The following is a 72,089-nucleotide window of genomic DNA, read 5'->3' as shown; positions in this document are numbered from 1 at the left end:
CCCACTGGACCTAAATTCAAACACCACTAAGGGGTCTTCAAAGGGAGAACATTCCTCTTTCAGAGGGGTTGTGGCGGGAACACCGGGGAAAGCACGAAGCATTGAGCCAGGGCAGGACTGCTTGACTCAGCCACCCTCTGAGGCCACTTTAAGGCAAGGCTCAAATCTGCTCCATCAAAATGCAAAGCAAGGAAAACCACTGTGTGGCCCCAACACTGAATCAGTACCCCAGACATGGATGGCCCTCCTTCCCAGTCCCCACCCTAACTGTGGGAAACAATCACTGTCAACCTTCAAAATTTCTGGATTTTTAAAAATTAATATTATTTAAATAGTTTTAAATGCAACAAATTGTTTAAAGGGTCTAGCGACTGCTTGCCACCTGCCCCAGTTACCTGTTCCTAAATAGGCCAGAATTTGAGATGGATGTCATAGCCTTGTGAAAACAAAAAGGTGACAGCTTTCTTGAGATGGGCCTCTGTCTGTGATGGCTTTGAGCCCTTCTATCTTTCTTAGTGCAGCAGAAGCTAAGAGCAGTTGTATTTATTTGCTGTTAATGAGCGCTAGCAAGTACCTCCTGGCTCCTGCTTTCTTCAGCTGATATATATAAGGCACTTAGCCTCCTTCATTATTTCTTAAGGTGAAATAATCCGGTAGAGCAGGTTAAAAATACCCATTCATAGACGTCTAAGCAATAACATATATTTTTTATATGGCAGACATTCACTTTCACTGTGGCTGACAGAATTCAAGGTCACCGCTTCCACTGCTGTCAGCCTCATTCCCTGAGTGAGGGCTACTGAGAGTCCCTGTAATCAATCATCTTCCATTGAGTAAGGGGAATCCAACCAATGGGCCAAACTGAGCCCTCCTCTGCGAGCAATTGCTCTCTGGTTCTGTGATAGTTACGCAAGTCACAATAACCACAAGTTTGATTGACTCCGGGCAGAGCCAGGAAACCCTATAGACTAGCAGGTCCTCAGCCCTGGGCCACACATGTCCTCCGCCCTGGGCCACACATGTCCTCCATCCCCTTGTTCTCACATTGAGCTCCTTCAGCACTTTCTCTTTAGCCCATCTGACCTCTGAAATGAATTGTGTTTCCCTTATCAGTGATAAGAAATGATTCTCCTGAACCAAATGAGCCAGTAGAGCCCCAGGAGGCAGCCAGCACACCTCTCATCAAGAAAGGTAAGGATTGCCCTCCTCTTATAGGCATCAGGAGGGGGAATGCGAAGCTGCATCCTGTTTTTCTGATTGGATCTTGTCATGAGCACTCTCTCTGTGATTGTAGTCATGACGCTCAGTACTATTTGTTTCTCCAATTCCCTTTCACTGCCTCTTCCTTTGAGGCCTTCATTAAATGATAGGAAAAGCGGAAGGCAGTTAGAGCCATTATAATATGCACCCCTTGAAATTGCCTGTTCTGCAATCACCAAGCTCTCCTATATCCACAACTTCGTAGAGGTTTAGTCCGCACCTCCTTTAACTGAAAGGTGGTTTCCCAAGAGCACGCTGCTTTCTCTTTTAAGACATGGCTGCATATTCTCTCTGCTATCACTCACCTCAATGTACAAGGCAGGCTGTATGTCACACCTTGCTCCGCACTGTTTCCAGCCAGCCCCTTGCTCCCCCATCCCCTTTGCTGAGGCTTAACCATTCAGTGAATTATTCACTACTTCATCAGTATCGTCCCTTGACTTCCCTTCCACTCCCTAGCAGAACTTAAAGCTGACTTAGAGTTTTTCTGTTTCAAGTCTTGTCATCATCCTGGACACCTTCAATGTATCCTATATAATAGAGATAATATGCAAATTGACCATCATGGCCTTGCACAAGGTGGCCGCGCCCATGTGGTCACAAGATGGCCACCACAAGGTGGCCAGCAGGGAAAGGCAGTTAGGGGTGACCAGGCTAGCAAGGGAGGGCAATTGGGGGCGACCAGGCCAGCAGGGAAGGGCAGTTGGGGGCAACTGGGCCTGCAAGGGAGGGAGGGCAGTTGGGGGGACCAGGCCAGCAGGGAGGACAGTGGGGGCAACTGGGCCAGCAGGAGGGGGCAGTTGGGGGTGATCGGGCTGGCAGGGGAGTGGTTAGTGGGTGATCTGGCTGGCAGGCAGAAGCGGTTAGGGCAATCAGGCAGGCAGGCAGGCGAGTGGTTGGGAGCCAGCAGTCCTGGATTGTGAGAGGGATGTCTGACTGCTAGTTTAGGCCCGATCCCACAGGGCCTAAACCGGCAGTCGGACATCACCTGAGGGGTCCCAGATTGGAGAGTGTGCTGGCTGGGCTGAGGGACACCTCCCCACCCCCCAGTGCATGAATTTCATGCACCGGGCCTCTAGTATATGAATAACAGGCCCATTCAATACTCTGATTTCTCCAATCCTTCATCTGATAATTTTCAATTATTTTTCCTCCACTAATTCTTTGCCTCCTGCACCCTAAGACTATCCACAGGCCCTTACACCACTCAAACCTGGCCAAACTTCCCAATAATTAAATAGTTCCTTTTTTGACACCAAATCCTTGAGTTTGCTCCTTCTACAATAATCATTCAACCTCTGATTTCCCCTTCTCAGCACAATCTTAAAAAATTAATTTTAAAATATCCTTCCCTGATTTCTTCCTACAATGTGTTCCCTCTGTAGCTGTCCTTCAACCTCATTGGGATGACCAGTCCACTGGCCTTTCCCTTGTTCAGTCCATCATCTGCCTTTCCTCACACCCCTTCATACCAGCTTGGAATCCAAGAGCCACCATTTCAGTAACCTATGGGAGATACTTAACCTGCCTTGACTCTTTGTCTTTTCCTAGAACTCTCCAGAAGGTCTTGAAGGAGCCTATTACTGCTTTCTGCATACTGCATCTAAAAACAGGCACTGCTGGGAAGAGGCACACAGCAGAGCAGACTACACCCACTGTGTCTTCACGATTTCAGCTAAATGATCCCTCCACATCTTGAGACAATCCCACTTCCTGTATGATCCTTTCAAACTCTGAGCTCTTTTTTTCAAACTTCTGCCCTTATTGATGCCTCCTTTTTTTTCTCAAGACATTAATTTTCCTCCTAATTCATAGAAACCTATCAGGTGGGAATTTCCTCCTCTCTGGTTCCCTCCTTCTCTCCAAGGCAATCCTTCTACCTCTCCTGACAGTGGAATTCACCATCAACCTCTCACAAGGATCTGCATCCTAACCAATGCCCATGCTATCCCAGCTCATAAAGGAAATTTTTCTTGGTCCCCATCTCACTTCACTTGCCTCCATAGCCCTTCCCTCCAGTTCACAACAAAGCTTCTAGAAATGCATTACCTGGATTCATTGTCTCCTTTTCTTCATGTCTCTCCTGCCTCTGCCACTTTAGAATTTCTTCTCTGCCATTACTCCATGAAGCAGCATCACCTAAGGTCACCAGTGACTACCTAGCTATTGTCATTTGAAGACCAAACATAAAAGCTGAGAATTGTTGACATAGACAATTGGGAGATCTATGTGTGTAGCTATAAAAGATTATATGTATTCTGTCTTTTTAGGAAAGAAAAGAAAAAGAAGTATGTGGTCAGTTCCTAAAAAGAGACAACAGAAAAAAAGACTTTCAAAAGGTAAGATGACAGTAGAAGAGGAGGCTGGAGGCTGGAGGCTGGAGGCAGCTCATGCTTGTAGGTCAAGGTGTAGGAAGGTGAATTGTATTCTAAATGTAATGTGAAGCCATTGACAGATCTAATCAGTGAATGACCCTATCCAATTTTAAACTTGACAAGACTGATTTGGGTGCTGTGTAAAGAATGAATTGGAAATAGAAAAGAATGGAAATAAGGAAACCATTTGGAGAGCAGATGTCATGAGAGTTGATAGTAACCTAGATTCAGATCAAGCAGTGAAGACTGAGAGAGGAGGACCAATTCAAAGTCAGTTTGGAGGTTGAGTTGACATGACTTGATAAACTGGAAACTGAGGATGAAAAAGACAGTGATCTCAAGGCTTGCTCTTCAATTTCTGGCTTGAATGTCTGGGTGAATGGTGGTGCCATTGCTGAGAAAGGATACAATATATTTGGGGAGAGATTTTATAATTCAGTTTTTTACCTGTCCATTTTAAGATCTGTGCTAACCATCTATGCAGTTGTGCCCAATATGTGCTTTGCCAAGAACTGTGACAGGATGAGATGTTACCCTACTTACATAGTCATATTCTTTAGATATATGACTACTGCAGAAACACAAGTCACCTGGGTCAGGGAAAAGAATTTTTTATTGATAATCAGCAGCTCAACAGACAGACTAACATTGCAGCGTATATCCCCCACGTGCATACCCACAGGCAGCAAGAAAAGAGCTGATGGAATCTTTCTATGTGAGTGGCAGATTACATTCCATAGACAAGGAATGTAGAATGATGGGTTTGCTGTTTATATACAGGACTAGGACAGCATCCTGGGTCCATACCCTAATTTTTTGGAATTTAAATGTGTCTTTCCAAGAGCCATAGAAACCCTAGGTGTCCTTGTCTTTTACTTAGAGGTGTCTCCAAGTTCTGGTCTCATCCCTTTTGACCTGGGTTATAATGAAGAAAGGAGAAGGTGGTACAAGGTGAGGGTAGAGAGCGGCCAGATCATGTGGCCCTCACAGGCCATTGGGAGGAATTTGGAGTTTATTTAACTTGAAATTAGTTACCCAGTTGCCAAGCCAAAAAGTAAGCAATCCTTGACTACCTGATTATCGTTCTATTGATTCTGTCTCCTCTTTGCTACACTAAAATCTGATGGTTTCATTCCCATGCTTACAACTTATCCATGACCTCCTATTGCTTTTAGAATAATGCTCATAGTTCCTAGTGTGATTTACAATGCTCTCTCCAATCCAACCCTTCTCTTCTTCTTCAACTCCATCTTTTCCCACTCAAAACTCCAGCCGACACTCTGATTCCTCCTGTTTCATTTCTCTCCTCTTTGATCCTTGGTACATGCTCCTCTCTTTGAATGCTACATTCTGACCCTACACTACTTCCCTTAAATGTTTGGCTATCTCCTGTTCATCACTGCTGTTGGCTTCAATGTCTACTTCAAGGTGTTCTCTGATGTTAATTAGATAAAGTGGTCGCATTGCATGTTCCTATAGCACTCAGCACTGGCCCTTTGGGAGGATTCCACATACTCCATTGTAATTACTACTTTAGTAGTATGTCTCTTCTAAGCTAGATAGTAATCTCCAGGCACAAATGTGACATTAATTATTACCTGAATAAAAAATAAATAAAAGAAACCATATTTCCTATATCCCATAATTTGAAGGATGATCTGACAAAAGATGGTTTGTGATTTATTATTATGCTATGCACAGTCACAGGTACCACTATCAGTATGTGATCTTGGTATAAACTAAGAGTTATTGGAGGGAAATCTCACAGCACAGAAATAGAACCCACATAATCCTTTCTTGTTATCCCTAGTTTAGAGCAGGCATGGATGGTTTGCATGCCCTCTGGCCAGCATCCCAATACTGAGGAATCCACTCTCATAGTGCTCTAAAGGTTTGTGGGACTGAGGGCAAGAACATCTATGTGACTATGCAACAGCACACACTCCTCAGTCAGAGTGGCCTTGTTAGAAATGGGGAGCTTCCAGGGCTTGTGTTAAGCTGTTCTGTTTGGGTAACTTCCCTACTGAGACTTCCCTCTGCTAAGAAGATGCCAGGCCCTTCCAGATTTGGCTTTGTTCCTATTTTATTTACTTTGCAGTTAATTAATCATATTTATTAAAAATACTAATATCACCTGAAAAAAGACACCAAATTTTGAGAAAAAAAAACAACACAGATAGTCCTACTAAAAATATACATGCTATACTCTGGCATGCAAAAAAGGTGGTAGTCTTTCTTTTTGGTAACAGTTCTCACTTCTCTGAAACCCTCTGTTTGTGACAGGGGAAAAACATGTCGCAAAAACATGTTAAAGGAAACTGTTAGGCTTTTTTAGGTGGCCCCAGTGTCTTTTGGGTAAATACTCAGTAACTGCCATGACTGAATTCCCTGGGTACCTCTTCTCCAACTTTTAGCCACTCCTGCTTCTTCCATAAGTGGCACTTGAATGTTAAAGAAAAAAAAAAAAAAAAAAGTTTATCTGTCCATCTTCCAGGAGAGGGCATATACTGTCCCCCTGGCTTTCAAAGAGATATTCTTGCTCTACTGGGGATCAGGTTCTAAATTCCACAGTCAATGAAAATTGTGATCTCTTTCAACAAAGAGGCAGACTCGCCCTGCACACAGACACCCCTCCCCCCACCCCCATCTCTCCCATACCACACAGGGGCCCTGGGGAAATAACTTCAGAAAGCCCCTCCTCTGCTGAAACGAACCACCAGGCCATTTTTACTCAAATGTGGCCACCTCCTGTGGCAGCTGTAACTCAGACACAGGAGCCAGGAAATAAGCCCCACTGCTCTGGGATTCTCCCAAATTTCTCTGGGTGATTTCAATAGGTTGTACAAAGAGTGAGATCAGGTGGTGAATTTGGGGATGGGGGAAAGGGAAGTAAGGCACACACAAGAAAAAATATATAATTACAGAGAAATAGCAGGAGAAAAGTGAGTCACACAGGTACAGAGATCTCAACATTTGGGAGCTAGAGGCATAAGAAGGAAGGTCAATCAGAGGGAATCCCAATGGAAACTACTCACAAATCCCTATTTGGCCCAGGAACAGCCTCACCTGGTCACAGAATCCAAGAGAAGCTCCAAATGGTGGATCAGGTGACTCAAGGGAAGGATGACTCAACCAGGAACTCAAAGGTGGTGATAAGGACCCAAAAGGCAAGGACTGAATGTGCCCAGACGTCTGGACCTGAGGGTAAGACTGGTGACAGAATCTGTCATTTGAAAGCTCAGTGTGGGTCTCTTGTGCAGCAGGCACAGCGTTGGTGGACATGAGAAGTTAATATGAGAAGGAGGGAGCAATGCAGGGAAAGACGATGAGGTGTGACAGGAGCACCAGAGAGGGCACAAATACCGGTTACATCTGAGGACTTTTTGTTAAAGAAACAGCTGTGATTACAGGGTACAGCTGACCCCAGCTGGGACTTAGGGCACAAAGACTATTAAAAGGATGTGTACTCAAGGATAGAAATTTAATAAAATTAATAGTTTTTACTGCCTCATCAAGAACATTCTTCAAACTGGCTTTTTTTTTTTTTCCTGGTGAGTGACAGTGCAATAACCACTCCTATGATTTGGTGACACTGCTTTGATTTGTCCTAAGGCACCAGCAGTTCTTGATCCATGTGTAGAGAGATCTCCATAGTGACAAAGCCAAAAGACACCTTATTATGAAAACAGTTTTGACCTCAAAAATCTCCTAAAAGGGTTTCCAGGACCCCTCAGGGGTTTATGACCTCACTTTGAGCCTCTGGTCCAGGGGTTCAGATGACTGCTCTCTCATTGGATGTCCTGCTGCCCTGAGTGGGAGAAACCCAGTGATGGGCACACAGGAGGGCATCATGGAGGCTCTAGAAGACATGCAACCTCCAGCCTTCAGCTGCAGGGTGTGCAAGTTTCCTCCCTGGACCTCTGCGAGATTCCCCATGAGACTTTCTAGGGCATGTTTTCTGAGATCTGAACAGAATGCCATTTTTTTTGAGAGGTCAGTAATGACACTTCAGATATGAATGAAACAAAGAGTCCCCAGGACCCACCCAGCACCCCATCAAGAATCACACAAGGTACAGATGAGGGACTGTAAGTCTCAGAGTGTGGTCTCTGGAGCCCAGATTCAGAACTGTTTTACTCTAAGCAAGCATTTCTCAGCCCTCTTTTCATTATCACTGCCCTAGGGAGCCCACTTGCATGTGTTTTTTTACCTAATCAAGAACACACACCCCCATGACATTTTAATTTCACAAAGATATTCTATATTGATTTAGGGACTGCATATATTTATTTATGCCTTATACATAAAAAAGAGTAAGATTTTCCCTCCCAGGAATCAATTTTTGGGCAGCATCACCACTACTGAGAATTCATGCACTAAGCATATTCTTGGTACTTTACTGGAAGTGCCCAAGCCTTAGATCAAGTTTTTTCTTAAGTCCCAATCTCCATGCTTCTCACATGACTTTTCTGGGAAAATTGGGAAGAGAACATCTCATCATAAACACAAACATAATAGTATAACTGGGCACAAGCAACTGATGATGTTGGCATGCGCTGGCGAACTAGTGCATGTTAATTCATTCTCACCATGGCTACTATTATGCTCATTGTAATCACTGTCCTTGGAGGGGAAAAAGCTGAACATCCTTCTGTTTGTTGATGATTTTGGTTATTAAGGATATTAACCCTCTATATTTTACTATATTGCAATTTTTTTTTTTGAATATTGTGGGGATGTTTTCTGAAGTGTGGACATTTTAAAATTTTTTAATGGTCAAATCTGTCTTTTACCTTTATGATTTCTGGCTTGAGTTTTGGCTAAGAAATATTTTATATCTAAAGCTTATAATAATCTCTCTCTATATATTTTTTAAGTCTTGAAAAACCAGGTTATAAATTTGAAAATAAAAGGCCTAACTTAAACATTAATAGTTTAGTATATCTTTATTATACTTCATTATTCAACTTTTTAAATTTCCAAGTAAAATAGAAAAACAGTAAGATAAAGTAAGGTATAGGGATGCAGGATTTCCTGACAGCGTGGAGACAGGAAGCATCAGAAGAAAGGTCACTAACAGGGGAAAGAGGAGCTTCATTAGGGACCTCAATGGAAACTACTCACAAATCACTATTTGGCCCAGGAACCACCTCACCTGTGCCTCAAATGGTGGATCAGGCAACTCAAAAGAAGAATAACTCAACCGGAAACTCAAGGGTGATGACAAGGTCCCAAAAGGCAAGGACTGAATGTGCCCAAACATCTGGACCTGAGGGTAAGGCTGGTGACAGAATCTATCATTTGAAGGCTCAGGGTGGGAGGGTTTCTCATGCAGCAGGCAGAAGGTTAGGTGGACATGAAAAGTTAATATGAGAAGAAGAAAGCAGTGTAGACAAGAAGGGCATAAAGATAGAGCAAAGATCTGTTGGTTTGAGTGGTTGTTGGAAGAAGTAAGTGTATCCCCTGGGTGCAGTTGACCTCAGCTGTACTCTCTGGACTCACATGACCACTTTCCAGTGTCTACTGTTTACATTTCTATTGGTAGAGTCACCACTGCTCCACTGAGTCTGGGGCTCCTCTCTGATTTAGGGTGACCCAGTGAGGAGAGTGTCGCCAATCCCTAAAGTGGAGACATTCTCAGTAGTATTTCTTACTAGTGGATTTCTAAAAGTGAAGTCAATTGGTCAATGAGTCTGCATATTTAAAATGAGCATATAGTGATGACCAAATAATTGCCACTTTAGGCTCCCATTAACGAGATATGGACACCCTCTTCCCTACACCTTCATCACTACTAGAAATAATAAGACTTTTCTGTGTTTGACAAATGAAAAGCATGGAATGATATTCCACCAATGTTTCTCTTTGAATTTCTTTGCACCGTGCATGTGGTTAAACATGCTGTGACAGGTTGTATTACTGCTCATAAATATTTCAGAAGATTATATATCCCTGCTCTGTGTACTCAGGGATGGCCATGTGATTTGACATGACAAAGAAGTGTGAGCTTAAGTGAGAGGGTCACTTCCAAACCAAAGCTTTAGGAGCCCTGTGTTGTCATCCTCTGCCATGGGGCCAGTGATGTTCTAGATCAGTGGTTCTCAACCTTCTGGCCCTTTAAATACAGTTCCTCATGTTGTGACCCAACCATAAAATTATTTTCGTTGCTACTTCATAACTGTAATGTTACTACTGTTATGAATCGTAATGTAAATATCTGATATGCAGGATGGTCTTAGGCGACCCCTGTGAAAGGGTCGTTCGACCACCAAAGGGGTCGCGACCCACAGGTTGAGAACCACTGTTCTAGACAGAGGCATCTCTGTCCTAGGCTCCATGAGTGTCAATGGCGCAGGACCTCATCTAACTTGTGATCAATAAACGGCATGAGGGAGAAGTAAACCTGTGTTTTTCTAAACCAGTGTTTACCAAACTTATTCTAAAAAGGGACTAATAATAAATAGTTTAGGCTTTGCTGGTCTTACAGTCTCTTTGCAGCTACTCAACACTGTCATTGTAGCACAAAAGCCACCAGAAATAAATATATATAAACAAATGGACCTGGCTGTGTTCCAATAAAACTTTATTTACAGAAACAAGCATTGAGCCAATTTGGCCCTCAGGCTGTAGTTTGATAACACCTATAAATAAACCACTGAAGTTTGGGATGATCTTAAATGACCAGAACCTATTTTTTAATAAAATTTTTATTAGAATTTTTTCTTTTAAGGATCACCTGTTCATATATGCCTTTTTTGTTAAACGTTTTTTAAATTTGAGTTAGACAAATCAGTTTATCTTTTTCAGTATGGTTTATGCCAGAGTTTTACAAAGTTGGTGTTCTTGGCCTCTACCAATCAGAGGCCAATAGCACTTGCCTCCCAGTCATGACAAAAAAAAAAAAAAAAAGTCCCAACATGCCATATAGCCCCTGGATGGCAAAATCACCCAGCATTGAGAATCACTGCTTTATGCCCTGTACTTCTGCCTTAAAAAGCCTTTCCTATATAATATGTAAAAGGCTAACCCTTTATTAACTCTTAATATTTGTATTAAATGTATATATACACATTATTATACATATTACTATATATAATAATTTGACATGTTGACTTCTGTAATATTTTAGCCTTCCTACCTATTAACATGAGCTTGCTATTTTTACTTGGTCAGTGCTATGATTTTCCTTTCATAAGAATTCATATCTGTCTTTCTCCAAATTGAAATAAAGACAAGAAATATTACTTCGATGTAGTTGACATATAAAGCATGTAAATGTATGTTTCCAATTATAATTGACTATTTTTTTTTTTAGAAAAGAAAAGAAAAAAGGATGTCTGTTCAAGTTCAACAATAAGTGGTCAGAAAAATATTCCCCAAAAGGGTAAGTGAGGCAGAGACTTGCCCTCTGGTGACCCAGGGCCCAGGCCTGCTGCTGAAAGCTCCATTCTCCCTCTCCTCCTCCGCATTCCCTCCCACTGTCTTCGTCCTCCTTGTCCTCCTCCTCCTCCTAGGGCTCTTCTCCACTCCAACTAGGTGCCACAGGTGACACACTCCCAGTGAATGACGTAAGGAGTGGTGCCCCACTGCCCACCCAATCTGTCCACCTTGTGCCCTGGCAACCACTTTTCAACACAGTACCTATAGAGACCCAAAAACGATAAGGAAAAATGACCGAACACACAAGTCCAATTTAATATAAAAATCTACTTTCTTCATTCTAGGAATTGGTGAAAACCCTAATCTAAGCAAAGCCGAGCGAGTTCTCATTTCTGGTGGGACCGATTTTCTCTTCCTGAGTTAGTCAGGAGTGCAGATCTGGTCTCTGTGGGCCAGGCTCTGCTTTGCTTCTGTCCTCCTGAACTCTTGTGCCTCCTGGGTGGCCTGTCCTCCCCTCCTCCTCCTCCTTTCTCTTCTCCTCCTCTTCCTATATCACTTTTCTTCTGCTTTTATAACTTACTTCTTCAGCATTCTTTCTTGTCTCTCTCTCCTTCCTCTCTGGCACAAGCAACATTGGTCTTTTTAGTCCCATTAACTTAATATTAAAGTATAGCAGGTGCTATTCAAAGCGGGGTCTACAGACTGGTGCCACCTACAAGCCTGTTTGTTGCAGGTCTGCAGAGCTTGTGCACCAACTGTGACACTGAACACACTGTTTTTGTGGCCAGACCTACCCAGTGGAGGGAGCAGTGCACTGATTTTTATCCTGGTCAAGCCCCTGTCTCATCACAGGCCACATGCTGAGTAGCACTGGTGTGATGTGTTTAAGGACAAATGCACGCACCATAGCTGGACAGCTTGAGGAATTAACACAAAGCAAGAGCCCCTATGTACCCAGCACCAAGTCAAGAAATAGAACATAATCCAATCCCTACCTATACCCGTTGGGTGGCCACCAGCCTGATTTCTCAACACATAGGTTCCTTTGTCCCTGCTATTCAGGGCCTGCTCGGTGTGTGTCCCCCGCTCCCCCCAACACACACATACACACACGCTCCCTCATCCCCATCCCTCCCTTTGCTATACATCCTCAGGCCTCACCTTGACTAGAGCATTCTCCACCCTGCAGGCAGGAGTGGGCTTCCTGTATTTTTTTCTCTCTGGTACTTATCACAACTGTAATTAACTGTCTGTGTAGGTTCTGTTCACTGTGTGAAAGTCAAATGAAGTCAGTAAGTGGGTCAGTCTTGCTCTTTCCCCTGTGCCTCACACATTTTATGCTTAAGTAACTGTCAAGTCATCAAAACCTTAATCATTCTTCCTCATCAAGGATGAATACCAACAACATCAGGGCCTCCATTTACCCATATGATGCCCCTGTGAGCTAGGAAAGGGTGCTCCTTCCTCAATCATGTTCCCCACGCCTCTCAGAGCTGATTCCTGAAGCCACGGCCTTTTCTGCCCTCTGCTGGAAGCTTGCTGTAGGAAGTGTACAGATGGATTCTGCCTTGGATGCAAATCAGATCCCCGCTCCAAGGTGGAGTCCTTGCTCAGTGCACAACCCACACAACCTTATACAGAGGCCCTGACAACAATATAAGTGTGTTCATCACTTTACAATTGTCAAATCACTTTGCTCTACATTTTATCATTTAACCTTCAAGTAAGTATGATTCAACTCATTTTATAGTTAATTAGAACAGAAAAAAACTTGCGTGAGCTAAAAACCTAGGTGTTCAAATTTCAAGTTCTTCATTTTTTACAAAAAAAAAAAAAAAATCCCTGGTCTTTTTAGAAAACACTAGTGTAGGCAAGAATCCAGGCAAACACTGACAGTCCCCACCAGCATCAGCTTCTCCTGCCTCCTTAACATTTCCACCCTGGCTGTGCCTTCTGAGTTAACAGTGTCCCTGTATTGTTATCAATTATATATTAGAGAGTCTTGTTGAGGCCCTTTGGATGGCATGGGAAGAACATTAGACTAGATGGTATGTCTGGATCCCAAAGCCAGTTGCCCCTCGTGAAATGTGGTGACCACTAGGAATTCTCTCTGGATCTAAGTCTGCATCCCACCTATAAAACGGGATCATCGTTGCCTTCCCTGTTTCACAGATTGTTGTGAAAATGAACAGTACAATGTGTGTGCTGATCATAAAGCTCCCAGATCTTTCCCCAGGTAGTGTCTTTCCATATAATTTTCACCTAGTGCCCTTTCCCTATGTTCTGTAAGAATTCCTGGAGTTAGTCTTCCCGTTGTTAATTGTTTTGGTTTTCTTTTCTTTTCTTTTTTTTCCCCCCATTCTGCTCTTCCTTCTCTCTGTGAGGCTTTTCTTTTCATTTCCTCCACAGTGCTTTCTGTTTACGTGGACTCTCTTTGTTTTCTAATTGCTCACTTTCATAGCAGGCTCCTCCTATTGGCTCACAGTTTCTAATGGTGACCTAATCCACATTGGAGCGCTCCAGGCAGGGTTCCACCCTTAAAGGCCTTGTTTGCTGAAATAAGTGAGGAAGGCTGAGCCAGACACAAGATTTGGGGGAATACTTCAGAAAGTTGTTTCCCTCCCTTAGTGACAGGTTTGTCGTTTCTGAAGTACTGGGGACACAAGGTCCCTATGACTCAGTGAGCTGCCTGTGCCAGGTAAAGGAAGGTGTGCTGCTTATGGGAAGGAGGATGAGAGAGAGAGAGAGAGAGAGAGAGAGAGAGAGAGAGAGAGAGAGAGAGAGAGAGAGAGAATAAGGATTGAGTAACAAACTGTGCTCTTCGTCCACTTTCAGAAAAACCCAAAGATGATACTGTGGATTTTCAGTCTCCTACACTTCCTGTGACCTGTGGTGGGGAGATGGGGATTTTACATAAGGAGAAAATGGAAAAAGGTGAGTTCCTTGATATTCTGCTCTTTGGAATCCCTAGACTAGGAGTGGGGGTTGTCCAGACTGCAGGTCATATAAGGCCTGAAAAATCATTTGGTCTGGCCCTACCAAGGCATTAGGGCTGAATTAATTCAGTGGTGATTGACCAAAAATAGCAGGCTAACTTTTTAAAAAAATATATTTTATTGATTTTTCAGAGAGGAAGAGAGAGGGATAGAGAGTTAGAAACATCGATGAGAGAGAAACATCGATCAGCTGCCTCCTGTACACTCCCTACTGGGGATGTGCCCACAACCCGGGTACATGCCCTTGACGAATCGAACCTGGGACCCTTGAGTCCGCAGGCCAACGCTCTGTCCACTGAGCCAAACCGGTTAGGGCTAGCAGGCTAACTTTTAAGTTGATAATTTTGTATGGCCCTCGAATGATGTCATAAATATCCAAATGGTCCTTGGCAGAAAAAAGGATCCCTGCCCCTGCCCCTGCCCCTGCCCTAACCAAGGAATCACAAGAAGGGAGGAACGTACCCAGGTGTGTGATTGTTCAGGAAATGAGCCCTGCAAACCAGGCTGCAGAATAAAAGGGGGAAAAGTGTTTGTTAAAAAGGAATTTTCAAACTTTTCCTTGCTGTGGTACACCTGTCGGCCACTCCCCCAAAGGAGTCATCCATCCACGGACTCTAGGACACTGATCACCATGTCCTTGCCACATGAAGATGTCACATAAAATGCCAATTCTCTCCCAACCCCTCACCACTCTGGCAGGTTTTAGGGCTTCCTTCAGTCTGAGAGGGAAGGAACCCAGAGTCCCTGCTACTGGTTCTGCCTCCCGGGGAGTCTCCCTGAACCCAGAAAGGTAGAACACCACAATCTGAGGGTTGGAGTTTAGGGTGAATTCAGAGGATAGAAGTAGATGGTGGGATGGGCTGTCTTTGTTTTATAGGATCCTCAGAGAAGTGCATTCAGAATGAGGAGGGAGTTTGGTTCACACCAAGAGAATTTGAAATTAAAGGAAGAGGAACAAAATCAAAGGACTGGAAGCGGAATGTGCGTTGCAAAGGACAGACCCTACAACAGCTGATGGAGGTATTATAAGGACAAGGGGCAGATAGGTGATGGGTTTAATTCCTTGAAGGATAAGGGAAATGTCAATAACAGAAGTGTGAAGAAATTCCCATTAGGATTCCACAGCATGATTGAGAAAGAGGTAAACCTTAGTAAAAAAAAAAAAAAAAAAAAAGATGTGTGTGATAAAGCTAAAAATGCAGATTGGTGCTGATAGAGACGAACTTTAAGAGCAAGCAAAGGATATTGAAGTCAGGAGAGATTTAAGTAGCTTTCCCTGGTGGTATTAGGTAGGGTTGGCTAGAAGGAAACTGGATGAAAACAGACCTCAGCCATAGCTTCCCAGTGTCCTCCACCCACTAAACGCTCCTCAAGACACTGTTCCATCTGGACCCCTCATTGAAATGTTTCCAGCCCATTCTGTCCACGGTCAGTCTCTCCTCTGTACCTCCCAGCACACTATTCCATCCCGGGAGCAACACACTAAGGTCCTAGTGATCCCAGCACAAAGCCTCTCAATTACACTCAGAAATTATCATGGGGATGAAACCACAGGATTTTATCTAAAGAGGAAGAAATGCAAATGAAAAGAAGTGGGTGGGGAAGGGACTGAGAAAAAAAGACTGACAGGTCTTGGATTTGAGTAATAGGGGAAAATGATTTTATCAAGTCCAGAAGAAGAACTGATTGGAGAAAGGAGCTCATTTTTCTTTTAAACACCTAGGATTTGAGACCCAGTAGGATGCCCAGGTACAAATATTCACTAGGAAGTGAAAACTTTGATAACTACAAAAGAAAAGTCTCCAGAATAACCTAATTCATTGATCTCTTCTCTCTTTCAGAAAGGACTTTTGTACTGTCCTTCAAGAATAAGTCTCAAGAGAGAGGTAAATAGAAAGTGAATTTCTACCACATTTTTAATCACCAAGTTGCCAACTTTTCATGTTCAAAGGCTCATCCTTGAATCCTGGAGTTTCCCAGCTCTGAGTGACCTTCACATTTAGACCCTGCGTCTTCATGTTGACTGTTTTAGTGTTCTGATACCTGTACATGCCACCATTATTTTCAGAGCTGATTTGAGAGAAGGGGGAAAATAACTCTTTAGAATAAAGATCAGGACAAGAGCCGATGATGTATATGTTGTAAACAAAGATCTGAATATTTGGATGGTGGCAAACACAGGGTGTTAGAAATTGAGTGCTCTAGTTTGAAAAGTAAATATGGTGTTGAAATAGATAAGAACAGAAAGGGAAAGATGATCATCCTTGATTGAGCACTAAGTCATCCTAACTCAACATACTTTTTACCAAGTGCATCAGAATGGAAGAATGTGTTTGAACTAAGCTTTGTGTCTGCAGAGCCTCCCTCCAGGTGAAAATGGCAGTCCATTGGCTATACCAGTTGCTTTTCCTTAGCCTTCTTTACTTGTTTAGATGCCTCCTCCAGACACAAGTCCCATTCATGGGCTTCTCATTAGATCTGAGCCTCCAGCAGAGGCAATGGTGTCACTCCCATCTTGCCCTGTAGGCTAGCTTGACCCTTGGCTGGCTCCATTCAAAGTGTGTGAAACAATGGTCCCCCAAAGCCATTTCTTGTATAAGCTGTCTTTTCCATCCTGATTTGAAACACCTTGATATGTACAGGATGCTCATTGTAATAGCAAAAAAAAAAATTAGGGAAGACTACAAATATCCATCAGTATTATAAAATAACCTAAGAGATCTACAGAATGGTATTTTTTAAATGCATAGGTGAAGATTCATCCTTCACTCAATGGAAAACCACACACAGGTTTTGAGGTCAGGAAAGCTTTGGAAACTCAGACTTGTAGTAATATGTTTTGTTTATGTAAATATATAAGTCTATTCCTTTAAAAAAATCTAAAAGAACTAGCTATTATGGGACAGGATTATAGGGGAAATTTGCTTTCCATATTACACATTTATGTACATGTGGAAATTTTTGTAACCAGAAAAAAAACAACAATAAAGATATTTAAAATCCAGATCATTAATTCATGGCCCCAACATTATAGTTTCTTCTTGCTCGTACGTAGTGCCACATGTCAGCGCATGATAGCCAGGAGTTCACTTGACCCGACCTTCCATCCCACCTAGAAGGAGCCACATTGGGATAATGAGAATGAAGTCTGGTTCTGACTTCAAATAGACTAACACAGGCCTTTCCCTGGCCCCATCACTCTAGACTTCACTGTTGCTCTGCAGTAGACCAAGTCCCACTGGTGTGGAACTCTGTACGTGTGTACCATCAAGACACCTGATGCCAGTACTGCAAACGTGTTTTGTGGCTTCCCACAATGGGTGGTTGATGCAGAGTCCTGGCTCAGAGCTTGTGAGAGCCTCCATCTCCAAGGGCCTAGTGTACAGGCAATAGTTGCTACTATATGGGAATGTAGTGTGGGGCTGAGGAGGACAGTTAACAATAGGGTGAGGATTCTCCTGCTGGGGCAGGGCCTATATGGTTTGGACTTTCTCCTAGGGCTGAGAGAAGGAACCCATAGCTTTAAAAAAATATATTAGTAAGCCCATAGCTTTCTTATCAACTTGCACAAATATGGCAAGAGGGTAAGAGGGAGGGTGGGGCTTGAAACTATCAGTGGTCATCACAAAAACCAGAGTCAGACTCTTTTTAGAGATTATGGGGTTGAGGAATTTTATGTCCTTTCTCTGTTATTTTTCTATCATATCATGTGTGCTTGAAACAATTTCACTCCAGAGTATATGGGGGAGGGGGGTGCTGGTGGCTCAGGACTCTGGATCCAATTAGAGTCTTAACTAGGAAGAGTGGGTAAGTCTAGGCTACCTTGAAATCTGCACCCTGGTCCAGAGCAGGCCAGGCATCCGGTCAGAGAGCAAGAATGGCCATGGAGTATCAACCCCAAGGACAAAGAAAAGCAGACTGGAGAATTCAAGATGGGAAGGCCAGAAAGATCCACCGGACTTCAGGGTTCAGGGTGGAGGGATCCCTCATAATGAAGTACTGGGGCCCAGTCAATGGAGGGAGCTGCTGAGAAGCCTCTTCTCAGTTACAAGAGAGATGAACACCATCCCCAAATCAAAGGGAATTTTCACTCTGGCTGAGTGGCCGGTGTTGAGAACTGAAAAACATTTCCCTCGGTAAGCCTTTACCCAGGTCCTCATGCTTGTATTGTGGATAGTTGAGGGTAGTGGCCTGTTCCAGCCCCTTGGATCCTTTCCTCCAACTCCTGGTAATCTGTTTCCTACCTTTTTACCTCCCGCCATCTGTCTGGGGAGGACAGTGCCACAGATGGGCATAGAAGGATGAATGCCACTTCCTGGCTCCTACCTTCAGCACAGAGAAAGTGGTCTCTTGTCCATGTGGAGCCCATGCTGTCTGTCTGGGGTGGGGGTGGGGGGGGAGTGGGGCACCAGTAGCAGAACCAGTGCTTTACTCAGCAGTGAAGATGGTGTTCCTCACCTAAATCACTTGCAGAATTTACTGGATCCCATTTTAAAGCCAGAAGAAAGATCCATATGAGTCTCAAGCCCACACAATGACCCATTGCACAGCATCTCTTTGTGTGCTTCTGTCTGTCAGCCATAGCCTTAGGGAAAGTTCTGAGTGGCCCACAGGCTTGCCTGGGATGGCACCCAGCAGGTGGGAACAGCTCTGACCCCAGGTAGGCCTGAGTGCCAGTCTGGCTCAAGTACTAAATTGCTTCCCAGACTTGTAAAAGGAGGGAGTTGCCTACAGCCGTGTCTTCTCAAATTTCACATACCAACCACCTGGGATTCTTTAGAATGCAGGTTTGATTCAGTAGGTCTGTGTTTCTAACCAGCCCCCTGACGACGCTAAGGCCACTGGTCCTCAAACCATACTGTGTAGAAAAGGCTTCCATGACCTTCCAGTCCCTTCCGGGACAGGCAAGGACAGTGTGTCCCAGAGCCCCACAGTGTTAGTGCTCAGCGGATCTTGCTGATGCCAGGCATGCCCGCATTATCTCCTTTCCAGTGGGAAAACTCAAATGAATGTGAGGTGTGCTGCGGAGAGGGACAGCTGCTCTGCTGTGATGCCTGTCCACGAGCCTTTCATGAGGACTGTCACATCCCACCCATGGAAGCTAAAAGGTTAGTGAGACGCAGCAGCCTCATGAACACCCTTTTCTGGGTTCTGCCTCTCGTCCCTCAGTTCCAGAGGGAAGAGCAGGCCCCATAAGCATGGTGGGCACAGGTATACTCAGAGCAACCTGATGGGGCACATCCTCTGTCCCCTCTGGTGTCAGTGACAGCCTGTGTCTGTGAGGCTAGGCTGCCACTAACCCAGGGAGATGTCCTCTCCTAGGTTTGCAGCACAGACTCCTGTCCAAGGGGGTGGAGATGTGGTCAGTGGTCTGTGCTCTGTGCTTATTCAGAAAAGGCAGGAAACATGGCCTGGTTCCCTCATTTTGCTACATTCTCGAAGGGCTAATGGGGCCCAAGGCCCCCAGGGGTTAAGGCCCAGCCTCCGACACTCAGGGCTCCTTGTGCTCCAGCAGCTCAGACAGGGAAAGGAGAGCCCACCACTCACCCTGATACCACCTTCCATCCATTGACCCCCAGTTGCTACCCTCAATGGAAAGAGGGTCATCAGGTCACACCCCACCTAGGGGTCTTGTAGACTGGGAAGTGTCCCCTTCAAGCTTTGGCTGTGCCCACCAGCCACTGCAAGGAGGAACAGTGGCAGCCTTAGGAATTGTGGCTGTTTCTGAGGTCTTGCCTTGCTCACCTATGCCGAACCTCCCAGGAGCCCATGGAGTTGCACCTTCTGCAGGATGAAGGAGTCTTCAGGAAGTCAGCAGTATCTCAGGGGATCTGAGGTCCTGACGAGGCAGATGGGGCCTGAGGAGCAGCTGGTGAGTCAGATTCAAACCCCAAGATCTCTCCTTTCTGCTCACATGTGAGAAGTCAACAGTCACAGGCTCAGGGGACGGGCACCTAAGGGTGTCTGGCTTCAGAGGACCATAATTCAGTGCCCAAAAATGGAGTCTGAACAGAATTGAACCCACTTCAGGACACTGACAAATACGGTTGGAGGGCCTGTGTGTCTGCCTGCGCATGCATGCTTGTCTGGACAAGGCTCTCTCCGCTGTCTACCTGCTGCATTTCCCTTTAAAACTCTCTTGATGTTTTACAGAAATGTGAGTTCCTCCTCTTGAAGGCCTACTGTCACCCACAAAGTGCCTTTTTTGCAAAGATCCCACGTAATGTAAGTGTCACATTGGATGATTCTCATCCTCCAGTCATCTCTCTGGTGAAAAACTCAATCTGGAAACCCGGAATATGGGTCCTGCAGAGGCTACTGTCTGCAGGGACAGAACCTTTAGCTGCAGATGCTGGAGTGGGACCAACTCCACCCCACTATGCTAGCTTCATCTCCCTTGGGTCCTAGTTTTACCATCTCTACAGGGCAATGTCTTTCTTAAGGATAGCTTACAGATTAAGAGCTCAAACTCAGGAGCCAAACTATGAGTTCAAGTCCCAGCTCTACCACTTTTTTGCTGTGACATCTTAGATAAGTTACTTAACCTCTCTTAAGCTCCCTCAGTTTCCTCATCTGTAAAATGGTAGTTATTATAGTACCTATCTCATAGGGTTGTTGTGGCATGTTATTACCATGGCAGTTCTCAGAACAAAGCCTGGCATCTAGGTGTCAGATGGTATTATCATTACCCTAGAAATAAAGACTTGCCTTATATTTAAGTTGGATCCATCCCGTCATGATGGCTGTGCTGACATCATCCCTTTGATGACTTTGTCCCTAGATCCGAGATTATGCCGAGCCCTTTAAGGAAGCCATGTGGTTGGACTTGGTGAAGGAAAGGCTGACTGAGAAAGTGTATACAGTGGAATGGTTTGTACGGGACATACGCCTGATCTTTCACAACCATAAAACTTTTTACAAGGTGAAGTAGAAAGGACATGTCCTGCTTCCTTCTCACATCCTTTCTACTTTCCCCTAATTCCTGGGATGACAAAATTTTGCAAGAATTGTCCTCAGAAGACTAGGATTACAGGACTGAATGTCAAAAAGAGCCACACGCAGGACAGGGAAGGGTCCTTGTAAACGGTGCCTGAAAAAAATCCACCTCAGTTCCCAGACTGGCAGGCTGCTCCCACTGAAACAGTCCATTCCCCCCAGCCTCCTTGTTCAAACTGAGAAGAAGGGCAATTTATGTTTCCATTATTCTTCATGCCCCAGGAATATAGAAATAGATGAGTTAATTAAACAAGATGAAATAAATTAAACTTCTAGAATGCGCATGCTTGGACTTACGACACCCAAATTTCCCAGTGAACTTAAACATCATCCAAAATTGTCCTCAGCTCTTATTGTCTTCCACCTTCCTTTGTAGGGAGAGACAATTAGCCGGAGTATTTTTCAATTTAAATCTTCATTGTTGAAAGTATTATATATGTACCCCCTTTTTTCCCAATTGGCCCCTTCTACCCCTACCCCTTCCCCAAGACATCATTAACTTTGGTTTCTTGAGTATCTCCTGGTTTTTACTCTAACTTGTACAGACATTTTTGGGGAGGTAGCTAAGGAAGATTCTCACCTTCACCCAGCCTCCCTCCCTCCTGCATGCCACAATTAAGCATGTTCATAAGCCACAAATTGTGTCTATACATGGAGCTGGAGGTAGCAGAGTGGACCTGGGAATGCCTTCACGCCTGACAGTCTTAGCCTTGGAGAACAGGAGGTTCATCTTTCCTTCAAAGAGTGGGCTTTCAAGAAATGCCTTTACTTTACCTACCAGTACGTAACACCAATATTTGGCTTCGCAGTGGTCAGAATCAGCTCTTCAGTGCAGACCACCTGTCAGGTCCAAGTTACCAACCAGGCAGAGTCTCATCCATTTCCGTGTAGCAGCAGCATCTCCCCACCCATTCTGTCTGAGTGCTGGAGTGATTGAATGGTTCTAATCCAATGTCCTTAGATTGTAGGCAGTGGGAACAGCATCAGGTGTCTGACTGGTGGGGTCAGACCAAACCTGGGTTCAGCATCCTGGGTACTTGGGTTCTGGCTAGGAAAGAATTCAGAGCCAAGGCCCAAACTGTAAGAGAACCTTTATTTGGTAAATCATAGAGGTAGAAGAAGTAATCCTGAAAGAAATGGGCTTAGGAAACATGTTCTAGAGATAAAGGAGGGGCCCTTGGAGCTAAGGAGTGAGAAAGCAATTGGTAAGGTGCCTGGGGTAGGGGAGAGGAGGGGGACAGAAAGGAAAGGCACGGGTTGCGCAAGCTCCTGGAAGGGAGAGCGCATTGGTTCCTCCTTCCTAAGGATTTTAAGGGAGAAGATTTTAGGGGAGGCCCAGGGAAAGATCTCTTCTAGAAGTAATCCACTGCATTTGTTTTTTAGAGATGGCCTTATTTAGGTCTTATTTTATTCTTTCCATTTTGAATACTTTCATATTATTTTTGCCTATATTTCTTTATTTCTCTCTTCATATCTGTGCATTTGCTGTTTTCTCTTTCAGGCTTCTGCTTTGGGCCAGATAGGACTGGATTTAGAGGCAAAATTTGAAAAGGATCTCAAAGAAGTGCTTATTTTTCATGGAGCCAGTGAGAACAGTCTCCAGGCTCCTCCTTGACCCCATTCTGGAAGGACTGAGGCACCTCCACTTCAGGATTCAGATGATGTGACCTTGGTCATCCTTAGATTGCCAGTGAGTCTGGGAGGTGATTAGTTGTCCCCTTGACTCAAATCCAGGCCCTTCATAGCATCATCACACCTTCTACCTCCTTTTTTTGCAACTAAAAAATTATACCTCACACTTAAAAAATTGAATACTTCTTTAATACCATTAAATAGCCATCATAGTTCACATTCTCCCCATTTCTTATAAATCATTTTACAATTGATTTGTTTCAATCAAGATTCAAACAAGTTCCACACACTGCATTTGGCTACTCTGTGTCTTAAGTCCCTTTCTATTCTGTAAGTTTGCCAACTTTATTCCCTGCCATCTATTCATTGGAGAGCCTGGGGCTCTTAACCTATAATTTTTTTCATATTCTGGGCTTTTGTACACTCATACCACTATGAAAAATTTATTAAGTTGAATTCTAAGTTTGTATGGAATCTATTTTTGTTTGTTACATATTTAATATACCATTGCAGATAGTATTTTTTTTTTAGGATTTCACATTTGTATTTATAAATGAGATTGGTCTATAAATTTTTGTATTTTGCCATAGGTAGGCATAGGGTTATCCTTACTTGGTAAAATAACTCATAAGACTTTCTACCACTTTATATGTTCTGGAATAACATATAGTGTTTTAAAGTCATAAAATTATATAGTCTAGAGTCCTTTAGAGAGGAACTATGACTATTTTCTCTGTTGTTTTTTTTTCATGATTAAACTATTCAGATATTCTATTGCTTTTTTAAATCAGTTCAACTTTTATATTTTTCTAAGAAGTAATCCATTGCATTTGTTTTTTTTTTATAGCCGGCCTTATTTAAGTCTCAACTTATTCTTTCCATTTTGAATACTTTCTCTCTTTTTTTTTGGCCTGTATTTCTTTATTTTTATCTTCTATTCTGGAAGCATTGTAACAGTTTTTAGTTCTTCTAATACTTACCTGAAAGTTTTCCAAGTGTATTGAAATGTTTGTTTTAAATGCCAGAGCCAAAAATAAAATACCTTTAATGTGCCACATGTTTAAACTAAAGTGTGTGTCCCTCTTGTACCTGTCAGCTCCCTAATTCCTGTCTATTTGCTATTCATTATATCACTAACATTTGTATTTTTTACTCTAATTATTTTAATTGTATTTAATTATATTATATGTCATTATTTTGTTATTTTTATTACATCAATTATTTATTTGGTAACATCAAATTTTGGGTTATATCATAATCCATAGTCATGAAAATAATAGTGATGTATTTCTGCTTTTACAGTTCAGGCTTCCCCACCGGTCTTTTCTTGCATGACTTTTCCATACTTCATTTTTGTTCCATCTTTCAGTCAACCGAATTATATTTTTAAGTAATTTTTAAAGAAGAATACATGGGTGGTATGCTTTCTTTGCATACGCAGAACGCCCTCCATTGTTTTCATCATTAACCATGTATTGTACTACAATATACACTGAGTGGCCAGATTATTATGACCACCCCATCAGTACGTCATTGACACTTCCAAAAATACTGAATATTGAAAACTTCTTAAGCAAATACTCTCACGGTTTTATTATTATTATTTGCATAACTAATTCACTTCATTGTACTGATGGGTGGTCATAATAATCTGGCCACTCAGTGTATATCTTATCACAATTTCTGACCTTCAGAATTGACCTAGACTTTGTTCCACTGCCTTGGGGCATTTTGTTCTACAACCCTCAAGTCTGAGTTCAGCCAGAATTCTATCTCTTTGTTAGTGTGTGGACATGTATAGGATTTTCCCCTTTACCTCTGTAGCTATGTCTTTAGTTATTTTTGACAGGATAGGATTCAATGTAATATTGTTATCATTGATCTTGCCTGGCACACCGAGCCCTTTCAATATACATAATTGGTTCTTTTTTCAGTTCCATTAAATCTTTCTGATCCATTTATTCTGGGCTCACTTTCAAGAACATCTATTATCCATATGCTGACTACCTATTCTCTGTCCTCCCTATTTATCATTAAAAAAAGAAGAAGAAAGTTCCAGAAAGCACTCCTCCCCTTAGGTCATTAGTATGAGACTTAAATATATTAACTTAAAATGATTGTAATTCTATGTCAATATTTTAAACTGGATGATTTTTTCAGCATTTTAATAATGAAAATTGTTATCTATTAACCAAGCCTCAAAGGATATAAACTTTTCATCACAATACTTTCCTTTCCTCAACACAAAAATAGAAAAAGGTCATTGCAACTTACAAAGTTGTCCTGATCTGTGTTTCTGAGTTTTCATTCTTATTTAGTGCCAATGGAGGATTTTTATGGACTGAGTTGGGTCCCCCCAAATTCATAGGTTGAAGCCCTAATCCCCAATGTGACTATATTTGGAGAGAGGGCCTATAAGGAGACATTTAAAGGTAAAATGAGGTCAATTGCCTGTCCTTTCAACCTCCAAGCCCACATTGCCTATAACCTGTAACCACTATACCCGTTCTTATCCCTTTTGCCTACCTCCCCATGTAATCTTTATCTTTCTACCCAATTATGGATGACCTACTGCTCTCCCATGTTACCAGCAATATTGGAAAATCTTGAAAAGAAAGAGGGGAAAAAAAGATTAAATGAGGTCCAAAAGGTAAGGCCTGATTCGGATCAAATTTGTGCCCTTGTAAGAGGAGAAAGAGGCAGCAGAGATGTCTCTCCACACAGGCACAGAGGAAAGGCCATGTGAGGACGCAGCAAGCAGGTGGCCATCTGCAAGCCCGGAGAGCACTCACCAGTAACTGAATCAGCTGGCACCTTGGTCTGTTGTGGAAGCCACCCAGTCTGTGGATTTGTTAGGGCAGCCCAAGCTGACCAATCCAAAGAATGAGTGACACCTCCACAGCCTGTCTCTCCCCCATAACCAGGCAGGACTGTCCAATAGGATCTCCCGGTCTCCCAGTGAGGAACTGGGGGGATAGTGTGTTGGAGCTTCCGTGGAGGTGCCTAGTGTCACAGGATGATAAATTGAAAATGTATAGACATCTCCTAGGTCCTATTTACAAGTGTTTCCACAATAATGTGAAGTGTGACATGGACTGACTTCACCTATGATCCAGAAAAGGGCAGAGGCAGTTTGAGCACTTAAGAAAAGCATATAATGAAACAGAATTTCTTTTATTATATAAGAAGATGGCAACTATGGCCTTAAAGACTGCCACTCCTGGTGCCATTATGGAAGGGAATGGTGGGTCCTAGAGATAATAATTCTCTTGGGATTATCTTTGGATTTCCAAATTCTTCTAATAGGAGCACTAAAGCTTTCTCTCCCTAGAGTGTTATGATAAAAGATCTCCCACCCTACTGGTTCCCAGTGGGCAGAATTGCTGTGGTCTACATACTCTTGTATCCATTTGTGACCCTTTCATCCTGGCACTGGTAAGCTAAACTCTCTCTCTCTCTCTCTCCCTCTCTCTCTCTCTCTCTCTCTCTCTCTCTCTCTTTCTCTCTCTCCCTCCCTCCCTCCCTCCCTCCCCTTCTCCCACCCTCTTCCCCCCACCATGGGTCTTGGTTGCTTTATCACTAAAATATAAAAATAAAAAACACTAAAGAGTCATTTATTTCTTTTAAGTGGGAAGTCTCAACCACTAGCAGTCTGGTTGCCATGACAACCAAGACCCCTATCTCTGAAACCATCTCTTTCTTTGGTTCCCTTTTATTGCTGTACTGCTTTTCTGGTTTTCAAACTATTTCCACCCCCCAAGAGCAGGGTTTGGTTTATTCTGCTGAGTTCAGCTGGCCTTCCCCCACTCCCTATGAGCTGTAGGCTCAGGCCACCCTCTTTTGGTCTCCTGCTGCCCAGGCCCACCCAGTTCTGATGCACACCTCCTTACACACTAATGTCTCTTAATGAAACCACTGTGACAGCCTGGCAGACAATGCCAGTTGCCTCTCCCTAGGAATCTCTTCTAGTCCTGTACCCAGGCTATTTCTCTCTTCCTGATCCAGCTGGGTTTTATTCCTTCCCTCCCGCACTGGGCAGGGCTGCTGAGAGCCCAGGTCAACTCAGGACTGCCTCCACCCAAGTTGTGAGACAAGAGTTTATAAATGACTCAACAATGGTTCCCTGAAGCTTGGCAATGTTAAAGCTGCAAAAGTGGAACAAAGAAAAGCTTTGCAGAAAAATGCCTGAAGCAATTCTTTGTAAGAATCTATCCCTCCCTCCAGCTGACACCAGAATTCAACCTTGGAAAACACATTTTTAGGAGCTTGGAAGGTGTGGTCCCCTGGTCAAATACATCTGCCCTCAAGAGAGGTAGACTTCATTGGCAATGAGATTCTGGGCTGAGTACTACTTGTCTCGGGTGCTTTCCAGGCTCGGGCAGAGTCAGGCTCTGAGATTAGCTGCATGATGGACTTCTGCAGGCAACTGTGCAATGCAGTTCCACCACCAGAGGGCAGTGTGGACCCGCTCCAGAGACAGAAAGGAAGTAAAGCTAGTGAAAGTGGGAACCAGAAGGAAGTAGAGAGGGCTTTTAAGGGGGGCAACCTGCTCTCAATGACTCTGTGATTGACCATCCAGTAACAGGAGCACCAACCAAAAACCAGATTAGGTTGGCTAAGAGTAACCAGTTGGACTGTCATGGTTAGGCATGTGCTTATGTCTGGAAAAACTTTAAGTGAGGATTTTCTTACTGGGACAGAGGCCAGAGGTCCCTTCTTTTTCTTAAATTAACTAATTTTTAAATCTTTATTGTTGAAAGTATTACATATGACCCCTTTTTTATCCCTTTAACCCCTTATAGCTCATCCCAACCCCACACCCCAGGCCTCCACCCCGCTATTGTCTGTGTCCATAGGTTATGCATATATACATACAAATTCTTTGGTTGATCTCTTCCCCTCCACCTATGCATCCCCGCATCCCCTCTGCAGAGGTACCTTCTGTATCACAAGCTTGGGACCTCACAGCTAGCATAATGCAACAACTGAGGTGCACTAATCAATGTGCGCTGGAAAGAGGGCCGTGCAGTCTAGTTTTTCATCAAACAGGTTGTGGACACGTGGTAGGCTCAGCCACGTGGAGATGGCCAACAGCTCACTCAGACCTGAATTACTGACCCTCCCATTTGCAAGAGCATGACCTGCTCTCCAGGATGCTGCAGGCCAAGGATCAGGCCCTCGCTGCCAGAGGGGTCTTTGGTCCTAATCAAGTAAACCTGACAAGATGATGTTTTTAGAGGGGTCCTCTGAGATGGTTGCACATCTGTCTGCTTTCCATCGAACTTGTTGAGGAGGAAAACTTTCTCCTTTGCCCTTCAGGGTCTAATAATTAAACTGACAAGAGGCATTAACAGGAGAAAAAGCAAACTTAACTTTGTACATAAGGAGGCTCCATAAGAATATGGGAGCCCACCGACAGTCATGTAATTGAGGCTTATATGCCATTCTGAACTAAGGAGAAGGGGGTAGGGGCTGGGACTTGGGGGAGGAAGGCAATGCACAGGAAGATGGGAAGGGCAAATGTTGGTAAATAAATGTTTGCCCTGCCCTGCAGAGACAATGGGACACAGAAGGGAATTAGATCTCCAGGCCCTGCCCAACCCCAAGCCCACCACACCTAGCCCACACGTTCTTTGTAGTTATTTCTGGTGCTAGCCCTCTTCCTAAAACAGGCCCTCCATCTAAATTCATTTTAGGCAGTTAAGGAGGAGATGAGAAGTTCTTCCAGAGCCTTTTGTTTCCTAAAAATAATCAGCCTAAAAGAATCCTCATGCCAAAGAGACATATTTTGGGGTGGAATCCTGCTTCCCTACAAAATGGTCAACTACTTCCGAATCACCAGGGAGCTTGTTTAAATGCAGAGTCTGGGATTCCCAACCCTGGATAAGAATCTAGGTTTGATGCCCAGGAAGCGGTGTTTTTAACAAGTTTGCCAGAGGACCCTTTCTGGGCACTGTTAGGCTTGGCATCCATCGCACTAAGATAAGATTGGTCTTTTATCTGACTTAACCTTTTGACAAGGGAACAAATTTAAGGCTTCCGGGAAGAGAAAGGAGTTGAGAGTAAGGAGATAGGGAAGACTAAGAGGAAAAGCAGCAGTGTGGGCCAGGTTTTGGGGGGTGGGGGGAGAGCATATGAGAGGAAAAAAAGACTATTATTGAGCAGCTGTCAACAGGACTTCAGAGATGGGTGAGTGGAGAGGATCTTCAAGATGCTTTGCTAGGAGCCAATCTTGAGAGACTTGAGATGTTTCCTTGAGATGCTCCTGCTGAAGCTATTTTGGATGATGAGCTGATATTCTATTTCAATGTGAAATCGCCCTGAGCTGGCTGCCAGGCACCCCCATTATATTCAGGCTACAGGCAGTTGTAAACATCATGGGAGCCAGACTATTGACAAGTCCAGACCGAAATGCTTTCCTGCAGTGGCTGCATGGAGAAACACAAAGTGAAGACAGGAGGGGCCCAGAGCTGAGGACCAGAGGCCCCAAGGTGGCAGTGAAGCAGTGACAGCCACACCTTGAAAGAAGCACTGGGAACGCCCACCTTCCAGGGACCCAGTACCAGGAGGGGAAAGGAGTGTCCCTAGCAGAACAACCCCTTTTCCTCTGGGTGCTTCAAAGAATAATTCCCACTGTTCTGCTTTTTAGGGGGTGAAGCAGGGGGTTGGAGAGAAGAAACACTGTACCCAAGGGAGGGAGGAAAGGGTGTATAATGGTGGGCTCCCACTTCACTCCCCAAATAATCTAAAACCAAAGCACACCTTACCCTGAAGAATTAATTTCCTTCTGACTCCTGCTCCTGATCCCCAGGAAAGATTTAGAGTTCTATTTAGCTGAGTCCTTCAACCTAGGTTTCTTCCACTTAACTAACATGGTCTATTTCACAAGTTATTTCTTGAGAACTACTAAGCCTGGCTTGGGCTTTATTCTGCTGAAAGAACACCTGCCCTTGGCCCTGGGGTATATAAAGTTTTCTTTCACTGACAGATAATGCAGGGTGCCCAGCCCCAAATTAATCATCCTAGTTTCTCAGAAGGGAAGAAGTGTCACTTCATCTAATCACATATACAAAGTGCCTGGCACAAAATGGCCTCTCATAAAGCTAAGTCATTGCCATTGCCTGAGATAAGTGAGAGTTCCTTGCCCTTGACCTGAGTTGTCCCAGGTCCTCCCTACCTTCCTGCCCTTCTGTGCCTGTGGAGCTGAGGTCCCATCATGCTTCATGCTTTGGCCCCACTACAGAACAGGTAACCGGCTCCTGACAGGCTGACCAGATCCATGACCCTGGCTAAGGTCAGGCAGGGGGATCCTCAAAGAGAACAGTGACCCACTCCCAGCCCAGAGGAAACCATCTGCTCAGGGAGTGAGCCGCCTGGGGACTAAGGAAAGCTGGGAGGGTAGAATTTCTAAGACTGGCCACCTTCTGTTCTTTATTTTCCTAGATACAGTTTTTACTGTGGGAAACTTTTTTTAAAAGAGGGGTGATGTTTTTCTCAGAGACATTCACAGCAAGGCATCATTCCTGCCTCACTTCTCACCCGATCCCTCCCCCAGCTCCCAGGGTGGAAATTCTTGATCTATCCCAAGGTCCAGCCTCAGTGACAATCCAGACAAGAGGCAGAAACTTATAAGCACCCAAATAGCTGGCCCATGATTTGCTGGCTCGGCCTTTAAGTAGCATAAATATAGAATTGACCACTAAGTTATGGATTCCTTGACCATCTGGAATGTTGGATGTGTGTAGAAAGTGAGGACGGAAATGGAGTTTCACATGCCCCACTCCTAAATATTCCCAGAAAAAAAGATGTTTTGTAAATGCCAAAAATGTGATAGGATTTTCCATGAAATCAGCAATAACAATTATGAAGCATGAGTCATGGTTCTGTTTGTTCGGAAACTATGAAAATCATAATTTCTCATCTTGATAGAAATCAAACACCTAACTTGTTCAACAAGTTGTTCTAGAACAATTAGATATCATATGCAAAGAATTCCCAAAGATGTCCACTCTCTAACCCCAAGAACCTGTGAATATGCTATGTGATATAGCAAAAGGGACTTTGCAGATGTAATTAAGGTTATAGACTTTAAAATATGAAAAGTGCCCAGCCGGTGTTATTCAGTAGTTGAGCATCAACCCAGGAACCAGGAGGTCATCGGTTCAATTCCCAGTAAGGGCACATGCCCGGGTTGTGGGCTCAATCCCCTGTGGGGGGTGTGCAAGAGGCAGCTGATCAATGATTCTCTCTCATCATTGATGTTTCTATCTCTTCCTCTCCCTTCCTCTCTGAAATCAATAAAAAAAAATTTTTTTAATAAAATAAAATATGGGAAGTACTCTGGATTATCCAAGTGGGCCTAATCTAAGCTTATGACCCCTTTTTTCTCCATCTGTGGCAGAGGGAAAAATTAGAGTATCCAAGCATGAGAAGGATCCCATGTGCTTTTATTGGCTCTAAGAGTAAGGAACCCACATTCAAGAATCAGAGAGAGGCCTCCAGGAGCGAGGGGCAGCCCCCACAAGGAAATGGAGACCTCGGTCCTACAACCACAAGAAAAAGGAGTCTGACAACAATCTGAGTGAACTTGGAAGTAGGTTCTTCTCAAGGTTCTCAATATGAACCCAGAGAACCAACACCTTGGTTTGGGCCTTGTGAGAAACCAGAGCCGAGAAACCAACCAAAGAACCCACTTTTCCTCTTCATCTATTCTGACCTATAGAACTGTTAGATAATAAATTTGTGTTGTCTTCTGACACTAAATTGGGGGTAATTTGTGATGAGAATAACGGAAAACTAATAAAGAGACCTTGAGTTAGATTTCTAAGATAAGACATAACAAACATAAACTGCAAAGGAAAATTTTGGATAAAATGAACTTCATTAAAATTAAAACCATCTGTTCTTTGAAGATACTTTTAAGAAAATAAAATTTAAAGAACCAAGCCAAGACCAGAAGAAAATGTCTACAAAACACATATCTGATGAAGTACTTGAATCCAGAATATATATATTAAAACCTATAACTCAATAATTCAGAAATCAGAAGACCCCAAATTTTTTTTAAGTGGGGGGATGGAAGATTTGAACAGACACTTCCTCAAAGAAGATATACACATGGCAAATTAAGCACATAAAAAGATGTTCAACATCACTAGTCATCAGGAAAATACAAAGGAAAGCCCCAGTGAGATAACATTGCATACCTATTGCCACAGCTAAAATTTAAAAGACTAACAATACCAAGAGTAGGCAAGGATGCTGAGCAACTAGAAATCTCATACATGGCTAATGGAAATGCAAAAATGGTAAAGTCATATTGAAAAATAGTCGGGGAGTTTTTATAAAATTAAACATACGCTTATCACTTGATCCAGCAACCCTCTCCTAGGTAGTAAAATGAAAAACATATAAGTCCATACAAAGACTTACACAGGATGTTCGTAGTAGCTTTTATTTGTAATGGTCAAAAGCTGAAAATAACTCAAATGTCCATCAACAGGTGAATCATTAAACAAACTATAGTACATTCATGCAATGGAATACTACTCAGTAATGAAAAACAACAAACTACTGATAAATGCAACAACATGGATGAGTCCCAAGAGCATTGTAATAATTGAAAAAAAGTGAGACTCAGAAAACTGGTGTTATTAGCCTGCCAGGATTGTCTTAACAAAATACCACAGACTGGGTGGCTTAAACAACATAAGTTTATTTCTCACAATCTGGAGACTAGAAGTATTGGGAGAATTGGTTTCTGGTAAGAGCTCTCGCTTCCTGGCTTGCTGACTCTGCCTTCTGGCTATATCCTCACATGGTCTTTCCTCTGCATGTTCATCCCTGATGTCTCCCTCTGCTGTCAAATTGGATTAGGGCCCCACTCATATGACCTCATTTAAGAAACCTTAATAATGAATACTGGCCTTGCTAGCCATGACATTGAAATAGCAGAACATGATAGGATGTGAGTAGGAAACAACTTTATTCTTTCCCCCAGGTCCATTCAAACCCCATTTGTAGATTCAGCTTTTCCTGTCCTCCAATAAAAACTTGGGTGAGATCTTGAACCCCATACTTTTGTCTCTTGCTCTTTTCTTTTTTAATTGTGACCAAAAAAAACCCCTACATAGCATATGACATCTCAACCATTTTTAAGTGTACAGCTCAATCATGTTAAATACTAGAATTTGTGCATGGGTGGGGTCCGGCTAGCCCATCCTGTTTGGGGCAATTGGGCCAGGCTGGCTGGTGGGGAGGGGCTGAGGGCAGTTGGCCAGACAGCCCTGCCCCCTGGTCAAATTCCCAGTCAAGGAGACAATTTGCATATTAACCTTTTTATTATATAGGATATTCACATTGTTGTGAAACAGATCTCCAGAACATTTTCATCTGAAAAAAGTGTTCATCTGGAACTATAGCCATTAAACAACTCCCATTTTCCCCCTCCCCTCAGCACTTGGTGACCATCATCCTATTTTTTGCTTCTATGAATTGGCCTACTTTAGATACCTTATATAAGTGGAGTCAGACAGCATTTGTTTTTGTGAGACTTGCTTCTTTCACTTAGCATAATGCTCTCAAGGTTCATTCAAGTAGACCGTGATAGGATTTCTTTCCTTTTGAAGGCTGAATAATAGTCTATTGTAAAAATAAACTACATTTTGTTTATCTGTTCATCCATTGATAATTTGGGGTGCTTTTACCTCTTGACTATTGTGAATCGTGCTGCTATGAACATGTATATACAAATATCTCATCTAGACTCTGTTTGCAATTCTTTTGGAAATATACTCAGAAATGGGAACCTGAGATTATATGGTAGTTCTATTTTTAATTTTTTTAGGAAACATCATACTGCTTTCTTTAGCAATTGCACCATTTTACAGTCTCACAAAGGTTCCAATTTCTTCACATCCTCTTTAACTTGCTATTTTTCTGGGGATATATATATATCTTCCGAATATATATATTTATAGCCATTCGAATGGGTGTGAAGTGTTATCTCATTTTGGTTTCGATTTGTATTTTGTCTTGTCTCAAATTTTAAAAAGTCCTTTGGTTATTTTCAGCTCCAAAGAACAATCTCATTCTATCAAACATGATAAGCAGAATAACACCCCCTTTCCCACAAAGAGGCCCTAATCCTTGGAACCTATGGATATATTAAGCTACATTATAAGGGGGATTTAAGATTGCAGATGGAATCAAAGTTTCTAATCACTGCACTCTACCCCAGATTGCCTGTGACTCCTCCAGGGTTAGAGAGATGAAGGCTAGGAGGAGATATAAGGAGCAGGAAAGATCATCCTTGCTGAAGGCAGATGTAATATGATGTTTGCATCTTCTTGGTGAGCAGATTCCCAATGGTGATTCTTTCTCTTCTAAACCATGGTGTGGGGTCCTCAGTCAAAGTGAGCCTCTCTGGCTAGCTACTTCTCATTCCATTTTCAGCCTCTGCAGCCAATGGTAACCTCCAGCCTCCTTCTGCTGACAGCCCCTCCCCTTTGGTATGAAGCCTTTTCCAACAACCCCAAGGCCAGACCTTCCCACAGGTCTTCTCAGCTCATAAGAACACTCTGGCCTCCTTTCCCCTAGCCTGCCAGGATGTATGAGCAGTGTTCTCTAAACAATAGCCTGGATTCATTCAACATTTTCTTAGGATGGATACTATGAACTACTTTTCTGTTCTTGCTTTTAGGGATTTTGCCCAAGTTCATTCTTAGTTAGTCAACATGCGTTTATATGGCATATCTACATAAAAGCCAGAAATAGTTTCATTCAGTGATAATAGTTGCAATTAGAGTGGATAAAATGTTTTAAAAAACTTAGAAATGTTGAGATAATTCACATTTTTTCCCTTAGGTGATTTATTTTTTTAGAATATGTCTTCTCTGAACATTTCCACCAAACCCTTTCTGACTTTAAATTCAATATCATTGCACCATTTCTATGAGGGAAAATAACATTTTATAAGAACTTGCAACTAATTGTCAGTTACTTTAGCCCCCTCTTCGTCTCTCTCCTTCTCTCCTGCATCTTTCCCAAGTTTATGGTTCTCTAGGGGTGCAAAGGATTTTCACATCAGAACACAGATTAGTGATGATGTCATTCATGACATAAATTATTAATTATTCTAAATATCAAATTTAAACAACTTGCCAATCCAAGTTCAGGATATCAAAGCCAAAATTATCTCACAAATGAGAAATTCTCAATAGTTTATAGATCTTTCTTACTAGTTTGAGATAATTACTTGAGGAAAACACAGGAAACCAGTAACAGTTATTGACTGTCAAAAGAGAACTGGAGCCCGTCTGGTGTGGCTCAGTGGTTGAACATTGAACCAGGCACCAAAAAGGTCACTGTTTTAATTCCAATCAGGGCACATGCCTGGGTTTCGTGCTCCACCTCCAGCAGGGTGCTTGTAGGAGACAGAGCCCATGGATATTGATGTTTCTCTTCGATGTTTCTATCTCCCACTTCCTTTTTCTTAAAAATCAATAAAAACTTATTTTTAAAAAAGAGAGAGAGAACTGGAGACCTGGAAAAATGGGGAGGAGAAAGACTTACTTTTCAGTAAATATAATTTTGAACCTTTTGAGTTTTACTATACATTCTCAATTTTTAAAAATTATTTTTAAAATTAATAATTTGCTTTTGAAAAGAAAAACTACCATTCTGATACTCAAATAATGTTATCAGTAGAATTTACCTTTTGATATCAGAAAATAGAGTTTAAGTTTTAAGGATAAAAAATGTTTTAAGAATAAATTAAATTGTGTATTAAATGAGTGATCTACCCAATTTTAACTGAGTTAAGCTTGGTAATTTTTTGAGACATTCTCCCAATCTCAGATTGCTTAAAATTTCAACAAAAACAAAGAGACAGCCCTACCTGGTTTGGCTTAGTGGATAGAGCATCAGCCTAAGGACTGAAGGGCCCCGGGTTTGATTCCGGTCAAGGGCATATACCTTGGTCACAAGTTTCCCCACCCTGGTCAGGGTGCGTGCAGGAGGAAACCAATCAATGTGTCTTTCTCACATCAATGTTTCTCTCTGTCTCTTCCTCTCCCTTCTACTCTCTCTAAAAATCAATGGAAAAATATCCTCGAGTGAGGATTAACAAAACAACAACAAACAGCTTGAGTTTTAGGAAAAGGGAGTTTGTAGAAAGGCATGTCTTATGGACTAATGAGTCCTTTTCATCTTTTGTCAAGTGCTTGATGTCTACCAGGAGACAAAGGTAATAAGCCCTGGTGCCCACCCTTGGAGAAGACTTGCACATTAGAAAAGAGAAGGTGATTTTTTGAATTCTCAGAGTGGGGTTGGAGGAAGAGGGAACCCTTAGACTGAACAGAGAAGACAAGAACTTAAAGTCAAAGTGGAGTCTACACATGACACAGAAGCCACTAGAATCTAAATACAACAGGGGCCTTCACCCCTATTTCATTGCAGTGTTATTTACAATAGCCAAGATTTGGAAGCAGCTCAAGTGCCCTTCAGTAAATGAGTGAATAAAAAAAAGATGTGGTACATTTACACAATAGACTACTACTTGGCAGTAAAAATGAAGGAAATCTTAACTTTTGCGACAGCATGGATAGACCTGGAGAGCATTATGTTAAGTGAAATAAGTCAGCCAGAGAAAGACAAGTACCATGTGATCTCACTATGCTAACATGTGGAATCTAATGAACAAAATAGAAACAGATTCATAGATACAGAAAACAGATTGACAGTTGTCAGAGGGGAGGGGAGTTGGGGGACTGGGTGAAAAAAGTAAAGAGATTAAGCACAAGAAAAAACAACACAAAAACTCATAGAAACAGACAACAGTATGCTGATTACTGGAGGGAAAAGGAGGTGAGGGGATATAGAAGAGAGTAAAGGAGGGAGGGGTAAATGGTGACAGAAGGAGACTTGACTTTGGGTGGTGAAAACACAATACAATATGCAGATAACATATTAGAGAATTGTACACGTGAAACCTATGTAATTTTATTAAGCAATGTCACCCCAATAAATTAAATAAAAATTAAAAGGATAGCTTTTTAAAATAAATAAATAAATAAATAAATAAATAAGTAAGTAAATAAATAAAAATAATGGGGGCCAGGTACTAAGGATGGGAGAATATAGTCAAAGCAAAAGGTGAGAAAAGGCTCTTTTCCACAAGCCAGGTGTCTGCACCCAAAGCAAAGTGAAGAAGCAAGGCTCAAATTTCCCCAGCAATTGGTCCAGCTCTTAGTAATGATGAAATGATCACCCTGGGTCAAGTCCTGTCTTAAAGGGAAGGTCCTGGCCTTCTAAGCTCCTGCAAGGCTTTTCTAAACCTCAGCATTTCTCATCTCTAAGTCAGGAATAGTAATACATGCATATAAAATTGTTATGAGGATTTGGCATCTATCTATCTATATATAAAGCATAAGCAACCGTTATGACCAAATGATTGAACTGGTCAACCAGTCACTATGACATACACTGACCACCAGGGGGCAGATGCGCAACCCAGGAGCTGCCCCCTGGTGGTCAGTGCGCTCCCACAGCCAGAATCCCATAGTCCCCATTCCCCCAACCCCTCGGCCGACTAACCTCCTGCAGTCCCTCTGACCCCACCCCCACTCCCTCCCCACCCCTCAGGGCCTGCTGGCCCTGGTTGCCCCAACAGGGACTGGGTGAGACAGCTCCGATCAGCCCCAATCGCCAGCCAGGCCACGGGACCCCACCCATGCAGGATTCGTGCACTGGGCCTCTAGTAGTGTATATAAAATGGCTTACATTGTGTCAGGAGCATAATAGTTGCCCAATACATGGTATCTATTTTCTTTGTTGTCATCATAGTTTGTGGTTGTTGTTGTTACCTGTAAATGAAGCTAAATATTGTAATGCTGGACCTCATTCAATCTTCATGTCACACTCCTTTTGGGGTAACTACATTTCCCAGACTACTTTGCTCTTAGAGCCTGGATGCCAGGTATGTTTCACCAATTAGAGGCAATCAAGTAAGAACTGGAGGATGGAATGTCTTCCTGTTGCTGTTTATTTTGGCAAACAAAATCACAGAGCTATGAGTGGCATGAGGCAGCAGGGGCCATGGTGGAAGCAGCTGCTTGACCTCCAGATCACAGCTGCAGTAGATGACTCTTGACATCAATCAACGGTGGCCCTAACTTCCACTCCTCCAACCCTTCCTGTGACTTTGTAAGCATCTAATTCCTGTATTAGCTCCTTTATGTTTAAATACCTAAAGTGGTAATTCCTTTTTCTAGAAATGAATCCTGACTGATTCACAGATGGATGTCTCATGTAAAGAAATTTCATATATAAACTTATCTGAAAGAATTTGTCATACTGATGTCTCAAACTTTCTTAGATTTAAATAACGCGTTAATTCTATTTAAACCAGTTCAGTGTTCTGTTTATTGATGCCATTCTCTTTGAGAGCTGTTGACATGACACAAAGTTTCCTGGAATCCTGAACAGCTAATGCTGTATTTGTTTATCATGTTGAAAGGCAGAATATATTTTTGTGACAATCATAATGCATCCATTGTATTCCTTTATACTTAATTTTATTGAGAAAATGACCCCGGGGATAGTTTCGCTTCCTGATATCAATTCTTCCTTTCTTTCTTAGTATTAAGAACCCTAATTTTTAACTGGGTAGTTGGAGGCACTACTACGAGCTAAAATTTCTCCCCACTCTCTCCTAAAGCCATATGACTTTCCCATAGCCATATGACTAAATTTTGGCCAGTTAAATGTAAGAAAAAATGTTTTCTGTAACTCCTAGAAAGTGTCTTCAGAAGGAGAGTACTGACTCTTCTTTGCCCCTTGCTCTTTCCTGTTGGTTGGAGTGAGAGTGTGATGATAGCACTGACAGCCATCTGGGGTCATGAGGTAATATGCAGATCATGTCAAAGGAAAAGAGAATATGCCCTGAGAACAATTTGCCCCATAGGTCTGGATTGTGTACCTCCAGATTTCTTTTACATAAGAAAAAATAATGACCTCTAACTTTTTAAAGTCACTGTTATTTTGTTGCTGCTCTATTATAACTTATCCCTAATTACCGTAAGGGGAACAGCCAAACTTCTTCCCTTCATATCAACTATGGACTACTTCTCAGTCTCTAAAAACAGGAGCATTCTCAAAAGTTGCTCAACTACTGCAACACAAGAAGGCATGCTGCCAAAATGTTGATCTGGGTTTAAAATTAAAGACATAAAACGATTTCTCTGAGGACAGATCAGTGTATGCAGCAGCAAAGTTTGTAAGCCAGATGAAGCTTTGACTTACTAATATTATTTTCAATATCAAGTCAATGCACCAATGTTAGGTTGAGTAAAAGGCAAGTCCTTCACCCTAGCTGATGGTCCACTAGGACTAGGGTTATTGACGCAAAATGGCTGAGTTTTTCTTTAAACTTGCCCTCTGCTGTTCGTTGTGTGACTACTATACCACAGTTGACAGCCTATCCAATGACATAATCTGCTTTGCAGCTCGGTATTCCAGAGCCCATAGATCAGAGGGTTAAAACACTGGCCAAATGAAAAGACTCCAAAAAGCACCAGATTTAAAGTGAAGAAAAACACTCCACACATCTTTCCCAAACCTATAAATATCAGGGTTGGTATTACATGTAAGGCAATCTGCAAAAAATGAATTAGGACTGTTTTTCTTGCTTTGATATTTGACCTATTAAAATGGCCAGCACGTTTGCCTTCTTGATATATTAGAGAGTAACTTATAAGAATTATAGCTAGAGGAAGGAGAAAGAAAATCATGCCAATGGCTCTGGCAGGGGTACCATTAAAAATCACGGGGCAAAGGGGCTCTAGTTTTAAAACAGCAACCGAAGTGGAGTTGGTGCCCTCTATGATGAATAAACAAACATTCTTGAGTATAATCATTATCCAAGTCCCAGCCAGGATTCTATACTTAACTGAATCTACAAAGGACAGAGATTTCAATGGCCAACAAATGACCAGGTAAGTGTTGACAGCCATCAAGGCCAGAGTAAAGAGGATCCCTTCTCCAAAACTTATCTGGGCCCCAAACACCAACCAGCACATCAGCACGGGGCTGTTGGCCATCAGGGCCCGCATCCCTTGGAAAACCATTCCCAGGCCACAGTAGGATGAGATGCACAGCAGATGGTGGCAAAGGAAGATGTATCGGACCTCTTTCCTAAGTTTTGAATTCTGTGACACTATTGCGATGATGATGACCGTGATGAATGTGGCAAAGGAGAAAGTGACCACGTACACAGAGGCCTTCACTGTTGCTTCGAGCCTCAGCCAATCTGAGATGTTGCAGTGCTCAGAAGACAAGTTCATGATCATCGGGGCAACTTGGCTCCTACAGGAGAGAAGAACAAGAGTGAATCTAGCTTAAAGCATCTCCTATGGTTTTCCAGTCTCTGATCTTGTGCACAGTCTCAAGGGACAGGTTGCATGTTTTGCAGTATAGAGGATGACAATTTTAGATCTTATTGACATGGATCAATAAACTGGAGAAATCATCAGGGGCCTTCTCTTTATTTCAGGAGAGAGGCATACATTCAAATCAGCTAAAAGGAGGATTTGAAAGACATGCTCTCTATACACTTCAAATTGCACAAAATCAGGTCAAGGTTCTACTCCTTATGCATCCTCTTTCCCATCTTTGATTGTAAGAATGATTTAAGTTCAAAGCATAAAGCAAAACACTGCTGAAGTGAATTGATTAACAAGCCCTTGTTAACACTTTTTACTTGCAAAGATCTGGGGAGGAAGTGAGAGCAAGAGCTGTGAAGAAGGCAGAGAAGTCATTGATGTGGAGACTTGAATTCATTTGGGTCCATAAGACATGAAAGGGAGATTAACAGTAATGATGACAATCCTGGGGAATATTTACTGAGTAATTTCTAGGGATCAAAATTGTTCTCAGGGCATATTCCTCACAAATCCTGGAGGATGTTTTCTTTTCCACCATGTAGTTTTCACGAACGGGAAATGGGGACTTGGAGAGGCTAACTAACCTGCTCTAGGCTGTGTGATGATTGCCTAGTAGGGCCAGGATCTGCATTTGGTAGAACTCCAGAGCCCATTCTCTCAACCATTACAAGGAAGTTTATGTCTAATGTAAAGCCAAATGAATACATCCCCTGAGGTCTTCTTTGACTAATGTCATTTGACTAGACAACTAGACCCCATTTGTAAGAATATTGTTTCTATTGTGAAGAAGCTGGAAGACTGAACGTCTAGGGAAATGCTGGTATCTCAGGATTGCTGATGGACTATGACTGATAAAATGGTAAGAGCTGTGTGGTAGCCTGGTAGCCTCTAAAATCTTCTCAAGCATGCACAGCAATGAATGGTACACTTTGTGGCAGCCTGGGGAACCCCCCCAAAGTACAGTATCTTTGTTGTCTCTGTGGAAGTCTGTTGTAGAGAAACCAACTGTTGCCCCCCCCCCAACCTGCACCCCATCCAAGGTTAGGAGCCTACCATAGCCTTGCTGCCTGCTCCCTCATGACCTACAACATCATCTCTTCCTCCATCAAACTTAATTGGACCTTAAGCAGAGATATCATTTATAGAAAATCATTCCGTAGACTGTGCTGAGTTAATGTCTGTCTCTGAAAAATTTGACCCAAGGATTTTCACATAGAGAATATAATCCAAATGTGATGTCATATAAGTGACCTGCCAGTCATTACAGAGTATGGATGAGTAGAAGAGAAAGGGAGAGATAGGAGAGAAGCTGAGACAAGGGAACATGCAGCACCTTAGAGGCCATAAAAGCCCTTGAACAACAAAGAGAAGAACCTTGACTTCTGATTCCACTGAGGTGCTCTGCATTTTCTGTCCTTGGGTTCTAAAAACATAACACATCCATATATTACTTGAGCTAGCTCAGATGGCTTTATTCTGGCCTCTAGAGTTCAAAGTATATAAAATGGACCCTGAAAAGGTACAATCAATTTTATTGATTTTCTAAAGGTCATATCACAATGGAGACACAACTATTGCAACTTCCTGAGAATCTAAAATGTCATAGCTCCTTATAGAATCCCTTGGTGAAGGCACAATTTTTTTTCTGCCTATTGTATTGTCACCCTTTGTGGAGAATTTTCCCTATGCTGATGGGTTTTTTTTGACATTGTCATGCTGTTGAGCTCCAGGCATTTATTTTTCTCTACCCTCCAACTCTTCAGAGAGGGATACAAATTGTAACAGTCATTGTCAAACTCACCATCAAACTTTTTTTAGCTGTGGATTTTTCAATCAAAATCTTACACAAGTCTGGCCAGCGTGGCTCCGTGGTTGAGCTTAGACCTATGAACTATGAGGTCAGGGTTCGATTCCCAGTCAGGGCACATTCCAGGTTGCGGGCTCAATCCCCAGTGTGGGTGCAGGAGGCAGCCAGTCAAGGATTCTCTCTCATCATTGATGTTCCTATCACTCTTTCCCTCTCCCTTCCTCTCTGAAAGCAATAAAAATATATTTTTCAAATCTTACATAAGAATCCCTCAATAATAAACAGAAAAGTGCAATCTGTGCACACTGAATGCCTCCTTCTAATCGCTCACTCCCAGAGCACACCCCTGTAACTGGCCTCAGAGCACCACCATGAAAACAGAGGACCCCACTGAAAACCCTGGTAAGCTGAAATAAGCACTCTACCATTGGACTGGGGGCATCACATGAGCTGAGCTCTAAGCCTAGATCAACTGCTAACAAGAAATGTGGCCGGACATTGAAATCACCACACTTCTCTGGTCCTTACCTCACAGCCATACAGCAGCATCAAGCTCCGCGTCCTTTCTCTTTATATCTACAGTCATCCTCACTCACATCCTCGGAGGCCAACTCTAAACTTGGACCTGGAGCATCTGGATTTTTACCTTACTCTTGAGCACAAGATTGCCTCCACCCCTACCCCAGATATAGTGTCTTATTCCCATGCTGGAGCTATAAATAGAACCCTAAGCTCTCTAGGACAGGGTCTACCTCATTCTGCCAGGCCCCCTGTCAGGACCTGAAACCCAGCGTCTGAGCCCCAACTTAGGGTGGTCACAGCTAGCAGGCTCTACAATGGTGGAGGCCTCCTTGTCTCCTTTGGTCTCCCAACAACACCCACTCCTGGGCTCAGTGTTGCAGGACTGGCTCAGCTGATGGACTATATTCCTCATTATTCAGTCTTGCTCTCCACACACCATTCTGCCAGAATCTGTGATCAGCTATAGCATCCCAGCTGGATTCTTGCTTGAAATGACTTCCCTGCACCTGGTGGGGCTCATCTGCACCACCCACCCTGCCTCCCTCCCCCCCCCCCCCCCCCCGCCACACACACCTGTCCACTTTATTTGGCAACACCTCCCCGATAGCAATGAGCTGGGCTTGGCCTATCTGTGTTCTAAGACTTGAAACCCTACACTGAGCATGAGTGACTGTCATTGTGCTTCCTTTAGAATAAAATTCTAAAAGCTGTTCCTTCCCCCATGAATTACTGCAGCTGCAGCTATAATAAAGATGAAACTACCAACCGCTCTCCCTCCTGATCTGAAGTGCTTTCAAGGAACTATTTATTGAGACCAAGCAAGAAATACTTTCTCTGGTTTTCCAGTATGTTAAACACACTAATCAATGTGGCACCTTGTTCATCATTTCACTCAACCAATCTTCATTGAGCCATGAAACACACAACATGTAATCCTCAATAGTAAGGTTAAAAGTGGGAAAACGCTGCCTGGGCAGTGTGGCTCAGTGGTTGAGCATCGACCTATGTACAAGGTGGCCATGATTTGATTGCTGGTCAGGGCATGTGCCCGGGTTTCGAGGGGGGCATGCAGGAGGCAGCCGATCAATGATTCTCTCTCATCATTGATGTTTCTATCTCTCTCTTTCTCTCTCCCCTCCTCTCTGAAATATAAAAATATACTTTTTAAAGGTGATAAAACACCATTGCTGCCATACAGACGCTTCCTGTCCAGTGAAGATGCAGAATACAATGTAATTAGATTATAACCAAAAACATCACGTCTATTATTACTCATTTACCAAAAGCATGAGGAAGCTAGATGTGCTATGGGAGGGTTGTTTAGAAACAGAGGGATCACTGAGGCAGTGAGAGAAAGCTCCTTGGAGAAAGTGTGACTAGCATTGACCCTTCAAGAATGAAAACCAGAGCAAAGCAGGGTCCAGGGTGAGTTGGGGAGGGAAGAGGGGAGGTACAGATTCCAGGCAACAGAAAGCCATGGGAGCCAAGATGGGACCGTACCCAGAATGTTCAGGGAACAATGAACAGATTGGTTTGGGTGGAGTGATGGCTAGTTTAGAAGACTAAGGATAGACCGAGGGCTTTGATACCAATCCAAGGTTTAAAATTTATTTTGTAGGCCTTGTATGATTAAAATTTGGAGTAGCAGATGCCATAGGTTAAGAGCCAACATAAGATGACCACCCTTGCTTGCCTAGTGGCATTTGATAAGAGGTCTGCTGAGCAGGCAGCTGGGCCAATGACCGATTTGCACAATGAAGGCATTGCTAGCATAGTGGGTGGCTCAGAATACTTTTTGTACACATGAACTCTCCAGGAGGGCTGCAAATCTACAAAATCAATGAGGGCTAGTATCATTGCCTTCCCTTTACTTATGAGACCTCAGAAAGATCAGTAATGCATTCAGGATCATGCAGCCAGAAAGAATCTCTCAGTCTCCAAATTTAAATGTCTTTTCAGAGGTATATTTGCATATCAAGAGCTCATGGCAACCAAACCCATATAATAAGCCCTCATCTATTCATATTATCTCCACATAAGGACAGTTCTAAAAGCCTTTTTCTTCTTCTGAAATTCTAAAATGGGGAATACCTGTTTTCTTCTAGCCCAAAATGTTACTTTGGCTTCAGCTTTTAAATAAAACCTTGGTGCTAAGAGATTTCAGCAAAGAATTACACTATATCCATAACTGCCCTGACAAATCAGAACCAGCCACCACCACTGTCTGCAAAAAACAAAACAAAAGAAGCTGATGAGTGCAAAGGGCAGGACTAGGTCTCATCCTTAATTTTTGTCCCTGCTTCCAATTTAGGACCAACCAGAGAAAGCCGAATATGTACCCCTAACCAACCACATAGGACACCCACTTCTAGTTGGCCACCTAGAACTTCCCCAAGACCACAGCTGCCAATCAGAGGAAACCTGGGTCCTTCCCTTTTCCAACCAAAAAGCTTTCCTACTCCTCTGTTTAACTTGCAGTCTCCATCAAAACCTAAGTGATGATGGCTGCCTCCCTTGGTATAGCAAACTCCGAATATGTAACCTTTGCTTTTCTTTCTTTTTTTTTTTTTAAATATATTTTATTGATTTTTTAAAGAGAGGAAGGAAGAGAGATAGAGAGTTAGAAACATCGATGAGAGAGGAACATCGATCAGCTGCCTCCTGCACATCTCCTACTGGGGATGTGCCCGCAATCCAAGTACATGCCCTTGACCGGAATCGAACCTGGGACCTTTCAGTCCGCAGGCCGACGCTTTATCCACTGAGCCAAACCGGTTTCGGCTGCTTTTCTTTTTTGATTGGTGTTGGTTTATCCTCATGTCTGTATTCAAAGATGGTGCTAGTGGCATTGGCTTTGCTGATGAATTTGTGGGGGCCCCATGTTTTCTCTCCATCCTGTGCCCCTCTGGTCAGGCAGTTCAGGCCGAGTAAGGCAGATCCCTTTCCTGGATGAGTAACTACCCCTTGGCCTCATCATGAGATCTGGTCACTGAGCTGGGAGAATTTCCCGCTTCTCTCGCCTCTGAGGGTTCACAAAGCAACCATTCCTGAACAAATACCCTACTTCAGAAGAAAGTCAAGAGAGTGTTAGATGTGTGCTAATCTGAGTGGGGGGTCTGGAAGGGAGCATATGAAAAGAGGTTATGACACTGGCCCTAATGGTGGCAGACAAAATATATTAGCAGATAGCATGTATTCATTGTTCACTGAGGTGGCTCTAGTGGGGGCTGACTTCTTTAATATGAACACCAAGCCTATAAAGTAGGCACTATCATTATTCACATTTTTCAGAAAACACTGATAGAGAAAGGAAGTAACTTGGCCAGAGTTAATTAGCTCATGACAGTGATGCTAGAATTTGGACCAAGCAGTCCAACCCCAGGGCCCACTCTCTATAGCCCTGGGCCAGGTGCCCCCCATGTCAGTGAAGGCCAATATTTAAAGGTTGTGAAGGGCTCTTCATACTTCTCAGGGCGTTGCTGAGTGATGGTGAAGTCTGGCTTCAAGCCTAGCTCTTCTGATTTCTGAGATGACATTTTGTTATTATTATCTGTTGAGTTTTTTTTTTCCTAACAGTACCTACCATATTAAAGTGTGTGAATTGAATTCTTTTTAAAAAGAGAGAGAAAAGGTGGTATGATCTGATTTAAGTCCTCACCAAATCCATATTTTGAATCTCTAACCCCAGAACCTCCAAGTGTGACTGGATTTGGAGACAGAGTCTTCAAAGAAGTGATTAAGGTAAAATGAGGCCATGGGAGGTGGTGGAGGTGGGAATCCAATTGGACCAGTGCCCTTGTGTCCTTGTGAGAAGAGGACATAAGGATATACAGAGAGAGACCCCCCAAGAGATGTGTCTGCACAGAGAAAAGACCATATAATGAGGTAGCAAGAGAAAGATCACCTACAAGCAAGCCAAAGAGTGTGGCCACAGAGAAACCAACCCTGCCAGCACCTTGATCTTGGACTTCTAGCCTCCACTTTTCCCTTGTTTAAACTACCCATCTGTGGCATTTTGTTATGGCAGCCCTAGCATCCTGATACAGCAGGAAAAGCAGTTGCCAGCTACCTCCTTATTCCTGGTATCTGAAAATGGCTTCACATGGGTCCTATTAGAATCCACCCAATACCTACACCTGGGAATTTCTGAAGAAGGAAAGATCTTTGATCTCTGAGAGGGAGAAGGACCTTCCCTTCCCGGACACTCACAGTCCGTCAGGCAGTGACTGCCACCATCAGGGGCAGTGTCTGACTTGCCCCTAATGAGAAGAACTCGTGAGCTCAGAACAAACTTCAGAAATGATTTCAAGTGCTCAGTGGCTGCTGGCAGAGGCCAGTGAGAAGCGGACATGTCCAGAATGGCTCTTAAACCTTCTCTGAAAGACCAGACCTTCCCTCCCACAATAACAATGCCCCCTTCTCTTTAAACATGGCTTTTCCTTTGGTCTAATTGGCACTGCACTTTGTTATTTTAAAAAATCACTTCAGTAGGTGAAGCCTCAGGGATCTCCTCTGTTTTTCTCCTTAGAGGGGGAAGGAAGGGAGGGAAGAACCGGTGCTTCCGGAGCACCAGGCATTTGACCACAAGAACAAGCACTTTCTAAGTATTAGCTGTGATTGTTAAGCATCTAGAAGAGGCTCTCAGAGGATATGCAGAGAGCTGGGTGAGGTTACACAGCCTCTGGAGGTATATCCCGTGACTTCTGAAGACAGAAAAATTACACGTTTTTCTAATGAGTGCTTTCCCAGGCAGTTAACTTTTTGAGTGTTAACCTGCCTTTTTTTATACAAGAAAAATCCTCCAGCTTTGTCTTCCAATTTTTTGTGAACAAAATTTTGATCTACATTCTTTTAGGTACTCATAGGATTCCTGAATCTAAAGACCCACTGTTTTGCTTTAATAAAAGTGTACCCTTTTCTAAACTACTCAGTTTTCAAAAACGCATATTAAAAAGCAATGTACACATGCACATTCACTGAACACCTTGAGATTTTAAAACAGCAGGCTGCCATGGTCCTGGGCAGAGTGATACAAATTCACAAACCTGCAATATGAGTAAATATTTAAGAAGACAGTATTGGAAAGAAGGTAGCTCATAAGAATAGTGACAAAGCTCTTTTCATTTTATGAGTTAGATTATAATACATGTGTCTGACCCAACTGATTGCAGTAACAATGAGATCTGTGTAAAGAAAGCAGGCACAAATTCATGACACACTTCACTGTCCTAACTGCAGGTAGAAATAAGGCACAGGAGCCATCCCAGGATTTCAAGAAGAAACTGGTCCATACTCACTAACTATAATGGTGCCATATGTAACATAACATTTTTTTCTGAACTATAGAAACTTAAACAAAGACTTTATATGAAATTTTGGCACATTGATTAGAATAAAACAGTCATTCAATTCTATTGGGATGGAGCTTGCTGCATTGGCATGGGACTAACCAAGGAACGGAAGTGGCAGAGACGGACATTTGGTAAATTCCAACTACCTCTGTGCCCCAGCATGAATCTAAGAGCTGGAGACTCACAGTAATCCACACACACCAAGTCTTTGATATCATGGAGCTTACACATTCCTGAATCCTCTGACAGTTACCTAGCACGTAGTTAACAGATGGATTCTCTCTTCCTCCCTATCTCTCCAGAATGCCAAAGGTCAATCTGATATTTGTAAACCACAAAGAACAAACAGCCATCATTCTGCTGCTGAGAAAATGATTCATTGCCAATCCTATTCCCCGGAATCTGAGAGGTATTTTTATCTTTGGTCGATTGGTTTTTCTCTAACAAGATCTCTTCATGTAGCATTTACTTTTGAAATGTGCTGAAGCTATTTTTTTCCAGGTTTCCTTTTAATTGTTGACAATATTACATATGCCCCCATTTTCTCCCCCTTTGCCCACCCCCACCCAGCTCCCAACCCCCTTCCCTTTTCCATCACTGTTGTCTGTGTCTATGTGTTATGCCTATATGTTCTTTGACTAATCCCTTCACCTTCTTTCATCCAGTCCCCCCTGCCCCTCTGACAGCTGTCAGTCTGATCCATGTATCCATGCCTCTGTTTCTATTTTATTCCGTTTATTTTGTTCTCTAGCTATTTTAATGTTGCATGACTGCAATTACTAAGCTAGTAAAAAGTTATTTTACCTGCATATGACTTTAACATTATTAAAGCTTACAATAATAATACATAGCAGCCAAATGGTGAGTTTTGTGTTTTGCTATTAGGCAATCCTCTACTCCAGAGCCAATGGTTCTCTTTCATTGCAGTTAAGACAGTTGCCCGATCCTAAACAACAAGACATACCCTCTCTGTCTAACAGACTGCACCTGGCTTCAGCCATAAACCAAATGCTTCATCATCAGTACAGTCTTGGCAAAGCAGAAGTTACAGATTCCAAGAAGTGGAATCTTTGGTTTTTTCTCTCTGACTCAGCATTGAGAATTATTGTAAACTTCTGTCAGTTTAATTCTATTTCCCAAATTAAGGTGCAATTTAATGATAGCTATTCTTACTAACCCTTTTTATATGCTGTGATTTGTTTCGCTAATGAAAAAGAATATTTCCTAAATTAAGGTACAATTTAATGACAGCTATTCTTACTAACCCTTTTTTATATGCTATGATTTGTTTCACTAATGAAAAAGAACTCCTTTAGTTTTGAAATCTACATACACTATACATTGCTTGGTTAAATACCCCTGTGTTGCCCAGCTGTGGCTCAGTGGTTGAGCATCAACCTACAAACCAGGAGGTCACAGTTTGAAGGTTATTAACTTGAACTTTTACTTAATTATATATATGTTTTCTCTCTATTGCCAGAACCTATGTATAAGGTCCTTTGGCAGAGATATAAGCCCACCTATCACATCAAATTCTCTATTCCCATTTGGATGGAATTGTATTTTTTCTTAGCAAAGTCCACTATGCCAAGTTATTAAAGTTCTTAGTTAATTTCTGTATCATTTATATTTGTTTTATAGAATGGGTATAGAATTTTGAATAATATTTATAGGGAAAATGGCTGCTTCAATATTCATCCTTGTGATTATCAGTAAATATGACCACTATATTTATCTTCTCAATTAATGGACTTATTCCCCAATAGAAAATATATTATTGTCACTAATGCTATTTTTGCAAACATTATTTGTAACTCTATTTTTGTATTTTTTCAAAAGACCTCACTTTCTAAGTATTGGTGACAAGAAAATTATTAACTTTGAAAACCCTAGCTAAATTATCATTAAACCACTTTTGAGTGATCCAAAACTCTTTAATCAGGATTTTAAAATTCATGCCCATATCCTTATTGCTTCATTTATACATTCCTTCACTCATTCATTCATTTAATAAGCATATTGTGCACCTACTCACATATGTCAGGTTCTGTGCTAAATGCTGGGCCTAACAAAGATGAATGATATATGGCCTCTGTTCTCAAAAAGTTTACTTTATTGATTTATAAGTGGGAGAGGAATGAACAAGGGTATAGTTTATGAAAGAGATCCAAAAAACATAGATCAATTTTATATATTGTGAATTGGAGAAAATGTATACAAACCACAAATCTTTGGTTAGAGAAAGGTGCGTCCTTTTTCCAAGAAGAGGATCTGGGAAAAGTGTTCCTTTTCTTGCATGGAAAACCAGAGTGGCAAGGTTGAGATAAGTCCCAGGCAGTACAGACATGGAGTTAGCAGAAGCTTCCTGGAAGAAGCAAGGACACCAAAAAGTTTAGTAAGGCTGCTTGAGAATCACAGAAGAGGGTAAAGACGCCCTCTAGAAAACCACACTGCAAATAAGTAAGTAAGTAAATAAATAAATCAATAAATAACAAAGGCTGGTACTGTGGGTAGGAAATGAGGGCAAATCTATTCATGGAAACTTGCAGATAACACCTAAAAAAGGAAAACAGACAAGGACTTTTCTAATTTAAGCAAACACATGTTTGAAGGGGTCAGTTAGCTAGATCAAGCTACTGGCCAATGTTGGGATTTACCCAAATGACTAAGAGGTTTTCAACGCCATCAGGATGCAGGCGTATAGAGAAACTACCCCATTAAAGAACAAATGAGAAGTCATCACAGGGATTCTCGGTGTAGGACACAACTGGATGAATCCGACAACAACACAAGTGCAGGGTGCAAGGCCTCCTGGGAGGTGAGGATGGACCTTAATCAGGTGGAAACATATAAATCCCAGTGGTGTGTGCCCAACAAATGCATGGCAGTATCACTCTGAACTAGTGAGACTTGCGCCAGCACACAAAGAACCTTCCAATAGAATTCCTTTCACCATCTGCTTGGCCACTCACATCCACTGGGTCAGGCCACACAAAAGAGTAGAGAATATAGAATTCTTGGCTACAGCAAACTCTGCCAAAGAAAGAGGCTCACATCACTAGTCCCTGGTTATCACCAATTTTACATAACTTGAAGATTTACCTTGTTTCAGACTCTCAGTCTGTCCTGATCTTAAATGTGTGTTTGCCACTTAGTCTATGTCTTGACTTCCTAATTCCTAGTCTTAAAACATCAAATACTATTTCTGGATGATCCAGGATGGGGGTCCATATGAAACCATTTGCTTTTTCAGAGTTGTCAGGCTGGTGCCATACATTTCGTGGCCCCCACAGAAATAACACCTGCTCAGAAGGTAAATGCACCTATTGAATGAAGTGCAACTTCCAGACAGAGAACCACAGGTGATAACAGAGATGAGCCAGAGTGAGTGGGGACCAGGATGGAGACTTCAGTTTTTGTGACCAGAGCTGTAGGAAATCACATAACCCAGGCTATGTCAAGGTGGCCCTCCTGGAAATAATGCATCCTACCCTTAGATGTGGAGATGGTTTGCTGATGAGATTAAGTACGGTGCTTCATTGTATAACATCAGGAGGTGACTAATTTGATCCTGGAAATGTAATCCATGGAAACCTTTCAGTGTATTTGTAGGTTCAACAGAGAGATATTGAAATGACAGTTGAAAATAAAAGATGCGAGAACCTAGCTGGAGAACCTGGCTGAAGAACCTGGCTAGAACCTAGCTAGAACCTGGCTGGAGAACCTGGAGAGAACCTGGCTAGAGATCCTGCCTAGAACCTGGCAAGAGAACCTGGCTAGAGCTGCACTGGTCCGAGGAGCAGCAGCTGCACAAGCATATTGCCCTCGCCCAAGCAGTAGCAGCCGCACGAGCAGCCTGCCCAATTCGAGGAACAGCAGCTGTGTGAGCAGCCCGCCCCCATCCGAGGAGCAGCAGTTCTGCGAGCGGCCTGGCCCCATTCGAAGAGCAGCGGCAGCCCACCCCAGTCCGAGGAACAGCAACCACACGAGCAGACTGCCCACATCCAAGGAGTGGCAGCTCTACGCAGCACACACCGGTCCGAGGAGCAGAGCCACAACAGCCTGCACCTGTCCAACAAGCAGCAGCCGGTCCTAGGAGCAGTAGCCCCACAAGCAGCCCACCACATCAGAGGAACAACAGCAGTGTGCAGCCAGCCCCCATTCAAGGATCAGCAGCCATGTGAGCAGTCCGCCCCAGTTCAAGGAGAAGCAGCTGCGTGTGTAGCCCACCACATCCAAGGAACAGCAGCCTCGTGATCAGCACATCCTCTGTCTGAGGAACAGCAGCTGTGTGTGAAGCCTCTTCCCACCAGCCAGAGGAGCCACCACAGCGGTGAACAACACCCACCACAGGAGCTCCTGCCAACTGAGGAGCAGCTGCTACAACAACCGCCAAAGGAGCAACCACAGCCCGAGGAGCCACTACCACCCAAGGAGCAGCCCCTGAATGACTCAACATCTAGATATGTCGGTGAGATCAAACATGGGTAGACAAAGAAACCCCCAAAGGAAAGAAAAGGAAGACCCGCCAGAAAAGCAGCTAAGTGAAACCGAGGCATGCAGCATGACAGAAAAAAAAAAATTCAGATTAAGGGTCCTAGAATGCATAAACCGGATGGAGGAAAAAATCAACAATTTATGCAAGCAGCAAGAAGAAACAGGTGAAAAATTCAATAAATTATGTAAGAACAAAGAATAAATGAAGAGTGATATAGCTGCAATAAAAAACACCATTGAAAGTTTCAACAGAGATTCAGGAAGATGGCGGCGGTATAGGCAGACGCGTCCCAGGTCGTGTCCCTGAGCAAATGGAGTGAGCAGCTGAAACTAGTAACATCCACCCCGAATTGGCGAAATTCCTCAGCTGGCAAGACGGTTTGCAGCCGGGAAGAGCAGAACTCCCCTGGAAAGGTAAAAAAAAACCCAGGGATTTGGGCAGGAAAGTTTGCCAGACCTCTGAGCCCAGAGAGTCGGAGGGAGACCGCGTGGCAGACAGCCGCGTCCCTTGGGACAGGCACAGCCCCTAACAGGGGAAAGGAGAACCGCGGGATTCCTGGCGCTGCCGGGGGAATTGAGAGCTCGGTCTGTGATCACAGAGGACTGAGCCTAAAGGGGGCAGCCTGATGAGCTGACCAGACCATGCAGTCCCGGTAAGAGAAGAAGCTTACAGAAACCAAGCCTTCCCCGTTTCCGCGGCCGGCGTTTGTTTGTTTGTTTTCACTGAACCCTGTTCATGGGACATTTCGGATACAGACACTCACCTGTGCTGAAGAGAGGGAGAGTGTGCGGAGGAGTGGAATCTGGGGAGAGACTGAGGAGAGAAGGGGGGCCGGGAGAGGTGGCAGCGAATTGAGTGCTGAGACACCCCTGAGCCCAAGACTGAGGCAGCCATTCTCTCCGGAGAGTGAGACTCCTCCCCCCAGCCCCCAGGCAAGGAGCACAGCCACACCCAGATTCCACCCTACAGGAGATCAAGGATTAAAATAACCTGATCAGTCCCTGGGAGTTAACAGGGTCTGGCCTATAGAGGGATTTTCAATCCCAGCAACAACACAGCACTGGTAACTCTTACGCAGCCAGCTCTGGGCAGTGACCTTCCACTGGACAGAGAGGCCCTGTAGCCTCAAAGGCCAACCCCAGAACACTGCCACCCAGAGGCTGACCCACAAACTGACTCTTTGCTAAACACAAAATAAGGCAGTCTGGGAAACAAATGCGGCTTGCTTTAAAATAAGGACTGTGGTTTACAACACAGAGGAACAGTGTATCGTAGGGAAACTCAACACTCTCCTGAATACCTGGCAGGTCTAAGGCGAGTCACACTGAAGAATAGAAGAACAGAAGGACCTTCACTACTGCAATATTTTTTTTTTCTTTTTTCACCTTTTAACTAAGAAACCAATTTTTTTTTCTTTTTTTTTCTTTTTTTTTTCTTTTCTTCTTCTTCTTCTTTTTTTTTTCGTCTTTTTTCCATCACCTGATTTTACCCTTTTAATTACTACCTTCTTATTTTTAACCAGTATTATTACTGCTACCATTTTACCATTTTTTTTAAAGTGCCATTTTATTTTCTCTTTATTTTATTTTGGGATTAGTGTTCTCCATTCTATTTTCATCGTTATATTATTGGCTGTTTCTAGTTTGCATTCATCTCCAGGGAGCTGTTGCTGGAATTTGTTGGGATTAATGGCTGTTCTATAGGAGTATTCTCCTCATATAAAAAAGTCTCTTCCCCTCTTCCACTTCATTCTCTCTTTTCGCTCTTTTTTTTTCTTTTCCTTTCTGTTCTCGCTTTTACTTTCCCCCCTCCTTTTTCCCAATTTCATTTTTGCACTCCTTTTTTTGGTCCCTAATTTTCTTTTCTTTTTTCTCTTTTCTCTTTTTCTCTTCCTTCTTCCTTATCCCCTAATTCTCTTAATTCAGGTGGTCACCTTTATTTGGGGTTATTCATATCGTGAATATATATTTGTGTATAGTGCCTGGTACGTGGTGCCTTGTTGTGTTGTATTTTGTGCCTTTAAATCAACACAGCAGATCCAAGCAACAGCAACCTCCTGAGCACCACACCTTCTGCTGAGGAACAGCAGCTGTACGTGAAACCTCGCCCCACCAGCCAGAAGAGCCACCACAGCTGTGAACAGCACCCACCAGAGGAGTTGCTGCCAACTGAAGAGCAGCTGCTACCGCAACCGCCCGAAGAGCAACCGCAGACCAAGGAGTCACTGCCACCAAGGGAGCAGCCACTGAACGACTCAACGTCTAGGTATGTCAGTGAGATCAAACATGGGTAGACAAAGAAACCCCCAAAGGAAAGAGAAGGAGGACTCTCCAGAAAAGCAGCTAAGTAATATAGAGGCATGCAACATGACAGAAAAAGAATTCAGAATAAGGGTCCTAGAGTGCATAAACCGGATGGAGGAAAAAATCGACAACCTCAGCAAGAAGCTAGAAGAAACAGATGAAAAAATCAACAACTTAAGTAAGACCCAAGTAGAAATGAAGAGTAATATAGCTGCAATGAAAAACTCCATTGAAAGTATCAACAGTAGACTAGGAGAAGCGGAGGACCGAATTAGTGATTTAGAAGACAAGGAAGCAAAACACACCCAAAACGTACTGCAATTGGAGAAAAAAATGAAAAGACAGGAGGAGAGCCTAAGGGAGCTTTGGGACAACATGAAACGAAACAACATACGAATAATAGGGGTACCAGAACAACAGAAGGATGAACAAGGATTAGAAAACCTATTAGAAGAAATAATATCAGAAAACTTCCCTGAGGTGGGGAAGAAAAAAGTCACACAAGCCCAGAGAGTCCCAAACAAGGTGAACCCAAAAAGACCCACACCAAGACACATCATAATTACCATGGCAAATGTTCAGGACAAAGAGAGAATCTTACAGGCTGCAAGAGAGAGACGGAAAGTTACATACAAGGGATCTCCCATTAGATTGTCAAATGATTTCTCAACAGAAACACATCAGGCCAGAAAAGAATGGATGGAAATTTACAAAGTGATGCAAAGCAAAGGTCTGAATCCAAGAATACTCTATCCAGCAAGGCTATCATTCAAACTTGAAGGGGAAATAAGAAGCTTCACAGACAAAAAAAGGCTAAGGGAGTTTATCACCACCAAGCCAGCAATGCAAGGAATGCTAAAGGGACTGGTATAAAAATAAGAAATAAAAAGCTCAGAAAGAAAACAGCCACACAAAAACAGAAATGCCTACAAACAAGTACCTTTCAATAATAACTTTAAACGTAAACGGACTAAATGCTCCAAACAAAAGACATCGAGTGGCTGAATGGATAAAAAAACATGACCCATACATCTGCTGTCTACAAGAAACCCACCTCAGAAGAAGGGACTCACACAGACTGAAAGTGAAAGGATGGAAAAATATCTTTCAGGCAAATGGAAAGGAAAAGAAAGCTGGGGTAGCAATACTTATATCGGACAAAATAGACCTCAAAGTGAAGGCCATAACAAGAGATAAGGAAGGCCACTTCATAATACTAAAGGGATCAATACAACAAGAAGATATAATCCTGGTAAACATATATGCACCCAATGCAGGAGCACCCAAATTCATAAAAAAACTCCTGGAAGATATCAAAGGAGACATCGACAACAATACAATCATAGTAGGGGACTTTAATACACCACTGACAGCACTGGATAAGTCCTCTAGACAAATAATCAGCAAAGATACAGCAATCCTAAATGACTCACTAGATCAGATGGACTTAATAGACATCTTCAGAACACTTCACCCGAAAGCCAGGGAATATACATTCTACTCAAATGCTCATAGGACATATTCAAAAATAGACCATATATTGGGTCACAAGCAAAGTATCCCCAAATTCAAGAAAATTGAAATCATAAAAAGCGTCTTTGCAGACCACGATGGCATAATATTAGAAATAAACTACAATAAAAACAACCCAAAATACTCAAACACCTGGAAGCTGAATAGCATGCTATTAAATATTGATTGGGTTACCAATGAAATCAAAGAAGAAATTCGAAACATCCTGGAAACTAATGACAATGAAAACACAACAATCCAAAACCTATGGGACACAATGAAAGCAGTCCTGAGAGGGAAGTTTATAGCTCTACAGGCCTATCTCAACAAACAAGAAAAAATGGTAGTAAATCATCTAACTCTACAACTCAAAGAATTAGAAAGAGAGCAACAAGAAAAGCCCAGAGTGAGCAGAAGGAAGGAGATAATAAAGATTAGAGCAGAAATAAATGACATAGAGACCAAAAAAACAATACAGAAAATCAATGAAACCAAGAGCTGGTTCTTTGAAAGGATAAACAAGATTGACAAACCTCTAGCCAGACTCACCAAGAAGCAAAGAGAGAGGACCCAAATAATCAAAATCAGAAACGATAGAGGCGAAATAACAACAGACCCCACAGAAATACAAATGATTGTTAAAAAATACTATGGACAGCTCTACTCCAACCAACTAGACAACCTGGAGGAAATGGACAAATTCCTAGAAAAATACAACATTCCAAAACACAATCAGGAAGAATCTAAAAATCTCAATAGGCCAATAACTATGGAAGAAATTGAGGCAGTCATCAAAAAGCTTCCAGCAAACAAAAGCCCAGGACCAGATGGCTTCACAGGGGAGTTTTACCAAACATTCAAGGAAGAACTAAAACCTATCCTCCTCAGACTACTACAAAAAATTCAAGAGGAAGGAACACTGCCAAGCTCATTCTATGAAGCCAGCATCACCCTAATACCAAAACCAGGTAAAGACAACACAATGAAAGAGAATTACAGGCCAATATCCCTCATGAACATAGATGCCAAAATCCTCAACAAAATCTTAGCAAATCGGATCCAGCAGTACATCAGAAAGATCATACACCATGACCAAGTAGGATTTATCCCAGGGATGCAAGGATGGTACAATATCCGCAAATCAATAAACGTGATACATCACATAAACAAATTGAAAGAAAAAAACCACATGGTCATATCAATTGATGCAGAAAAAGCATTTGACAAAATTCAACACCCATTTTTGATAAAAACTCTCAGCAAGGTGGGAGTAGAAGGATCATACCTCAACATAATAAAAGCCATATATGACAGGCCCACAGCCAACATCATATTCAATGGACAAAAACTAACACCATTTCCCCTAAGAACAGCAACAAGACAGGGATGCCCCCTCTCACCACTCCTGTTCAACATAGTACTGGAAGTGTTAGCCATTGCAATTCGGCAAGAAGAAGAAATAAAAGGCATCCAAATTGGAAAAGAGGAAGTAAAACTGTCCTTATTTGCAGACGACATGATATTATACATACAAAACCCTAGAGACTCCATCAAAAAGCTACTGGACTTAATACATGAATTTGGCAATGTAGCAGGATACAAAATTAACCCCAAGAAATCCGAGGCATTTCTATACACCAATAGTGAACTTTCAGAAAGAGAGATTATAAAAACAATCCCGTTTACCATCGCACCAAAAAAATTAAGGTACCTAGGAATAAACTTAACTAAAGAGGTAAAAGACCTCTACTCAGAAAACTACAGGACGTTGAAAAAAGATATAGAGGAAGACATAAACAGATGGAAGAACATACCGTGTTCATGGATTGGTAGAATCAACATCATTAAAATGTCCATACTACCCAAAGCAATCTATAAATTCAATGCACTTCCCATTAAAATACCAACGGCATACTTCAGAGATCTAGAACGAACTCTCCAAAAATTCATCTGGAATAAAAAAAGACCTCGAATAGCTACAGCAATCCTGAAAAAGACCAAAGTAGGTGGGATCTCAATACCAGATATCAAGATGTATTACAAAGCCACTGTTCTCAAAACTGCCTGGTACTGGCACAAGAATAGGCATATAGATCAATGGAATAGAATAGAGAGCCCAGACATCGGCCCAAACCAATATGCTCAATTAATATTTGACAAAGGAGGCAAGAACATACAATGGAGCCAAGATAGTCTCTTCAATAAATGGTGTTGGGAAAATTGGACGGATATATGCAAGAAAATGAAACTAGACCACCAACTTACACCATACACAAAAATAAACTCAAAATGGATAAAGGACTTAAATGTACGACAGGAAACCATAAAAATTCTAGAAGAATCCAAAGGCAACAAAGTCTCAGACATATGCTGAAGCAATTTCTTCACTGATACAGCTCCTAGGGCACTTGAAACGAAAGAGAAAATGAACAAATGGGACTACATCAAAATAAAAAGCTTCTGCACAGCAAAAGAAACCTTGAACAAAACAACGAGAAAACCCACTGTGTGGGAAAACATATTTGCCAATGTCATATCTGATAAGGGCCTAATCTCCAAAATTTATAGGGAACTCATACAACTTAACAAAAGGAAGATAAACAATCCAATCAAAAAATGGGCAAAGGACCTAAATAGACACCTTTCAAAAGAGGACATTCAGAAAGCCAAGAGACATATGAAAACATGCTCAAAGTCACTAATCATCGGAGAGATGCAAATCAAAACAACAATGAGGTACCATCTCACACCTGTCAGACTGGCTATCATCAACAAATCAACAAACGACAAGTGCTGGAGAGGATGTGGAGAAAAAGGAACACTTGTGCACTGCTGGTGGGAATGCAGACTGGTGCAGCCACTATGGAAGACAGTATGGAGTTTCCTTAAAAAACTGAAAATGGAACTCCCATTTGACCCTGTGATCCCACTTCTAGGAATATATCCCAAGAAACCAGAAACACCAATCAGAAAGGATATATGCACCCCTATGTTCATAGCAGCACAATTCACCATAGCTAAGATCTGGAAACAGCCTAAGTGCCCATCAGTAGATGAATGGATTAGAAAACTGTGGTACATCTACACGATGGAATACTATGCTGCTCTAAAAAGGAAGGAACTCTTACCATTTGCAACGTCATGGATGGAACTGGAGAGCATTATGCTAAGTGAAATAAGCTAGTCAATGAAGGAAAAATACCACATGATCTCACTCATTCATGGATAATAGAGACCATTATAAACTTTTGAACAATAATAGATACAGAGGCAGAGCTGCCTCAAACAGATTGTCAAACTGCAGCAGGAAGGCCAGGGAGGGTTGCGGGGCAGGAGGTAGGGGGGTAAGAGATCAACTAAAAGACTTGTATGCATGCATAGAAGCATAACCAGTGGACATAAGACATTCGGGGATAGGGGAGGCTAGGGGACTGTCTAGGGCAGGGGGATAAAATGGACACATATGTAATACCCTTTGTAATACTTTAAGCAATAAAAAAAAAAAAGAAAAAAAAAAAAAAAAAAAAAGAAAGTTTCAACAGTAGACTAGGAGAAGCAGAGGACCAAATTAGCGAATTAGAAAACAGGGAAGCAAAACACACCCAAACCAAACTGCAATTGGAGAAAAAAATTAAAAGACAGGAGGAGAGCCTAAGGGAGCTATGGGACAACATGAAACGAAACAACATACGAATAATAGGGGTGCCAGAACAACAGAAAGAGGAACAAGACTTAGAAAACCTATTTGAAGAAATAATATCAGAAAACTTCCCTGAGGTGGGGAAGAAAAAAGTCACACAAGCCCAGAGAGTCCCAAACAAGGTGAACCCAAAAAGACCCACACCAAGACACATCATAATTACCATGGCAAATGTTCAGGACAAAGAGAGAATCTTAAAGGCTGCAAGAGAGAGACAGAAAGTTACATACAAGGGATCTCCCATTAGATTATCAAATGATTTCTCAACAGAAACACATCAGGCCAGAAAAGAATGGATGGAAATTTACAAAGTGATGCAAAGCAAAGTACTGAATCCAAGAATACTCTATCCAGCAAGGCTATCATTCAAAATTGAAGGGGAAATAAGAAGCTTCACAGACAAAAAAAAAAGGCTAACAGAGTTTATCACCAACAAGCCAACAATGCAAGAAATGCTAAAGGGTCTGGTGTAAAAAAGAAGAAATAAAAAGCTCAGAAAGAAAACAGCCACAAAAAATAGAAATGGCTACAAACAAGTACTTTTCAATAATAACTTTAAACATAAATGGACTAAATGCTCCAATCAAAAGACACCGAGTGGCTGAATGGATAAAAAAACATGACCCATACATTTGCTGTCTATAAGAGACCCACCTCAGAAGAAGGGACTCACACAGACTGAATGTGAAGGGATGGAAAAATATCTTTCAGGCAAACGGAAATGAAAAAAAAGCTGGGATAGCAATACTTATATCAGACAAAATAGACCTCAAAGTGAATGCCATAACAAGAGATAAGGGAGGCCACTTCATAATACTAAAGGGATCAATACAACAAGAGGATATAACACTGATAAACATATATGCACCCAATGCAGGAGCACCCAAATACATAAAACAAACTCCTGGAAGATATCAAGGGAGAGATCGACAACAATACAATCATAGTAGGGGACTTTAATACACCACTGACATCACTGGATAAATGCTCTAGACAAAAAATCGGCAAAGAAACAGCAATCCTAAATGACTCACTAGATCAGATGGACCTAATTGACATCTTCAGAACTTTTCACCCCAAAGCCACGAAATATAGGTTCTTCTCAAGTGCTCATGGGACATATTCAAAAATAGACCACATATTGGGTCACAAACAAAGTCTCCCCCAATTCAAGAAGATTGAAATCATACCAAGCATTTTCTCAGACCACAATGGCATAATATTAGAAATAAACTACAATAAAAACAACCCAAAATACTCAAACACTTGGAAGCTGAATAGCATGTTATTAAATATTGTTTGGGTTACCAATGAGATCAAGAAGAAATTAAAAACATCCTGGAAACTAATGACAATGAAAACACAACAATCCAAAACCTATGGGACACAATGAAAGCAGTCCTGAGAGGGAAGTTTATAGCTCTACAGGCCTATCTCAACAAACAAAAAGAAATGGTAGTAAATCATCTAAATCTACATCTCAAAGAATTAGAAAGAGAGCAACAAGAAAAGCCCAGAGTGAGCAGAAGGAAGGAGATAATAAAGATTAGAGCAGAAATAAATGACATAGAGACCAAAAAAAAACAATACATAAAATCAATGAAACCAAGAGCTGGTTCTTTGAAAGGATAAACAAGATTGATGAACCTCTAGCCAGGCTCACCAAGAAGCAAAGAGAGAGGACCCAAATAAACAAAATCAGAAACGATAGAGGCGAAATAACAACAGACCCCACAGAAATACAAATGATTGTTAAAAAATACTATGGACAACTCTACTCTAAAAAACTAGACAACCTGGAGGAAATGGACATATTCCTAGAAAAATACAACATTCAAAAACTCAATCAGGAAGAATCTAAAAATCTCAACAGGCCAATAACTATGGAAGAAATTGAAGCAGTCATCTAAAAGCTTCCAGCAAACAAAACCCAGGACCAGACGGCATCACAGGGGAGTTTTAGCAAACATTCAAGGAAGAACTAAAACCTATCCTCCTCAGACTACTACAAAAAATTCAAGAGGAAGGAACACTGCCAAGCTCATTCTATGAAGCCAGCATCACCCTAATACCAAAACCAGGTAAAGACAACACAATGAAAGAGAATTACAGGCCAATATCCCTCATGAACATAGATGCCAAAATCCTCAACAAAATCTTAGCAAATCGGATCCAGCAGTACATCAGAAAGATCATACACCATGACCAAGTAGGATTTATCCCAGGGATGCAAGGATGGTACAATATCCGCAAATCAATAAACGTGATACATCACATAAACAAATTGAAAAAAACAAACCACATAGTCATATCAATTGATGCAGAAAAAGCATTTGACAAAATTCAACACCCATTTTTGATAAAAACTTTCAGCAAGGTGGGAATAGAAGGATCATACCTCAACATAATAAAAGCCATATATGACAGGCCCACAGCCAACATCATACTCAATGGACAAAAACTAACACCATTTCCCCTAAGAACAGGAACAAGACAGGGATGTCCACTCTCACCACTCTTGTTCGGCATAGTACTGGAAGTATTAGCCATTGCAATTAGACAAGAAGAAGAAATAAAAGGCATCCAAATTGGAAAAGAAGAAGTAAAACTGTCCTTATTTGCAGATGACATGATATTATACATAAAAATCCCTAAAGACTCCATCAAAAAACTACTAGACTTAATACATGAATTTGGAAACGTAGCAGGATACAAAATTAATGCCAAGAAATCTATGGCATTTCTATACACCAATAGTGAACTTACAGAAAGAGAGACTAAAAAAACAATCCCATTTACCATCGCACCAAAAAAATTAAGCTACCTAGGAATAAACTTAACTAAAGAGGTGAAAGACCTCTACTCAGAAAACTACAGGACATTGAAAAAGAGAGAGAGGAAGACATAAACAGATGGAAGAACATACCATGTTCTTAGATTGGTAGAATCAACATCATTAAGATGTCCATACTACCCAAAGTAATCTATAAATTCAACGCACTTCCCATTAAAATACCAACGGCATATTTCACAGACCTAGAACGAACTCTCCAAAAATTCATCTGGAATAAAAAAGACCCCGAATAGCTGCAGCAATCCTGAGAAAGAACAAAGTAGGTGGGATCTCAATACCAGATATCAAGCTGTATTACAAAGCCACTGTTCTCAAAACTGCCTGGTACTGGCACAAGAACAGACATATAGATCAATGGAATAGAATAGAGAGCCAGATATCGGCCCGAACCAATATGCTCAATTAATATTTGACAAAGGAAGCAAGAACATACAATGGAGTCAAGATAGTCTCTTCAATAAATGGTGTTGGGAAAATTGGACAGATACATGCAAAAAAATGAAATTAGACCACCAACTTACACCATACACAAATATAAACTCAAAATGGATAAAAGACTTAAATGTATGACGGGAAACCATAAAAATACTAGAAGAATCCAAAGGCAACAAAATCTCAGACATGCTGAAGCAATTTCTTCACTGATACAGATCCTAGGGCATTGGAAACTAAAGAGAAAATAAACAAATGGGACTACATCAAAATAAAAAGCTTCTGCACAGCAAATAAACCATCAACAAAACAACAAGAAAGCCCACTGCATTGGGAAAACATATTTGCCAATGTTATCACCGATAAGGGTTTAATCTCCAAGATTTATAGGGAACTCATACAACTTAACAAAAGGAAGATAAACAATCCAATCAAAAATGGGCAAAGGACCTAAATAGGCACCTTTCAAAAGAGGACATTCAGAAAGCCAAGAGACATATGAAAACATGCTCAAAGTCACTAATCATCTGAGAGATGCAAATCAAAACAACAATGAGGTACCATCTCACACCTGTCAGATTGGCTATCATCAACAAATCAACAAACAGCAAGTGCTGGAGAGGATGTGGAGAAAAAGGAACACTCATGCACTGCTGGTGGGAATGCAGACTGGTGCAGCCACTATGGAAGACAGTATGGAGTTTCCTCAAAAAACTGAAAATGGAACTCCCATTTGACCCTGTGATCCCACTTCTAGGAATATATCCCAAGAAACCAGAAACACCAATCAGAAAGGATATATGCACCCCTATGTTCATAGCAGCACAATTTACCATAGCTAAGATCTGGAAACAGCCTAAGTGCCCATCATTAGATGAATGGATTAGAAAACTGTGATACATCTACACAATGGAATACTATGCTGCTGTAAAAAAGAAGGAACTCTTACCATTTGCAACAGCATGGATGGAACTGGAGAGCATTATGCTAAGTGAAATAAGCTAGTCAATGAAGGAAAAATACCACATGATCTCACTCATTTATGGATAATAAAAACCATTATAAACTTATGAACAAAAATAGATACAGAGGCAGAGCCGCCTGGAACAAACTGTCAAACTACGGGGGGAAGGCCGGGGAGGGTTCGGGGGCAGGAGGGGGTGGTGTAAGAGATCAACCGAAGGACTTGTATGCATGCATATAAGCATAACCAATGGGCATAAGGCACTGGGGGGTAGGGGAGCCCAGGGGATTGTCAAGGGCAGGGGAAAAAAGGAAACATATGTAATACTCTTTGTAATACTTTAAGCAATAAAACAATAAAAAATAAATTAATTAATTAATTTTTTTAAAAAAAGAACCTAGCTAGAGAACCTGGAGAGAAAACCTGGCTATGCTGATCAACTGGGAAAAAAAAATTAAAAAAGAAAATAAAAGATGCTTGTTCATTTGGAAGCAATGAGTATTAAGTTAATAATGCATTACCAACATTGAAGAAAAACAGGTCCTGTTGAGTGGAATATCCTGATCCACTGAACCAGTAGATCCCATTAGCTGAGAGATATTCAGGAGGTTTCCACAGTATTATTATTTTATTCAATGAATATCTACTATGTGTCAGAGTACTATGAAGTGTCTCCAGTTAGTTAAGTGAAAAAAAGGCAGAATCCCTACATTTGTGGAGCTCACAGTCATTTAAACAAGATAGATATGTAAGCAAATAGTTTCAATACTATAAGTAAAGTGCTTTAATTCAAAGTACCATGGAAACCCAAAGGAAGGAGTCTAATATTCCTAGAAAAGTTAGAGAAAACTTTGCAGAGGACAGTGACAATAGAAAAAAATAATTCATTCATCCAGCTGGCCTTCCATTCATTTATTCATCACATACTAAAGGCCCAGTGCACGAAATTCATGCATGTGGAAGGGGGTCCCCTAAGCCCAGCCTGCACTCTCTCCAATCCAGGACCCCTAGGGCCCACTGGCTCCTAACTGCTCACCTGCCTGCCTGCCTGATCACCCCTAACTTCCCCCCTGCCAGCCTGATCACCCCTAACCACTTCTGCCTGCCAGCCTGATCGCCCCTAACTGCCCCTCCTATTGGTTTGGTCACCCCCAACTTTCCCCCTCTACCCTCCTGGTTGCCCCCAACTGCCCCCCCACTGGCCTGGTTGCCCCCAACTGCCCCCTCTGCCGGCCTGGCCTCCCTCCCACCCCCAACAGCCTGGTTGCTCCCTACTGCCCCCCCCCCCTGCCAGCCTGGTCACCCCCAACTGCTCCCCCCCCACCGCCGCTGGCCTGGTTGCCCCCAACTGCCTCCCTCTGCTGGCCTGGTCACCCCTAACTGCCCTCCCCACCAGCCTGGTTGCCCCTCACTGTCCCCTCTCCCCCGCTGGCCTGGTTGCCCCCAACGGCCCCCCTGTCAGCCTGGTTGCCCCATGCAGCCTGCTGTTCAGTCATTTGGTCATCCCTCACTAACCCCTCTACTGGCCTGGTCGCTCCACACAGTCTGATGTTCAGTCATCCATTCGGTTGTTTCGGTTATGACAGCCCCTGACTTTTTATATATTAGGATGTGTCGAGTGACTCTAACTGTCCTTCATGCTGTGGATACATCAAACAAGACAAAAATGTTCGTACTTGAGTGAAGGTTACATTCTGGTGGGGTGTGAATGATATTACCAGTAGACACACAGACTGGCTCCTTTAGACCACCCAGTGTCCACCTTCTAGCCTCATTTCCTCTCCCACATATTTTCCTACCGAGACCAAGTGGAGCATTCTGATCTTTTTGGTAAGTGTACCTCTCATTATGAAACTAAGATGCCAGTTTATTGCTTACCATCACAATAGAATAATTCCAGAAAGGCAGCATCAAATAAAATCAAATTTCTGAAACTATAACACTGAGAACCAGTTTCACACAGAAATAAAAGTGAGAAATGAGATATCTAGATTGACATGAAAAATCCTTACCTTTCCCAATGGAGATCTTTCCTGCCAATGAAAGGAAAAAAAAAAAAAAAAATGAGTTCTCTTTCCAGGAGACAGTTTGTGGGAGAGCAGCAGGAGTTTCTTTGTGAATCCCAGGAAGAACTCCCAATGCCCAGCAGGTAGTAGAAGTGAATCAAGAGACTTGCCTCATTTCACATTCTCCCAGGGCCCTGAGTCTTCAGAGCTGGGGCCCCTTCAGTGGTGCCTGCAGCCAGTGTCACACTGTGATTCACTGCATGGAGAGTTTCCTGACCTCGATGACAGCCACTTCCTGAAAGAGCACTTAGCGTCTTCTCTCCAAGAAGGGAGCGGGAGAACCCAGGGGGCCAGCGCCTCCCCTTCTGTACACAGTGACCCTCTACAAAGAGAGGCATGTTCTCTGCACCCTTTTGGGGTTGGGACCCACTTGACGGCATTTAAAGGTGACAAGGAAAAAATGTCTCTAGAGAAAGCGAAAAGGTTTCCCCACCCTAACATAAGGGAAACATTCAAGCCATTGCAACCAATGGTTTTAAGCCAAACTAACTTTCAAAGATCTCGGACTACTCCTATAGGAAATGGCCACAGTTTCATAACAGAAGCAAGAGAAAGGAAGTTAGAAGCTTCTGCAAAGCACAGTTGGTATCATTATGAAAACTCATAGTTCCTGTTGACCAACATGTCTGCTTTAACTCCCTCAAGCTACTAATTATAAATGTTCCACACCAGCTTCTCCTCATATTTATAGCCTTTGTTTCTTTTTGAAGTTATCAAAGTAATATGTTTATTGTCAAAAATGTAAAATACAGATAAGCATAACAAAGAAAATTTAAAATTCCTTATAATTTCATCACCTGAAAGTAACTACAGTTAACAGTTTGTTGAACATCCATCTGGCTCTTTTCTGTGGTGAGGTGAATCTTAGGATGAGCTCTCAACATCCATTCCACCCCACACCAGTGTGGAACAGGGATTAACCTTATCCCCAGCTCTGCCTAGTTCCTGATTTCACTAAACAAAATTTCAATAATCATATGACCTTGACACAATGCTTATTTTAAGGACCAGCACCTAACCCAGACCTAACCCAAGCAATACAAAGCATTCCCCCTCGTTGCTCAGAAAAGCACATGATCAAGATGATCCAATCAGAGGGAAGCCTAGGATTCCTGCTAAAGGCTGGAGGAGAGACGCTCCTCTGGGTTTGAACAAAATGGCTCTGGGAGCTATTGGTGGCCATCTTGCCATGGCAAGAAAAATCACTTTCAGGTGAAAGCAGATGGTGCAGAAGGCAAAAAGAGATATAAAAAGAAATTCAGTTAAAGAACATTCTGAGCTGCTAAATTAAATTAACACCAATATCTGTCTTACTTCTGGAGCTTCTAGTTATATGAACCAAAAAATTTGCTTGTTGAAGTCAGTATAAATTGAGTGCTTTATTACTTATAACTAAATGCATCCTAAATGACTCATGTAGTTATTTTAATTAAAAATGTACATACTATTTATAATTTCCTATTTATTTATTTATTAAAATATATTTCTTTATTGATTTCAGAGAGGAAGGGAGGAGAGAGAGATAGAAACATCAATGATGAGAGAGAATCATTGATCAGCTGCCTCCTGCATGCTGGGGATAGAGCCCACAACCCAGGCATGTGCCCTTGGCCAGAATCGAACCTGGGACCCTTTAGTCCACAGGCTGATGCTCTATCCACTGAGCCAAGCCAGTCAGGGCTATAATTTCCTATTTAAAAATACATTATAACCACTCTTCCTTTTCAAGATGAATACACTTTCACAAAATTATTAATTGTTTCAGAGTAGTCTAAGGAAGGACATTAAATTACTCATTAACCACCCTATTGTGGGGCATTTACATTGTTTCTGGGTTTTTCGATATTATATAAGCCATTCTGCATCTAGTCACCTAAATATTAGAGAACATACTAATTTCCCTAAGATAGATTTCTAATGCAAAATTACTGAGTCAGATTATGTATTACTTAAAAGGTTTTTGACTCATATTGCCAAAGGCCCTCCCAAAGATTATTTCAAATATATGCCAACCAACAGAGCATGAGAATGCCCAAAAACCTCCCAGCTCAGAACCCTCAACACAGATAAACTTTCAACACAAATAAAGTCCTATTGCTGTTTAATTCCCATTTTAAAAAAAATGTGCTGTAGTGTTTAATTTTCATATATTTATTTGCTTATTGTGTTTCCTCTTCTGAATTTCCGCTGACAATCTTTTCCCATTTTAAATTGAAGAACTTGCTTATTTTTATATCTCAGAAGTAAAATATAAGTATAAGTAGGTTTTAACTAAAGAGAAATCTTTTTTAAAAAGTTACTATATGACCTAGCAATTTCATTCTAAGATATATGCCCAAGAGAATGAAAACATATATCCACACAAAAACTTGTACACAAATATTCACAGCAGCAATATGCATAATAGCCCAAAAGTGGAAATCATCCCAATGTCTGGTGACTGGATAAACAAATCTCGGTATAGTCATACCAAGATTACTACTTAGTAATAAAAATGAATGGTTTCGCTATATTAATACCCACTGTTGTGCATAATATGGGTAAATCTCAAAAGTATTATGCCAAGAGAAAGAAACCAGACATGAAATATGCCAAGTGAGTAATTTCATTTACATGATATTCTGGAAAGGCAAAACTGTAGAGACAGAAATCAGACCAGTGGTTGCCAAGAGTTAGGCATAGGGAAGAGAAAGGCACAGAGAGATGGAAGGGAACTTCTTGTTTTGATGGAATTGTTCTATGTCTTGGTTGTAGTGATGACTGTACAACTATAAACATTTGTTAAAACTCAGAGAACTATACGCTTCAAAGGGTTATTTTTTCAGTATATAAATTATACCTCAATAAATCTAATTTTTAAAAAAATCAAATACATTATTATTGAAACTTATTTTTGTAATTTGGGGAGATTCCCACAAAAGAAGAAAAGCAGGGAACATTTACTTCCTCAAAACTTACATTCACCATTTTCTAAAACACAATTAAGTACCCATGCACATTCACACATCACCAGCTTAGTAAAAATTTTTAGCAACAGACTACTTACTTTTTGAGAAAGAAATTAGCTTTGCTAACGTCGTCTCTCCCTGTTCCTGCAACCTGGTCACAATTGTTTTAAGGCTGGTAAGCTGGCTGCTAGTGAAGAGGGTGTTTTAAGTGTTTCACTTCCTCTCAGAGGAGTTTAGCATTGAGCAATTATAGATAAAATCAGGAGAGATCAAATTAGATCCAGTCTGCTCCTCTGAGAAGTATGGCAGGTGGAATCTGCCCACACTCCCTCTGATCTCTCCATTTATCCTAGTTGCATGCCTTTCCTCCCAGCTGCCAGCATCTGCTATTCTTTGTTGGAGGATGGTCCTCAGGCTGCCAAAACCCACCTGCCTGCTGTACTTGGTAAACCAGATATCTGATCCTGGGCTTTGACTCACAGGTACGGAGTCTCAATAGCACCTTTGCACCTGTCAGACAATGCCAATATGTATTTTACACCAGTGCTTCTCACACTTTTATGCTCATTGGCTGGGGATTGAGTTCAAATGCAGATTCTGCTGTAGGAGGTCTGAGTCTCCAGTTCTAATAAGCTCCGAGGTGAGGCCAATGCTGCCATCTACAGATCCCACCTTAAGCAGCAGGGGCCTCTTTTCAGGGCTCCAGGCAAGAACTAGCCAAAGACAACAACAAGAGGGTGTCTACACTTTGTGGTCCACTAGAGCAAGGGTAAATACCCCAGGGACAAAATGTGGCTAAGAGAAAATGGAGAAGATGGGGTTCCATAGGCAGACTGCAGAAGTTCCAGAAGCAGCCCAGATTTAGGAACTCAGGTGGGCATTTCCGTGATGGACAGGTATTTGTGGGCTGAAAAGCATTAAAACATCCCTGCCCCACAACTACTGAGAGGCGATGATCTGAAACCTGCCTTTGAGCTGTGGGGAAGGGGCAGTGGGTGAGGGAAGTTGGGGCCATGAATACACAGTGAGGTTGTGAAGGATGCTCTGTGCCTTACAGAGGGAGAGCTGAGGTGGATTTTAGACCATTTCAAAAAGAGAGAAAGAATTCTGGTGGCAACTAGTAATGGATGATTGTTGGCAGGAGGACTGGTGTGTATTTAGATTCTGTCAGGAGACTGTTTATCTTAGACCACATCACAGAGCACATAAGAGCCATTCATCAATTCCGTCCATATGACAGCTCCAGGAAGCAATTACCTGATATAGTGTCAAGATTATCAAACCCGAGGAGAAACTAAGATGGCGGCATAGATAAACACCGGGAAATTGCTGCCTCCCACAACAATTGAAAAATACAAAACGGACATCATCCAGAACTACAAGAAAGCTAGCTGAGTGTAAATTCTACAACTAGAAGGAAAGAAAAGCACACTGAGAGCCAGAGGAGCTGCAGAAGTAAAGTGCAGAGGTACGGGGGCTCGCGCATGCAGAAAGGGGCTGGCACCTGAGGACGTGGCTGTCTTTTTGAATCCGGAGGGAGTCACAAGCTCCCGACGGCTCTGAACTCCGGTTCCGGGAAGTCTCTGGGGACCCAGGACTCATACGGGGAGAAACTGGACTGTCTGGCAGCGGGCGAACTTGAGGGCGGCTTTCCCTCAGAGGTGCTTGCAGCCGTTACCAGGACACTGAGACGCGCGACTCCTTAGGGCAGGGCTAAGGATCCGCCATAGCTGCTTGCTCCGCCCTTTGATTCCTTGAGACCCCGCCCCACCCAGGCTGTGGCAGAGGCTTTTGCATATGAATGCCCCAGCCCTTTGCAACCTGATAATTACCTAACTGCAGCTGGGCCAGACAGACCCAGAACTTCCAAGAGAAGGCCCAAGGCCCCACAGCGGCTTGCATTGCTTCACAGCTGGGCCTCATCAGGGCACCTCCAAACTCCAAAAAAGGAAGGAGAATCTGCAGTTCTCTTTGTAGCTCCTGCAGTGTAACCTCAGGCAGAGGCTAAATTAGCACCTCCTTAGATCCAAGAGCCACTGTACCCAGTGGTCAGAGGGTGCAGTCTCAGTGAGCACCAAAGCCCCATTGAATCAAGTCTTTGCCCCAGAAGGGTGTCTCCAGCACAGAAGTTCTCCCACTGCAGACACAGCTGATTCTCACTGCCAATTGGCCTGGAGGTCAATTCCTCCCAGTGATCCTACAACAACCAAGGCATAACTGCAACAAGACTGTGCACAAAGCCCACAAGGGGGTGCACCAAGAGTGTCCACCTCAGGTAACTGGGGAGGCTGAGACACTGGGCCCTACAGGACACCTAGCACACAAAGCCACTCTATCAACACAGGGAAGCAGCCAAAATGCAGAGACAAAGAAACAGGTCACAAATGGCAGAAATGGAGGAAAGCAAACGACTGGATATAGAGTTCAAGGCCACATTTATAAGGTTTTTCAAGAATTTTATGGAAACCGCCGATAAATTTAGTGAGTCCCTCAATAAGTATAGTGAGACCATGGAGGACATGAAAAAGGACCAACTAGAAATTAAGCATACACTGACTGAAATAAAGAATAATTTACAGAGATCCAACAGCAGACAAGAGGATCCCAAGAATCAAGTCAAAGATTTGAAATACAAAGAAACAAAAAATACCCAACCAAAAAAGAAAAAAGAAAAGAGATTCCAAAAATATGAAGATAGTGTAAGGAGCCTCTGGGACAACTTCAAGCATACCAACATCAGAATTATAGGGGTACCAGAAGAAGAGAGAGGGCAAGATATTGAAAACCTATTTGAAGAAATAATGACAGAAAACTTCCCCTACCTGGTGAAAGAAATAGACTTACAAGTCCAGGAAGCGCAGGGAACCCCAAACAAAAGGAATCCAAAGAGGACCACACCAAGACACATCATCATTAAAATGCCAAGAGCAAAAGACAAAGAGAGAATCTTAAAAGCAGCAAGAGAAAGACAGTCAGTTACCTACAAGGGAGTACCCATACGACTGTCAGCTGATTTCTCAACAGAAACCATGCAGGCCAGAAGAGAGTGGCA

General features: G+C 42.3%; 2 protein-coding genes across 13 annotated transcripts in view; one reads left to right on the top strand and one right to left on the bottom strand.

Annotated features, from left to right (window-relative positions):
* Positions 1-23,696, top strand: part of SP110 (SP110 nuclear body protein) — a 33,489-nt gene extending 9,793 nt beyond the window's left edge. For 3 of the 11 annotated variants that reach the window (XM_036319491.1, XM_036319490.1, XM_036319489.1), the window contains 13 exons: positions 1,114-1,191; positions 3,531-3,599; positions 6,690-6,839; positions 8,779-8,910; positions 10,951-11,019; positions 13,851-13,949; positions 14,889-15,031; positions 15,853-15,897; positions 19,004-19,119; positions 19,775-19,883; positions 20,165-20,236; positions 20,793-20,933; positions 22,509-23,696. In XM_036319491.1, the coding sequence (XP_036175384.1) occupies positions 1,114-1,191; positions 3,531-3,599; positions 6,690-6,839; positions 8,779-8,910; positions 10,951-11,019; positions 13,851-13,949; positions 14,889-15,031; positions 15,853-15,897; positions 19,004-19,119; positions 19,775-19,883; positions 20,165-20,236; positions 20,793-20,933; positions 22,509-22,622 (1,337 nt within the window). In that variant the 3' untranslated portion in view covers positions 22,623-23,696. Of the gene's footprint in view, positions 1-1,113; positions 1,192-3,530; positions 3,600-6,689; positions 6,840-7,626; positions 7,708-8,778; positions 8,911-10,950; positions 11,020-13,850; positions 13,950-14,888; positions 15,032-15,852; positions 15,898-19,003; positions 19,120-19,774; positions 19,884-20,164; positions 20,237-20,792; positions 20,934-22,508 lie in introns of all 11 variants that reach the window. The other 8 variants (XM_036319495.1, XR_004969333.1, XM_036319486.1 and 5 more) reach the window with 8 other exon arrangements.
* Positions 23,697-37,321: 13,625 nt separating this feature from the next.
* On the bottom strand, positions 37,322-69,237 carry LOC118662197 (rhodopsin-like). Of its 2 annotated transcripts, XM_036320826.1 has the most exons (4): positions 69,136-69,234; positions 66,036-66,056; positions 49,983-50,125; positions 37,322-40,003 (listed from the first exon to the last, which is right to left on the bottom strand). In XM_036320826.1, the coding sequence occupies exons 3-4, from the start codon at positions 50,105-50,107 to the stop codon at positions 39,064-39,066; spliced, it is 1,065 nt and encodes a 354-aa protein (XP_036176719.1). In that variant the 5' UTR covers positions 50,108-50,125; positions 66,036-66,056; positions 69,136-69,234; the 3' UTR covers positions 37,322-39,063. The 2 variants fall into 2 exon arrangements, with proteins under 2 accessions (XP_036176719.1, XP_036176720.1); XM_036320827.1 differs by lacking the exon at positions 66,036-66,056 and having other exon boundaries at positions 69,136-69,237.
* Positions 69,238-72,089: the final 2,852 nt, after the last annotated feature.

The sequence above is a fragment of the Myotis myotis genome, unplaced genomic scaffold, assembly GCF_014108235.1.
Source record: "Myotis myotis isolate mMyoMyo1 unplaced genomic scaffold, mMyoMyo1.p scaffold_m19_p_8, whole genome shotgun sequence".
NCBI lineage: Eukaryota > Metazoa > Chordata > Mammalia > Chiroptera > Vespertilionidae > Myotis > Myotis myotis.
This window is presented reverse-complemented; position numbering and strand designations above follow the sequence as displayed.

What these genes read in the sequence shown, in the direction of transcription:
- LOC118662197 (XM_036320827.1), bottom strand. Translation starts at nt 50,107, where the DNA reads ATGTCTGTACTGCCTGGGACTTATCTCAACCTTGCCACTCTGGTTTTC. An exon ending in TCTCTAACCAAAGATTTGTG is followed by an intron (nt 40,004 to 49,982) that starts GTTTGTATACAT and finishes TCTCTCCTGTAG; the next exon opens with GAGCCAAGTTGCCCCGATGA.